Genomic DNA, 60,948 nt, shown 5'->3' with positions numbered 1-60,948 from the left:
CATCAACATGACCAAGGCTAGACCTGCACTTTCTCCAGGCTGAGACACTCTCCTTACCACACTGACAAGCCCACTGCACAGTCGCAGATTGATACGCGCACACTCAAAGGTAATCGCTCTCATGTAATGTACGGTCATTCGTCAGCCGTTCCTAATCAGAAAGCCCAAAACCAACGCTTAGGTTACACAAGGTTACATATATGCACAAAGTTGCTTGCTGATTCCACAAAGAGTTTTTTGCTCATTTAATCTTTAACTTGTAGCAGTAGAGAGCAGTCTCTTTGTTCTCAAGAAACAAACATTAAATAAGGGGCACCATACGAATCCTGCATCCTCCTGCTTTCTCTCTCAAAACAACAAAAAAAGATCATTACAAGAGCATCAAAGTGTGCCATGTTTGAAATGATGGTTTTCTTTGTAGTGCCGGCGGAGCATGGAGTGTGCTGGTATTAGATGCTGCTGTGGCAGCTGTCGTGGCTGGCTGTGTGGTGCCTCGGTGTCAGGGCCTCAGAGAAAAGGCCGTCCCGGCAGACAGACAGAGGGGGAGGAAACCTGATACGGCAGCCAAAAACCAACTCTAATGTCTGTATATCCAGCTATCTATCCTAATGTCTGACTGTTTGTCTGAATGTTGGAGGCTGCCTATCTGCATGCTGGATACTCCTCTGGTTCTCCCAGTATCGCCGCGCTACCTGCAGCCGAGCTTAACACGCACCAAAAAGTTGTGACTTGATATATTTTAAGCACACAAACTTCTTCTGGAAGAAAGGCTATTTATGAAATCAGCAATGCGGCTGTGTCATTAATTCTGCCGGGGACTCCACTAAGCTTTGCAGCTTGTTCCAGAGGGTTGCAGGTTGTGATGACGGCAGAAATATGAGCTGACATGTATGAAGAGAAGGAGATGGAAGCACAGAGTGTGTTTGTGTTTAATGTGGGGGCAGAAAATTGTTCTATAATGAGGAGGGGTGCCAGGATATGAGATGGGAAGTGGGGAGTTGGAGACAGGATATAAGTTATGAGAAGGGAACTAATGTTAGGAAATGCAGTGGCTGTTGTTGTCTCTGGTGCGGATGGTATAAGCCAAAATGCATCTTGCCTACTATTGGGCTGTGATTAATTCAGCCCGGCCAGGTCAAAACCCCGCACTGATGCTACGGATGCCACCAACCGTATCCCCGCTTTTCAGGGGCTCAAATAAGTGTGTGTCACTTGTATGTTGGTGTGTATGTGAGAGAGAGAGATAGAGAAAAAGAGAGAAAATGTGTGCGCGCGTGTGTGAGGGGGTTAATAAATGTTGAATCAAACGCCGCACGAGACACTCACACTCCTTAAGGGTTGCCCATTAGCGGTGTGTGGGTGCATGGGGAGTTTATCAGTGTCTGGGTGATTTATGAAGTCAGACTCAATATCATCCACTTCACCCACACACATATGGACATACACATGTGCACACACAAGCATGCATGGCCACGTTTTCACGCACCCACGTGCACAACAGCCCGTGCATGTGCGCTCATGCACCCGTGCAGTCTCTTTGTGAAATGGAGGCAGGTATGAAGGCAAAACTAAAGGTTTCCCAGAGATTAAAAGTGCAGATGAGCTTCTTTAAATATGATTCCTTTTATTTCTGAGCCTGAATGATATAAAGGTGGTGAAAATACGACAAAATAAAGCAAACATTATTATAACACATCTAATACTAGCAAGAAATATTTAAAAAACGAACAAAAGTTGAGAAATTAATGATGTAGTTATTTTTAGAGGGACTCTTTGGGTACCTACGTAAATTACAGGGCCAATTACTGGCAGCATATTTGACGCTTTGATGCTGGACTTGTTTTTAAACATCAACCGTGCAACTCTAAAGACTTCAGTCACTCTCGTTGCTAAATTCATGGCATTCCATAGAATTTACTTGGCCACTAGCAAAAAAAGGAGGGTGCTTACAGTGCACTTCAGAGTGCGTCTGGCTTAAATGGGACCCCTTGTGGCTGTGTCACAGCTCCCTTCGTTAGGGGGCTGACTGTAGCCTGTAGTCACCACAGGCATCATTAGCCCTCTGTGAAACCACAGACTGAGTCTCATTCTTCATCTGCCTGTCTGCTGCCTCAACATTTACGCTGCGATGCTGCTCCAATGGCAGAATAACTGAGTCCGGCGAGCGCAGCGAGACAGCCGCACGGAGCCGGGGCAGATAAGAAGATTCAAAAATTCAGCAAAGTTCAAATATATTCAGCAGGCGGGCCACTCGCATTGGTTCTGTAAGGGTTAGAGCCAGGGTTATTTTTGGAGGGTGCTTTATTAGGCTACCTGGGGTGAAAAAAAGAGGAATAACTATGTGCAAGTTAGGGTCACTTTGGAGCAGAAGACAGTGAGGTGAATCAGGAATTCAAACAGTAACAGTAACAACAGATCAATGTGAGAAAAACACAGAAAGTAAAAGTTCAAGGCACATTAAGTTAAAACAACTGCTTTCTCTAAACATGCACATCACCACCTCTTTTTAAAGCAAAACATATCCCATCAGGGATTAAACAGGGTTGTGATGATAATAAAGTAACACATAAACATTTAAATTACAGATTAAAAACGCTGTATGAATTCAAGGTTGAAACGTTGATCTTCTGTTTCCCGTTCTGTACTGCCCTCTAATGGAAAAGCCCACTCAGAAATAAAAAGAGCTCTGATAAGTCAGACAGCGCGGGAAGAGAAGACACACAGCATAATTAATAATGAGCTCAACTGAGCGCAATTTATAAGACATCAGCACCTAAATAAAACAAAGTTCCACGGATGAAAAGAACAGATTTGTCATTTTAAAATGTTTTTATTTAAACATGTCTGAATGTAAGAAGAGTACTGTATATAATATAAGACATCTCCACTCTAGGTGGATTATAAGGAGCAAACAATGAGATCTAAATGAAGACAAAACAAATGCTTCACTACAAAGCTTTGTAGCCATAAAATTCAGAGCCTTTATCACTGGATGTTGAACAAAGCATTCACTTGGCAGGAAATTAAAAAAACAACGAGAGGTACAAAGACTAATTCTGCTAAAGAAAAAAACAACAACAACAACAACAACAATGCAAGAGACATATTTTTAAGGGAATAATAATGCTTTAGAAAAACCATTCCAGCTCTATCTGGCAAATGCAACGAGGGCCCACGGGAGCATATGTTTGTAATTCCTACTGTTCTGTTTAAGTTATTTTTGCTACAATCTAATTCTGCAACAATCCTGTATCGCATTAACGATGCCGCATTTCTATTATTGGATTAACAAAAAAAGTGAAATATTTCCAAGTAATTCCAGTTGTCCCAGAGTGTGTGCCAAGATGCCTAACTTTATAGCCTTGTTTTGTGTGCTTAAATAAAATGGAGAAAACACCCGTGTGTCAGTGTATGTGTTTGTGGGTGTGTGTGTGCACACTGAATAAAGAACAGTCGAGCTCTGTCATGCTTCAGCCATCCCCTCTCTGCCTCTCATGGGTGAGCAGCCATTGTTTGAGATGGTCACCCCTGCCGCTCATGTACGGCCCACTTTGTCCAGAGCTGGAAATGACTCGGTGACAAGGAATGAGGAGAGGAACCTGGCACAGATGGACAGGGTAAAGTATGACGCTCTGAGGGAAAAGACATGTTTTTTTACATACATTTTGCAACACTTCTTTATGCCAAAGTACCTTTTCAAAGTTGGATTCTGATTTATTTTAAATCTGTGCATTTTTTATTTAATTTCTTGAATGCAAAAATGCAAAAAGATGTTTTCATCTAAGAAAAAGGGCAAATATTTAAAGAGAAAACCCCAGATAGCAGGCTTTCAGGTCACAGTTTAGCATTTATTGTCACAGCAAATCAAAAGTTGAAAGATTTTCATAGCAGGTATGCATAATAAATGAAAGACTTGTGTGACTTAAAAGTACCCAACATGCAAAAAATATGAACTGCCCCTTTCTGATTAATTTTTCACTTTTCATGTTCTTGCACTGCATAAACAAACAAAGTGCCACACCAGAAATATTTGGTTTGATCCTGCACAAATCCACATTCAGGGTGATGGCTCAGTCTTTGGGTATAAATGTTTTTTTACTCTTTAATAGTGAAAAGCAAAGAAGCAATCAAAAATTAATGGGCAAAAACACCAGCAGAATGAATATTCAATCGAGAGGGTGTCAACATTAAGATCTGATAACCCTGTGATCATTAAAAAGAGGAAGTCGGTGGAGCGTTTACTCTTGTTGCAGACGACTGCCAGGGGGGTCCCGAGTTCTTTGTAAACTAAATGGCTGGAGAAAGATTAAACAAGCAAGCCTAAAAGACTTCGATCATTGTGAATTCGAAACAAGAAACATGGTGATGGTTGGAGTGAACCGCTGGAATCGTCTCTTTTTTGAAATATTCTAAATGCTGTCCTCGTTTTGTTCGAGCTGCACGAACAGGAAAAACATCCCAAACTACTGCTGCACTGTGGCTGCATCGTTCTAATTTAACAGAGCTGTGCACTGAATTGATGGTTCCACTCGCAGCCCTTCATACGAAAAGTTGGACAAGCAGTGTTTCAGTTGAAATCCATCATTAAACCCTCTTCCATATCAACAGCAATAAAACTTTCTGAGCCCCTGATTAACCTTGCAGACAGAGAAATACTGCTCGCGTATTCGGATCAATACTGTTCCCCGGGTTTGGAGGGAGAGCGGGGTACCCTCAAGGCCTTCGGATCTGCCTCTTCACTTAGGGGGGAAAAAGAGCACTACACCAGGCTTATCAATACTCAAATCCTGGTGAAGAAGTGCCACAGAGAGGCGAGGATCGATGAAGCACACTGAGCTTTTCACAGCTGAAGCCTGAGTGGAGCAGTCCGACTGACAAGTAATTGACACTGACAATCTGACTCTGGATCTGAATCAGGAGCTAAGGGCTCAGGCTCCCAGCCTCCCTGGCGAAAGGGAAGAAATGTCTGTAAAACATGAGGCTGAGCACTATTATACAGCTATATACCAGCATTGCCACTGGCTACTGCAAAGTGTAAAGTATATAGAGAATTTAATGCAGTGGATCAAAAGGTAAAATGTGCAATGTCATCCTCAATTCTGACAGAAAAAAAAAAATATGCAGATTTTGAATTAGTTTTTGGACAAATTTAAATTCTAAACAGCAGCGGATGAAAAACGGAGCATAAAGATTAAGATTTCCAATGTGGTATTTTATGGAACATATAAGGAGATAACACGAGAAGTGCTCTATGCTTTTACCAAGCACACCGGCGGTGCCCACAGCGCTACATGGGCAGAGTTAAACAGGCTTTGATCAAAGGGTCTGATCAAAAGAAGACACACCACTTGCCCTCTGGCCTTCCATTTTGTACACAGTGGATTTGTGGGTAAAATGATGCGGACCAGGTTTCCTACAAGAATCGGAGATTTGTTGTTAGCGGTACAGACAGGAGGAAGCAGGAACAAAAAGGTGCGGGCTTAAAAAAAAGAAAAACATAGCGCTGTAGGTAGTTTTACTCCTTGGCTGCTCTCAGAGGGAGGTGCTGATTGCATATGGTGGAAAACACCGAGGGTTTAGATTGAATATCCTGCACAATTGAAAACTTTTACACATTTGTGTAAATGGCATCTCTGCAGAAAGCTAAAACAAACAAAACAACAGATTTGAAAATCAGTTAGTATTAAGCATGTGCCAGATTTAAAAGTTTCAGAAATGCAAACGTTTTCCGATATACTGTCCCCATGGGTAAGTCTTTTTTTATGGGATGCCAGAGAAACTGCTGGAGTGACCAGAGATTTCTCCAGCTGCACAAACTAATGTGCCGCCCCTCTCCCACCTGTTGCTGCCGGTCAGTTGGCTGAAGGAAAGTTGGCTACTCCAGTTTTACCCGTGCTTACTAGAAAAAACAAACATGACAGTCATCATCTGGAAACTAAAGGAGAGCTGCCAATCACTCTTATGAAGGCATCACTGTTCTTAAAACTACAACTGGCAACTGGTTAGCTGCTAGCAGCTAGGAGTTTAACTAACCATCAGCTAACCGTCTAACCCATCATCAGCTTATTATTTTCCCAGGATTACTCTATCAAACGCACAACAGCAAGAAAGTTTAGAATTCTGCACAATTAAATGCATGAAAGCTAACACTAAAATCAGATTTTAAATCTATACTTGTGCTTAAGTCTAATAATAAAAATAATATTAATGATAATTAAAAAACATATTTATTTGCTTTCCTAAATAAAAAAAACCTTATTACATGTTATACTAAATAAAAGTAGACACTTCCTATATGTGAGAGTATTAACAAAATAGATACATATTACACATATGAATGATTTTATTCCTGCATTAGCATAAAATATGGACTTTACATTTAACATAACTGAGAAATTGTTTCTTCTGAAAAAATGAAACATTTGAAAATATTTAATGAGATTAAGCTCTTAATTTTTTTGGCTAAAGTGACATTTTCAGCATGAGCTTTTCTACAATATTTCTATATGTACATATACTAATAATAATAATCTATAGGTTTAATATATTACAGTTTAAAAAGCTGCAAATTTCTAGCGCTATGTGTAACCCATCTAGCAAGGTAAATCCTCCAGAAACAATTAATAAACTATTTATTTTATTTAATAATTTTACAAAATAGATAGCTTCACTATCAGACCAATTACTGTCCCTTTTGGCTCAAATAAATTAAGTAAAGATGGAAGCTTGTCAATCAGAGTCCTCTACACTCACCGGATTCCTCCTCATGGCCCCTCCCACCGCCCGCACCGCTCTGGGGTTTCCCACCATCTGGGCGAGGCGTTTATACGAGACCGTCTCTCCAAACTTCACGTCACTTAGAAGTACCTGCAGCACGCGGCTGGTGAAGGCATCTTCCCCAGGCGGCAGAGGGCAGAGAGGAAGAAACGAGAGGAAAAGGGTTCATCTGGATGCGTTGAACACTAAACTCTTTTAATCAAAACAAAAATTGTGAATATGCCCTGAAAAAACACTCGCTGTATAACACAAAGTCCATCTATCTGTATTCTTTACAGGACTCATTAAAAACTAAATACTATTAAGTCCCCCCTCTTTGACCTTAGAACCAGTATTATCATGCTACACAAGCAGAAGTGAGAAAATTATTCCTATGGCAGAAAAATCTAGGTTATGCTTCGGAAAGGTCACAGCTAAAATTAAAAAAGTTCGCTCCTTCATTTAAAAGGATTAAGAGGGGCCAAAACGACTGCAAATCTGCTCCAGATTTTTAATAATAATAATTTGAATGTTTCAAAAACCATTTGTGGCAGTGGGATGACTTTGAGGTTAATCAGACCAATTTGTCCTTTTAATTGCTTTCTATTCAGAGTAGATTCATTATATCATCTTCACTTAAATGGCAGAATTCTTCAAATCATCCTCAGCTTAACCGATCATATTAACGGCTTTGATTTCATTAGCACTTTAGAAGCAGTATTATCTTTTTTTTTTCTGGATTACCGGGCAGTGACTGAGAGGCATGTTTGTCTAGCTCTGATTGCTGAAGAAAGAGAAAAGTATTTGAAGCCTCTCGAAAGCTTGAGACTCTGATGCACTCAGCTTGTGTAGCGAGTGGAAAAACACTTTTCTTTTTGGCACACAGGACAAGAAGGAGAACAATAGTCTCGTTATCAGGACTGGGTGAAATTTGTCTACTATACACATGTACTCCGTCATGAAAATTCAATTAGTGATCTCCCATTCTCTCTCATTTATATGGTCTAAGAGAGCACATGACAACTGATCTATGTGAAATCCCTCTAAATTGGCATTGTGTGAAAACATGTCACACCCCTGTCTCTCTTCTACAGAGCGAACATCCTTTGCTCCCCAGGCTCCCTTGCTACCTTATAGTCACTCTCTGCTACACAAAGCCACGTGAACAAGGCAATTTGCCTAAACTGGGGGGAATAAGTGTAAAACCTAAAGGGGATACGTTTGATTGATGCACACCCATGTGAGTTCTTTGTCTTGAACAAGGCCCGTAGGTACTGTTTAATAATTTTTCAGGTAATAATCACGCTGTCAACGAGATGACGGGCTCTTGCGCAGACAGCCTTAATGTTTTGAGGAGATAGGAGATAAGATACACCTCCTGAAATTTTTCTTTTTATGCTTTTCACTCTCTCTCCTGTAGCTCAGATTTGGCCTTGTGATGTCTGCAGTGCATACTGATATCGCTTCATCACTGGTGGGTGGACGAAGATCTGCCCAAAATGGGGTGATGGCAAACCCCCCGCTGATGCAAACTCTGTTGACAAACCACTAAAACCTGCATCGTCAGCAACAAGCTACAATGCTCTTAATATGGGGTTTCGACAAGTTTGAGGAAGTTAATTTAAAGACTTTTAAAGTCCACTTTGATCAAAAGAATTATGAGAAATTACAAATTAATTCATATTTAATAACTTATATTTAACTTATTAAATACAACAAGCAAGTTAAATACAACTTTGTCAACTTTTATTGGTGTTTATATATATATATATATATATATATATATATATATATATATATATATATATATATATATATGGTAAAATATCTCATATTTTAAAATGTAACCTAATCTCTATACAGTTCCAACAGTCTCCATGTGTTGTTTCATTGTGACATAATTGGAAAGGTTAGAGAAAACTCATGTTTGTATTATTATTTCCAATTATTACACAAAATTCCAGGATATTCCAGTTTTAAAGTGGATCTGGATTGTTGACTTTGAGGAAGTCATACAAGAAAATGCTAAGAAAACTGATCAGTCATTGTTTTGTTGTTGATTACGTTTTGAAGCCTAAGTTGGAATTAAAATACAAATTTGTTTAACTGCTGTTAGTGAATAACACAATACGAAGGTTTTTATCTTAAATGACAAAAAATATAATCTGAAGCCAGTAAGGTTTCAGAAGCAGAAGGCTGAAAGTCCTGGAATTTATTCGTTCTAACAGTGCTTATTGCATCATTATTATCCAACAATCTTTATTTTGTAAAGCACTTTTCATGCAAAGAAATGTATCACCAACTGCTTAATAGAAACCAAGGAAAAACTATTACCTTTGTCAAAGCACCTTAATGTCTCGTAGTCCTTAGATAAATAAAAAAGGTCAGACCTCACAAAAAACAGGAAATCAGTATCAGCCAAGATTGGCCCATCTCTACTCTTAACACCATTTTACGAATCCTGTTTCTCAGACCGGGCCAGGGTGTAATACAAGTGTCTGTTCTTTCATCTGCAGATACAGAGGTTAAAGAACTTTGCTCTCATCAGCGTTTGTGACAGACACTTCATGCAGGTCGCTCAAGGTGACCAGCAGTGATTCAGAGAGCGGTCCCCCAGCCCCATACTTCATAAAGAGCCTAATACGGTGTGTCTGGGGTCAGGACCCTCTTTAGATTGGGGTGCAGTGATGTCAATTGTTTAAATAAAACTTGAGGGAAACCACTTACATGTTTACAGACGGCCCATAATCATGTCACAGGTCATTTACCTGCTGTGAGGCCAGGTGATGGGGCTGCTGCAAAGGCAGAGATAGATTTACTCGCAGAAAAATCGAACACATCTAGTGATTATGAGGGTATCGACATATATGATTGATTTGGTCATAATTTTGTATATGAGAGCAATCTTGAGGAGGAAAAAAAGAAAGCTGTAAAGTGATTTCTATCAGCCCTGCTAATGACAGATTTGGAAAGACGACCTCCAGCTGACAGTCACCTCTTACAAGCTTGTGAGAGTAAAAAGACAATAGTGGAAATGCAGCTACCTCATTATCCTTTGTGTCTAATGGGAGGGAAGACTTTGACTCCCAGTCAAAGTGTCTCTTGAGTCTTAAGGGATCCATACTTTTGAAGGCTGACGGGGTGCTGATGATTCTCTGATTATTCGATATTCTGAAAACGTTCATTTCCCTAATTCCTCTCCACATCACAGGGGCGAGTCCTGGTGAGTGTCTCATCTCGCCCTGCGCTGTGCACAGGGGGAGGTTCAGGCTCCTGCAGGAACACAGTCATTTGGGCTTTGAAGAGCGCCCTTCTCCCCCTTTGCCTGGCCCCCTCCCAGCACATTCCCCGTGCCACTTACTGAGACTAAGATCCTCTCGTCTGTTACATATGGATGTATAATTAATGAGATAAGAATATGCATCATTTTAAGAACCCACGTTGGCGTCTGTGGTTTTCTGAGGGAGCAAAAAGCAAGCACACACACACACACACTCCAGCTAACTGAGGATAACGTGCACACGCTCTCACCATTCCTTTACCCCTGTTGGCCAAACTTCCGTGTGATGTTGTGCGTGACAGTCAGACGATATAGGGAACTACGCCTCGAATCTCCTTTCATGTCACCTCTGTTTCTCAGGTATGTCGTGACAGCTAATATGAAAAGTGGCTTGTTTTGTCAGAAATGTGTAAATAAACATGGCAACACTTCAAGCGAAGGTCACAACTCAATATTACATGACAAGTGCTGCGAGAGCGCTGTCGCGTTCAGGTTCTCCCCAAAGATAACTGAGCAAACAAAAGTTGGTTGTCACAGATTGTAATGACCTGATTATACTTGTTTTTTATCCCTTTCTTCCTTGTAGACTGGTGGCAACAGCATGGCTCGATCAAGGAGGAATTTATACTCCATAAAGGCTAAATCAATTCATACATTTTTTGAAAATCAATGCACAAAAAAAAAAATCTTTTTTTTTTACTCTCAAAAGACAACTACTCCTCATGCTCACATTTAGTTTGGCCTGTGGTTCCGACTGCTGAGAGCAATCCAAGACTCAACCTTGTATTTTACAGAGCCCCAAAACAAAAGGCGATTGGGGGGGAAGAGGTGCAACACGGCACAATCACCTATTCAGATCAGGTACTAATGAAGAATTCCATCTATCCTGAAATTTAATTAAAACCCCAAAGACTTTCAGATGAGATGCGATTTGAAAGAGCCCGGGGCTGGTACACAAGCACTTGGTGGCGAAGGGAATCACACTGAAAGTTGATATCGTAATTGGTCCTGATGTATTTTCTGCATTGCCTTTGCGGGAGCGTGGGACTCATAGCTGTATACAGGGTCTCGACGGAGTACCTGCTCATTGAAAATGCCATCACTCAAGCACCGCAGATCTGCATGAAATTAGAGAGCAGCTAAGGCCTGATTGTAGGGGAAGAGAGGCACATTGGTTAAATGCATATATTATTTCTTTTCCATGCATGTGTGCATGTGAGGCTATATGAGCAGATCTAAAAATGTTTAGGTTAAAAAGCAATAGAGGTCTAAAACAACAAAAAAATCCTTAATTGTATTGAAAACAGCATTCTTTATTTAATTTCCCGCAATTAGTTCATCAGGCAACCAAATTGTAGTGCCTTCAATACAAAACAACCAAGGATGATACATTTTTAGCGTTTGTTCTTCAGGTTCTCTATCATTCACTCTGGAAGCACAGCTACTAACAGAAAGAACACTAATTGTCGATTTAAAATGCTATGTATGGTGAATCGGTAACAGTGCACACCAACTGTGAATCTTGGCAGTGGCAGCACCATGCTGTGTGGATGCTTTTCTTTAGCAGGGACAGGGAAGCTGTTCAGGAATACAAGACAATCATGCAATTAAGCATATTAGAGGCTTGACATAACACCTTTAGACGGGACAATAGCCCAAAACGTACAGCCACAGGTAGATGGAGGGGTTTAGATCAAAGCATATTCATGTTTTAAAGTGGCTTAGTCAAAGCACAGAGTTAAATCTAATCAAGAAACTAAGGCAACACTGGGAAAATGATATTCACACAGTCTCTCCCTTCAATTTGATTGAGCGTGAGCTATTTTGCATGTGGGGCTAAATGCCCTGATCTAAAGATCTTTACGTTAAAATGTAATGGGTGTCTCAGTAAAAAATAAAATAAAATAGATAAAATCATTAATTGTTTGGACAAAGACACTGACTTTTTAATTTGGTTTCAATAATCATTATGGCAGGAAATAAAATTATTGTGTGTTTAACAACTACATTGGGGATAATTAAATCTTAATTTTTGTTCTTCAGCTTCTATGTTATTAACACTGCAAACACAGCTACCTACTACAAGAGCACTAATGGTCCGGTTTTCTGGGCCGCTTTCATTTTACACACCCTAAGTGACTGATCAAGCCAACAATAAGCTCATTCAAACATTACCACCATTCACATGTTCTCATCTAAAAAAGAAAAAAAGAAACGCCAGAGAAAGAAAAAGAAAAAGAAAAGAAAGCTTCCTGTCTGAAAATGTCAAGAGTGGAATTCGATCAGTTTCAAAGAATGTGCCAAGAATCATGAAAAAGCTTGCCAAGACTAACACGCGTGGTAAGAGCTGCCACAGATTACTGAACCAAGTTACAGCTCTGTGTTCGGTTCTCTCTCCGCCGCTCACACACACACACACACACACACACACACACACACACACACACACACACACACACACACACCACCCACTTTCTTCCACTCTCCCTCTCAGCCATAAAATACTTCATTATAACACAGTGAGCTAGTGAGTGTAAGTGATGTAACTGACAATTAAGAGTGAAAGCCCGATCCCAGTCATGGCTCTGCAAATATTTATCCATGACAGACCTCCTTGCAGGGCGGGGTGGTGAAAGGCAGGGAGCGGGAGACTCCCAGCGGTCTGCGGCTCACTGAAGTACGCCTGGAGCCATTCAACGCAGCGCTGCAACTCGGGACTCGTTTCTGCCGGGCTATCGGTGACCACACAGCTCAGGGGGGCCTCGCTGCTCCTGTGAGGGATGTAAGGCAGGACAGGGAGGTAAGATGGGGATCAGAGGAGCAATCATATTACCCCAGTTCTTGGTTCGACGGTGGTAAAAAAATGTCACTAGAGTGCAATAACATGTGACACAGATGGAGGATAGCATTATCTGCAGAACAGAACTTAAGCCGTTAATTGAGACGTGTTTAAAATCTAAAGTTATACACTGCCATGTGAAAGTAGTACCACCCTGTGAACTTTTCCATGTTTTGTCACATTACAATAACAAACCTCTGTGTATTTTATTTGGAGTTTATGTGGCAAGCAAACACATACTGATACATAACGGTGAAGTAGACGGAAAATGATACATGGTTTTATTTTTTTATTACAGATAAAAATCGGAAAAGTATCATGTTCATTTGTTTTCATTCCCCCTTTAATCTGACACCCCAAAATAATATCCAGAGTAGCCAAGCTCACCTGTGTGTCATTTAATCACAGCATGAAGCCAGCAGTTTTGTGAAGGCTTTAGATGTTTATTAGGGAACATTACTGAATAAACAGCATCATAACAGATTAGATCAGATCAAATAGATCAAAGATAAATGCAAACCCACCAAGACAAAAACTTAATCAGAGAAGCAGCCAAGAGGCCAAAGGTAACTCGGGAGGAGGTGCGGAGATCCACAGCACAGGTGGGAGAATATGTTGACAGGACAACTAGAAGTCAAATGGCTACAAATCTGCTTTTTATGGAAGAGTGACGGGAAGAAAGCAATTTTTGAAAGATAGCCATAAGAAGTCCTGTTTGAAGTTTGTCAAAAGCCCTATACAGATGCACCTTAACGAACTACAATATTACTGAAAGTTGTTAGCTTCAAAACACTTTTTATTTCCCCTTTAATTGATTTCAGTAACTCAATTCATTGAGTGCAACAAATTAGACTAATTACACAGGCTGTTTTTTTCCAGCCATTATTTCTTTAGTTAAATATGATGATTTTCCGCTTAGAGATAATAGAAACACAACATTTAAATTTACTATGTTACATCAGACCAATAAAAAATGTTTTTAAAACAGAAAGGTGGGCTTAACAAAAAGTATTTTTTAATACGTGCTTAATGATTTTTATTTTAAAAAGGTACTTTTAATTTGCAAAATGAGCCACAACAGAGATTTACTTGTAGGGGAAACAGCAAACATGTAGAAGAAGGTGCCTGCCTGAAGACTAATAATCAACTTTTTAGCAATCATGCAAAAAAACCGTGTGTTTAGGACAAATAACACTGTAATTCAGAATGAGTGGCAAGACTTGAAAACTGCTGCCAGTCGATGAGTTTGAGCTACCTTGCAAAAAAGAATGAGCAAAAGTTTCAGGTTGTAAATGTGCAAAGCTGGTACAGACATACCCTGTACAACCTGCTGTTCTTTCTTTTGCCACTTTATAATTATGTGCTACTTTGTGTTAGTCTATCGTAAAATTTAAAAAAATGACAATAGTGTGACTACTTTTGTAAGTCATTGAACAATTCACGGCTTCTCCAGTTTATCAGCTGCGCAAACAGCAGAAAAGTAAAAAAAAACAAAAAAAAAACAGGAACAAATACACAAAACAAATATTAAAAAAGAAGCAGTAAAGCCCAGTGTTTCAAAAACCAACCACAGCAAAAAGGGTTTTTAGTAGTCAGAAAAAGTTAAGAGCCTTAACAACCGTTTCAACTCTGCTTGGGTTTTGTTTAGAGCTCATGACAAGAAAAAATGGATTTATTTATTTACTTTATTTATCTTTTTGGACAGAGTGGTGCTGGCCAGTAGAGCACTGCACTTGGACGTGCATCTTAGCATGCGTAGATGCTTGGAGGGATTTGCCGATGGTTGAGTTGGCATCACTTAACAGCTGAGTTTCTCTCTGCTGCTGACCACCCCCCCAGGTCAACGCAAGCAGACTGACCCATATTTGACACTTAAAGACCCTACTGGGAAGGTCCTCACTTAACATGTGTATTACTTCAAAGTGGACCTCAAGCTGCGTTGCGGATTCTAAAGCAGGCCGCCAATTCCATTAACTAGTGTACAGGACTTATAAATAAATAATATCGCCATTTAAGTGCCCCCTTTTTTCAAAATTGGTTTATCCTGTATGGTATTAATAATATACATTTACTTTGTTAAACACACAGGCTGTCTCCCTCCTGCCTGCCGTAACAACGTGGCCCTAAAGTGTTTTTACACTTCTGCAGGTCACCGTTTGAGCGACGCTTTATATTGGACACGTGAAGCTGAGGTTTACTGGACTGTTATGACTGAGCAGGTCAGTTTTCAGAGGGCCGCTCTGCCTGCTAGTTTGTGGCTGTGTGATGGAAACCTCCTGGGTGCCGTTTAACAGTGGGTGTAAATACAGTAAAAGGTGTAAATACTCTCATTTCTAAATAAACCTCGCAGCAGTTTATAGCTGAGAGGTGGAGAACTCGGTAACCCACCAGCGGGCTCTGCGCTGAGACCCGCTCAAACAATGGCTATGGCTCATGGCAATCTCTGTCGGCATGGGTGAGTGCCCAGCCAGCCCCTACTTGTCATTGTCTCTCCTTTCTATCCCCTCACTCCTCCTTCCTCCCCTAGCTCTCCCTCCTCATTTCACCCCCTCTCTATTTCTCTATCCTCCCACACCAGCTCTTTTGGCTCCCCAACACCCTCTGTCTACTTTCTCTCAGTTAGAATCTTCAGGCCACCATTCCCTTTCTACCCCACCATCACCAACTAGCATCCTCCCACCTCTTCCTCCTCCTCTACCCCTCCACATCTCCTCTTTCTCTCTGAGAGGATGTTCCAGACGCTGCACACTGACAGCTTGGGGATATTGTGTGTGGAAATGTTCCTGTTGGACCTGCAGGCCCTTACAATCTACCGGACAAAGGCTAGTGCACCTTTGCTTAAGGCTTGGCACCTTTGACCCCCCACCCCCCGCTCACGCCTCAGACTTGTCACCATGGCTAATTCAACCCCCTCCTTTTGCTGGCGTAAGTTTTAAAAGGTGCCTCAGTGGCACAACATTGACAGTGGTAAAACTTAATGCAATGCAGGACATGTTATGGCTGGTAAACAACAGCAAATATAAATAAATAAATGGAAGAGGAACAACATCAGTGGAGCTGAAGTCTGTCACCTCTTGGTGCAATGGGGGATTGTTTTTAAAGAGCATATGGGCTGTGGAAGATGGAGCTCCTGCAACATTTCCAGACGCTTCAGTGAATCACAGACTCGTCATATGGTCTTTAAAGAGGCCAGTCTGACACATTAATAACTGCACCCTTTCAAATGAAATTTGACATCATTTTCTAAAATGAAGTAAAAAACGCAAACTTTTTCTTTATTGTGAAAGTAACATTCATTTGGATGGGGGAGGGGGGATTTTCAATGTATGATAACTTTGAGTAAAAATATCTTGATATCAAGGTCGTAACATAAAATAAAAACAAAGCATCATTTAACTGATTAATATAAAAAATGCAACAATTATTCATACTGTGACATATTACTGTTACAGTCTAAACAATATTATGGCACATTTTGATATAGATTGAGGTAATTATTATAACACCCACTACAATTCTTAGTAGGTTTCAAGTAAACTCTTTGTAATATGAAAGCCATTAACTATTCTTTTCTTCATAGAGTAACCCTGAGATAAGCTAATATTAGCCGGTTAACCAGTCGGGCAATCATGCCTGTTTTACCAACATGTTTCTTCTGACTCAAAGTAATATTAACGTTTTGGAGCAGCTCAACCAGAGTCCCTACTTAAATCTGATAGAGAATCTGTGGAGGGAGCTAAAAATTAGGGTGATCGAAAAGAGGCATTCCAACCTCAAAAACGTGGAGCTCATCACTAAAGATGAATCATTAAAATACCAATGGAGACGTGCAAAAAGCTGGTCAGCAATTAAAAGACGGCTTTAACTGCTGTAAAGATTATTGAGAAGGGAATTAATTAATTTTACCACAGCATTTTTAAATCAAATGTAAACAAAATTTGATATTATGTTACATTGAAACTCATTTTACTTTTACTGATGATCTTTTAAAAGATCTCTGTCTCATTTACTATCTTAAACAAACTTCTTGGTTAAATTGAAATAATTATAAATGTCAATATGCCAGGACTATGAATAACTCTGGGTTTAACTATAGCTTGTAACCCATGATGATTTTTATAAACAGTGTTACCTTAAAAACGTTAACACTGTTTGAACACCAGGGCTGCCTGTGTTTTCCAGGATGAAATATTTCCAAACAGCACAGTTTAACTTTCTTGTAAGCAGTAGAGAAATTAGAAGTCTTCTTTCAGCCAGCTGACCAGCACTGTGAAGCAACTGGGTAGTGTTGCACCATACAGCCCAAGAAAACATTGTTTTCACCAGCACTTTCTCTAAAATCTCATTAAAATGACTTGAAACTGAAAGGAAGAGTATGATGGAAAACCTTACTAGTTTTGAAACTGTTTCATTTTAAAATCTTGGCATCCTTTGATATTGGTAATTATGCCTTGCGATAACAATGCTTCAATAATTGCATTTAAGTTCAAATAAACAGCACAAACCAAGTTAAAGTAGAAGTGCTCTTTCATTATTCTTTGACTGCGTAAATCATACTTCTTTAGTGTCCTTCGGCCATTTTTTATTCAATCACAGGTAAGGAAATAAGAAACTAATTCGAAACTAGCAGCAGATCTGCTGCACTAAAAAGAATATTTCCCCTGATACGAGATAGTGATTTGAGAAAATTTCTAATACTGTGCTCCTGTCACAATCAATTTCCAATTACCATAAATCATTGTTGCGTAAAGTGGGAGTCATCTAGAGTTCCACCTATTTTTCAACTCTAATATAAAGAATGAATTGAGCATTTATGTAATGTTGAAGGTCATTCCATCAATCAATGAAACAATGAGACAAAGGTAAACAAGAGAATATTTGTCATTAAAACAGTCCATTTCATTGAAACATTTGGTATCTCCAGGTTTACAAGACTTCAGTAAGACTTTTTCTATCAGCTATAGACGTAAGAATGAAACAGGTTAACCACAGGATCTAATTGAAAGGGATCTGGCGAAGGGTGTAATGGTGTATCGCACAAAAAAGGGGAAAAACTCCGAAGTGAAGCCTCCATCCTCTGAAGCGTGATGGCGCTCATCCTGACTCGATCGGCTGTCACTTTTGACACAGCCTGCCAGAGTTCTCCTTCACCGATCATGGGTAACATGGCGGGTCAGAGGATGAAATAGAAAAGGCCAAGAGCCGTTCAATATTTTTCCTCAGCCTTATAGCTGCAGATACTTAACTCAGAGACGTCAAAGACTCAAGAGAGCATGAAAAAAGCCTAAAATGACTGTCTAAGAAGGGGGAAAAAAATACAGCATGTCTCTATGAATGTCAAGATTCTGATGGTCTCTAAGCAGAAGGCTGTGATACAATTGTAAGCCACTTGCTCGATGCGGGGCGTTCAACCATTTGAGATCAGATGCGTATCTCAGTACTGGTAAGCTTTAAGAAATGCTTCCTATTCTGCTTTGTGAGAGAGAGAGAGAGAGACAGAGAGAGAGAGAGAGAGAGAGAGAGAGATAGTGTGTCTTGTGCTCAGCTGTTTCCAAATAAAAACAACTAGGCCAGATAAACTGCTCTCCTGATATCCAGCAACTTATTAGCCAATGTCCACGGAAGAGGCCGCACGCTCAATCCAATACATAAAGGTGGTGGTGAAATACTGCAGAGCAGGCAACAATGCACACAACAATTAGGTCTTCTCCCAGTTGGCTAGCCACAGGAGTCAGTGAAGGCATGTATTACCAGAGCCTTAACTCTTACTCCATTATGTAGTGTATCCACACCCTGACGCTGCAATGTTTATCTACAACAGAGTACTGAGCAGTTTCAAATAGCGTTTTTAGCCTCTATTCTCAAGTGCCACAGTAAGAGATTCCAATTACCCGAATAGTAAGGAGCCAGTGAGGGAGGCATAAAGTACATTAGGGATCCCCTGTAACTGCAGGGACCTTTTAGAGACTCATCTGAGGAGGGCCAAGAGACTGAGGGGACAGTGACCCTGCATGGATAGCCTCTGTCAAAATTTGACCACATCAAGCACAAAGGCATTATGGGAATCCAGTGTCACCAAGTCCTAATTACTGTCTGTGTTCAGAGCAAATTACTGCCTTGTTCCTCTGATTAGGGAGGAGGCTAATCTTCACCTGTGTACGCCAGCACTGCTGAGGGCCCTTGAGTGTTAGCGCTTCGTCTTCTGTAATTTATTTTTAAATCAGTGCCCGCTCCCAAGAGTTTTGAGTGTTTTGTTGTGAACCGCTTACCATGATCCCCACCGCCGCCCCCTCACCCCTAAATCCTTGACTAAATCCTTGTTTGGTGCCACAGGAAGATAAGCAATAACAACACTTGGGCATAATTGACTCGTACTCCTCTCCAAGATGTCAGAGCGGAATCAACTCTCTGCATATTGCTGTAGTATGTCGCACGCTGTACACTTCTGTGCGTTGCAGATACAGAATCCAATCAAGTTCTAAAACAAACTTGCCTCATGCTGGAAACTTCACGGTCGACAGCAGGGAAAGGGTGGGGGAGAGGAAAATGCAGGAGCTGCTTTTAGTTCTGAGCGGCAACTCTCATTTGGCTCCCAGCCTCACCCTGGAGGTTCTGCTTTAGAAAACCACAACATTTGCAGAATTTCATCCTAGCGAATGTCAGTGTCTCGTCTGCGTGGGGCGGTTTACAGGTAGTGTGTTGCACAGGTGTTGGTTTACACAGGAAATGGCACATGCAGCCTGATTGGGAGGGTCCCGGGAGATGGGGGCACAAACATAGAGCACAGATGGGTCCAAGGGCCAGTGGGAGCAGCACCTTAATGAATACGCAGCTGAGTACTACACTTCAAAACATGCAAAACAATATTCTGAGGCGGCCATAAAAATAGAACAAAAAAATCATCTGAATATCATTACACAATGAATAATTCATACATGTTTTCTAAAGGGAGTACGTCAAAAAGTCTCCCCGCTGCTTTATTGATGATTTCATTCAATTTTTCAGCAGTTTGCAGTTTGTATGACAAAGCATTTTAGTTACACATGTAAGCATTTCACAAAAGTGTGTTTAATCTATAAATGTGTTCTTTCATTAATTAATAAAAAGTCAACTTTAGGGCTGATCTAGACAGATATACCAGGCCACAAGTTCAGAATAGAATAAAATAAAATAAAATAATAACGTTCTAACCATAACGCCCATTTACACACACATATATATATGTCTGTGTGTGTGTGTGAGTGTGTGTGTGTACCGGCTGGGGGTCTTTCTGAATGGAGTTTGCATACCACAGTCCAAAAACATGACTGTTAGGTTAATTGATCTCTCTAAATTGCCCTTAGGTATGAATGAGTGTGTGCATGGTTGTTTGTCCTGCGTGTCTCTATGTTGCCGTGCGATGGATTGGCAACCTGTGCAGGGTGTACCCTGCCTCTCGCCCACAGTCTGCTGGAGAGTCAGTTTGTTTTCTCGTTTCAACACAATAATTTGTCAATATTTACATTTCATAAAAAAAAGGGTTATGTTGAAAATTTTGTATGTACTTCCTAATTATCAATGCATAAACTTTTGGCTTAACGATATTCACACAGTTCTTTTCAACACACCATGTATTTCCACTCTAGGACTCTAGTTGTATCTACAGGTCCTTCTCAAAATATTAGCATATTGTGATAAAGTTCATTATTTTCCATAATGTCATGATGAAAATTTAACATTCATATATTTTAGATTCATTGCACACTAACTGAAATATTTCAGGTCTTTTATTGTCTTAATACGGATGATTTTGGCATACAGCTCATGAAAACCCAAAATTCCTATCTCACAAAATTAGCATATCATTAAAAGGGTCTCTAAACGAGCTATGAACCTAATCATCTGAATTAACGAGTTAACTCTAAACACCTGCAAAAGATTCCTGAGGCCTTTAAAACTCCCAGCCTGGTTCATCACTCAAAACCCCAATCATGGGTAAGACTGCCGACCTGACTGCTGTCCAGAAGGCCACTATTGACACCCTCAAGCAAGAGGGTAAGACACAGAAAGAAATTTCTGAACAAATAGACTGTTCCCAGAGTGCTGTATCAAGTCACCTCAGTGGGAAGTCTGTGGGAAGGAAAAAGTGTGGCAGAAAATGCTGCACGAGAAGAGGTGACCGGACCCTGAGGAAGATTGTGGAGAAGGGCCGATTCCAGACCTTGGGGGACCTGCGGAAGCAGTGGACTGAGTCTGGAGTAGAAACATCCAGAGCCACCGTGCACAGGCGTGTGCAGGAAATGGGCTACAGGTGCCGCATTCCCCAGGTCAAGCCACTTTTGAACCAGAAACAGCAGCAGAAGCGCCTGACCTGGGCTACAGAGAAGCAGCACTGGACTGTTGCTCAGTGGTCCAAAGTACTTTTTTCGGATGAAAGCAAATTCTGCATGTCATTCGGAAATCAAGGTGCCAGAGTCTGGAGGAAGACTGGGGAGAAGGAAATGCCAAAATGCCAGAAGTCCAGTGTCAAGTAGCCACAGTCAGTGATGGTCTGGGGTGCCGTGTCAGCTGCTGGTGTTGGTCCACTGTGTTTTATCAAGAGCAGGGTCAATGCAGCTAGCTATCAGGAGATTTTGGAGCACTTCATGCTTCCATCTGCTGAAAAGCTTTATTGAGATGAAGATTTCATTTTTCAGCACGACCTGGCACCTGCTCACAGTGCCAAAACCACTGGTAAATGGTTTACTGACCATGGTATCACTGTGCTCAATTGGCCTGCCAACTCTCCTGACCTGAACCCCATAGAGAATCTGTGGGATATTGTGAAGAGAACGTTGAGAGACTCAAGACCCAACACTCTGGATGAGCTAAAGGCCGCTATTGAAGCATCCTGGGCCTCCATAAGACCTCAGCAGTGCCACAGGCTGATTGCCTCCATGCCACGCCGCATTGAAGCAGTCATTTCTGCAAAAGGATTCCCGACTAAGTATTGAGTGCATAACTGTACATGATTATTTGAAGGTTGACGTTTTTTGTATTAAAAACACTTTTCTTTTATTGGTCGGATGAAATATGCTAATTTTGTGAGATAGGAATTTTGGGTTTTCATGAGCTGTACGCCAAAATCATCCGTATTAAGACAATAAAAGACCTGAAATATTTCAGTTAGTGTGCAATGAATCTAAAATATATGAATGTTAATTTTTCATCATGACATTATGGAAAATAATGAACTTTATCACAATATGCTAATATTTTGAGAAGGACCTGTATGTGCTCCAAATGCAGAACAGCTAGAATGCAAAACAACAGGGAACAACACACAAAACAAAAATGTCCCTGCTTTTCTACTGTATTTTTGATCCAAGTTACTGGTTTTAGGTCTTTTTAGATACAACATCTTCTTATTGTAAAACTATATTCTCATGTTATGTTTAAATAAAGATTTGGGCAAAAATATGGCTTCCAAGTATAGGCATGTATATTTTGGCTGTACAATAAATCAAATCACAATAGTCATAGCAATATAAGTGTGTGCATTATTGCAATTGCAAAGGAATGCTGTAGCATATTATTTAGATTTCCAGTGTCATGACTTGACACCGTGCATATCAATGATGTGCTGTTTCTGGCTAGTTGGATGGACCCTGACGTTCCCTAATGACCACACCTTATGTGTTTTTTTATTGCCTGAGATACTAAAGGTAACAGAGTGGTTGAGACACTGCGAAGCGATAAAAAAAAAAAAAACAACTAAAAGACAATTATGGGTGGACTGTAACTGGTATGGTCATAATAATATCTATTTTTAGAATTAGAATCGCAATTACGGTATTGTATTTCTGGTTCTTTAGTCTTTGCCTATTCCTTTAAGTCTTCATTCCATGCAGCCAGTCTTTCTTTGTAATCCTTTAAAGTGGATCTTAGGGATTTGGTTGCAACGTTTTGTCAAAATCTAATAAGGGATTTAACCAGGACACAGTTCATGTATTCTAAAATTGTTCTGGAAATGCCTTCGGCCAACCTAAATATTACAGATCCAGAAAGAAACTATAGCGGAAAATAAGTTGTGGTTATGGTTCCCAGCATGTGAGCACATCGTGTAAACAGGTCCCAAACAGGGAAATACATTTACCATACCGCTATTCAGCGCCAAGCAGGACACTGATTCACAACACGACACGAGTGTGAGAAAAACGATAAATGCATCACCTCAGATATTTCACACTAGCGCTGGTAGTGTGTAAAAGCTGTTGTGACAGCTTGGGTATTAGGGCTGGGTAGATGGAAAGTGTCTGGCTGCTTATGAATGCCAATGTGACCGGGGTGACGGGTTTGACACAAAAACACTCCAACCTCGGAACAATTAGGCGGTTCTCAGGCCTCATCCACTGTTGTCGGTGATAATGGAAAGCTGTGAGGATAACTGGTGATAAACAGACTTTAACACCCTCCTCCTTAAGAGCAGTGCAGTCCTGCAGTCCTCTCATATGCTTAACTAATCATGACCATGGCCAGCAAATTCATACAAAAGACTAATTACTGTTGTACTTCACTTCAGTCTCAAAGGCCTCTTATAGAAGGACTTGGGGGTTCTCCTGCCTCTTTTCTCCTCTTGATGGTTATTTTTTTTTTTTTAACAAGTAGGCCTCATGCTAGACAAAAGCATTTAAAAATCGGTGATTGCTTTCATCCGCTTTAATTACATTCAGAAATGGCATTTCTGCCACATAATACACTCCTATTGTTTCAGAATTATCTGGCTTGGGGAGTAAAATCTACAATATTTGACGATGCTCCCGAGCTAAATCGCCTCTTGAAATTGAAATATGCCGCCGAAATGCAAAATAAAATAAAAAAAACAAGCCTTTGCAGCTGATATAGTGGAAAGCTCCTTGGCTTTTTACAGAATGCTATTATTATGCATATCCAGGTAGAAAGTTAATTAACCCAAAGCTTAAGCTAATTATGGTAGCAGAATGCTATCAACCAAATGCTTTCAGTCAGACAGCTGTCCAGAATTTCATTTGCTAATCATTTGTCTTTTGCCGGAGCATATGGTACATTTCCCCGCTATCACAGCAACAACAAACAGATGAAAATCATTAACTAAAAACAATGTGCAATGTGAAAAAAATCAGACACAGATTTATAAGGCTTTGTGTCAGAGAAAAGAAGGGGGGGGAGGGGAGGGGGATTTATGGCCGGGGAAGTATAATGATAATTTTGGTTTTAGCCACTTAGGATTTTAGGCTGATCACATGACCCAAGTGTGAAGGGAATTCACATGCACAAATATATTGTTTATATCTATATGCAAATGAGAGAGAAGTGTTTATCCGTGTAAAATTAATTACAATTTTCTATAGAGGCTTATGCAAAGAGCTTGCTCTTAACAATTTTGAGCTTCTAACAGATTTTATGCCTGTTTTTTTTTTTCCCCCAACATTTTTATGTTGTTAAAACAAGAACTCCCCCAGCTCAGAATTAAATCAATTATTTTCCAAGAAATGCTTCATACTTTATTTTTCATCTTTTCATAAAAACACATCACACATGGCTGTTAAAGCGTGATTGATATCAGCATTGCCTCGCGACATTATCAGGCAATAAAGGCTACTCAGGTTCTAATGCAACATGTCATACACCGGCTCCTGCAGTACATTTCTATTGAGGACCTCACAAGCTAAATTGCTTTTTTCCCACTCCCCCACATCTCAGCCAGCTTGACAGACAAATTGATCAAAGCATTGTAAAATAATATGCTCACAAAATGTCTCGGGGCAGGAGTCCAGGCCTTTTTTCATTTTTCACACTAATAAAAAAAGTGCTCTATGATTTCCTTTGTATTGCATGTCTGTGCTCTTTGTGAATGAGGCAAGAAGAATCATATTTCAGATAGCCGTAATCTCCTGTAAACAAAATGCAAACCTTTTTTTTTTTTTTTTCTGTGACTGAGGCAATGTTAAAAACTAAACATTGGTAAAACTGGTTAAAATGAAGGCTGATGGGTTAAGGCCCCAACAGGGGTTGTTGAGATGTAATGAATTTGTTCATCTGATGGCGCCTTCAGGGCTGTCGTTAGACTGGCAGAGGAGGCTGATTTCAGGAAATGCTCCTAAGATCAGTTAGGAAGCAAAAGGGGATGGAGACATTTCTATTATAAAGAGCTGACGGTCATGGTGCGTAAGCAATACTTCAAGGGCATTTATGTAGCTATAATGGCATTTATCAATATATATCTATCAATGCCACAAATGCTTTTTGTTATGTTTGTGCTCCAGCTGCTCCAACACCAACCAATAATGCATTTAAAAACATCAACATTAAATCATCTTATTTTTTCCCTTTCTTTTGTTATTTTGGTTTTCCTTTGTTTGCCACTGTTATTGGGATGGCTCCTGATCAATGTGCCTCGTCAGCAATTCATAACACCCTTTGTCCCATTTTAAAATCTTAAGAATATTTTAATTTCCACTTCCATTTATATTGGTTCTGATTCATGGGTTCACTATGATAAAATCTGAGAGATTATGACCCAATGTTCAGACCAAAACAACTCTATGCGACCTCCTTCTGGTAGATATTATTTATCAGAATCAGATAACCACATGTCTTTGCAGTACAGTAAGAATAGGCTATAGAAAATTAATTTAAATTGATGGTTTTCATAGTAGGCTCCATGTTGTTGCAGTTAGTAGCACTGTTGCCTTGCAGCGAGGAGTTTGCATGTTCTCCCCGTGCATGTGTGGTTTCTCTCCGGATACTCCGGCTTCCTCCCAAAGTCCAAAAACATGACTGTTAGGTTAATTGGTCTCTCTAAATTGCCCTTAAGAATGAATGGGTGTGTGCATGATTGTTTGTCCTGTGTGTCTCTGTGTGGCCATGTGATAGACTGGCGACCTGTCCAGGGTGTGCCCGTAGACTACTGGAGATAGGCAGCTCCCCCGCGACCCTGTATGGAAGAAACGGACACAGGAAATGAATGTATGGGTGGTTTTCATGGGCGTTAGAAAATGTCCTGTGGTGGTCGGGTCCAATTTGTACCCAAAAAAGGGTGAAAGGACAAACTGACCAGCATGTTCTGGCTTCAGCCGTTGCTTCCCTGGCAACACCTGCAAGTACCTTTGGCGCATTGGTAGTTTCGTACCTGACTTCCCAGAAATTAAGATGCTGTCGTCTTCTGCAGGACGTTTCAGACGCACTTTGATGATCGAAGAGTTCAGGTATTTTTTTATATGTGGCTATCTGATTCCAATAAATAATATCTACCCCCACTCACAGTTGAAGAGTACCTATGATAAAAATTAAAGACTTCTACATGCTTTGCAAATGCAAAAATCTGCAAAAGCGGCAGTGTATCAAATACTTGTTCTTCCCACTGTATCTCCATAATTCATGAAATTACATAAACTGATTAGGAAAAGTGGAAATTAACGCAGAGACTGTTGATTTCCTGGCTTAACCCACCATCTTTGTTTGGTTCAGGCCATTTAATTTTTTTACTATTTCGTACCTTTGGCAGTTTGGGTTGTTCCGTAGCCGGCTGGCACCATAATGAAGTCATCTGAACGTTTCATACCAACCATGAAACAATTCATAACCACTAGGACGATGTTTCGTACCCGCTTTGGCACAATTTTATTTTCTATAATATCCTCAATGAAATGTAAATAATATCTACCAAAAAGAAGTCATTTTTTTTTATCAGGGGCAAGAATCTGACATATTTAATATAAGTCAACCAGCATAAATGAGATCAGAACCAAAACAAATGGAAAGTGGTCAAAATACAATGCTTTCAGAAGAAAATACACCATTAAATTAAGTCAGAGCTGGGATTTGAGCATATCTATGATGGATCGGCAATATCAATTCATACTTTTTATAATTTTTGTGATATTTATTGCAAGAAGGATAAAAGTGACAATAGTATTTTAAAAAATCATTGGTCTTTTTGGCAGACCACCTGTTAGTGCATACGGTCACAGCTTAACAAATACTGCTGTAAAAATAAAACTTAAGCATTATAAATGGGCTACTTTAATACAGCAAGCTGTGCAACTGTACTGCTAAACAGCAAACAATAATTACATTTAATAATATTATAATACTGTCAGTTTCCAAGGATTGTCTCCATCATCAATTCGAGTCTATTTAGGATAATACAGAATTTTAAATGCAAGATTTACTTTTTCTCCAATCAAGATACGGCGTTGTTTTATTGGAGAAATTGAGGGCTTACAGCAGGACAAACTCAAACAAAAGAAATTACAAGTTACAAATTAATTTATAAAAAAACAATAGCTTATCTGACAATACAGCATTTTTATAAAAACAATTTAGCAAAAAATAATTATACGAAAATAATAAATTGATACCATGTTCGATACGGTCGCAACGTATTTTAAGGCACAGTGTTCTTCCTAAGAAAACTAAAAGTGTATAAATATTTTTATTGTATTAATTAGGGCTGAAACAATTAATCGGATTAATTGTGATTAACTAATTACTAAAGTAATAGTCAACTAATTTAGTAATTGAATAATTGTTAACTGAGCTATACAAACTCTAAAACATGCAGTTTGGTAAAATAACAACCGACTCAGAGCAGTAATTAGGCATAATTTGAACAATATATACATGTTCCATTTAAGATGATAAACCTGCAAATGTGCTCTATCCAGAACTCCTCAAGTGGCATAGTTTTAGCTTCACTGGGTACAAATCCTGTAAAAAATCTAATAAGCGCCTTTTGCTATTCGATTATTAATCGATTAATCGGAAAAAAAGCCAACAGATTAATAAATTAGCAAAATATTCGTTAGTTGCAGCCTTAGTATTAATTACCCCAAAACTATTAGGTAGAGGCAATTCAGCATTCATTTAGAAAATAAACACTTAAAAGTGTGGCTTTCCTGTATAGAAAAAAAGAAGACACTCTAACACTTAAAAGAAAGTGTGTACATTGGATTCAGCTGTGCAAACAATTGGAAAACAGATGTTTTTACAGTTTAAACATAGATCTGGTCCTTGCAAATCAGTGTTGCCAAGTCCGCTTATTATAAGCAACTTTGAGCTTGTTTTTTTCTAAAGTCGCTTGCAAATCTCATGAGGCAATACGTACGGTTTTTTGGACTTGTTTTTTAACGTAAACTTGCTTATTTAGGCTTGGCTTTCTTTCTGATTATCTCCCAGCTTCCCACAATAAAGCAAAACACTTTAGGTAGGTAGGTAGTTTATTTTTACACTAAGCTTGTTTGAATTGGCTCATGAGTGTATTTTCTTTTAAACAGAGTTTGAAACACGTTTTTTATTGACTGTTTACTGTCATTTTGCTGTTACATATGCAAAATGCACTTTTCATCACAGTTTAAAAGTACAAGTTATTCAAAGAATTTAAGTTATTAAAATATTTATGGTGAAAGCAATTCGAATTGCTGTTGCTTATGTATAATGCCATAATACTGGTATACATTAATACTGTTTACAAACTGCCTGTTTTACACAGTGTGGTGGGTTGCCCATTGGGTTTGTTTTGGGCTTGTTTTGGTAGAGCTGGTTGCTTGTTTCTCTTGCGAGATCTGGCAACACTGGTGCACATCTATTCAGCAGCCCTGATCAGTTTCTGTCAGCAGGTTCGTTTTACTCAAATTGTCCGGGCTGTTTACTTGTTTTATTATTAGCCCACTAGCTGCTAATTCTTTGACTACTAAACAGAGTAGTAAGCTTGTGAACTGTTTGTCTTTTTTCGTCTTTTCTCCACTGCTCAACAGCTTCATTGGGTTCGAAATTGTACCCGCGGTAGGACGGAGTTGTTGCACGTTGAGAAACACTTCCAATGTTGGGACTGATGTGAAACATACAGGTCCTTCTCAAAATATTAGCATATTGTGATAAAGTTCATTATTTTCCATAATGTCATGATGAAAATTTAACATTCATATATTTTAGATTCATTGCACACTAACTGAAATATATCAGGTCTTTTATTGTCTTAATACGGATGATTTTGGCATACAGCTCATGAAAACCCAAAATTCCTATCTCACAAAATTAGTATATTTCATCCGACCAATAAAAGGAAAGTGTTTTTAATACAAAAAACGTCAACCTTCAAATAATCATGTAGTTATGCACTCAATACTTGGTCAGGAATCCTTTTGCAGAAATGACTGCTTCAATGCGGCGTGGCATGGAGGCAATCAGCCTGTGGCACTGCTGAGGTCTTATGGAGGCCCAGGATGCTTCAATAGCGGCCTTTAGCTCATCCAGAGTGTTGGGTCTTGAGTCTCTCAACGTTCTCTTCACAATATCCCACAGATTCTCTATGGGGTTCAGGTCAGGAGAGTTGGCAGGCCAATTGACCACAGTGATACCATGGTCAGTAAACCATTTACCAGTGGTTTTGGCACTGTGAGCAGGTGCCGGGTCGTGCTGAAAAATGAAATCTTCATCTCCATAAAGCTTTTCAGCAGATGGAAGCATGAAGTGCTCCAAAATCTCCTGATAGCTAGCTACATTGACCCTGCTCTTGATAAAACACAGTGGACCAACACCAGCAGCTGACACGGCACCCCAGACCATCACTGACTGTGGGTACTTGACACTGGACTTCTGGCATTTTGGCATTTCCTTCTCCCCAGTCTTCCTCCAGACTTTGGCACCTTGATTTCCGAATGATATGCAGAATTTGCTTTCATCTGAAAAAAGTACTTTGGACCACTGAGCAACAGTCCAGTGCTGCTTCTCTGTAGCCCAGGTCAGGCGCTTCTGCCGATGTTTCTGGTTCAAACGTGTCTTGACCTGGGGAATGCGGCACCTGTAGCCCATTTCCTGCACACGCCTGTGCACGGTGGCTCTAGATGTTTCTACTCCAGACTCAGTCCACTGCTTCCGCAGGTCCCCCAAGGTCTGGAATCGGCCCTTCTCCACAATCTTCCTCAGGGTCCGGTCACCTCTTCTCGTTGTGCAGCGTTTTCTGCCCCACTTTTTCCTTCCCACAGACTTCCCACTGAGGTGCCTTGATACAGCACTCTGGGAACAGCCTATTCGTTCAGAAATTTCTTTCTGTTTCTTATCCTCTTGCTTGAGGGTGTCAATAGTGGCCTTCTGGACAGCAGTCAGGTCGGCAGTCTTACCCATGATAGGGGTTTTGAACCTGGCTGGGAGTTTTAAAGGCCTCAGGAATCTTTTGCAGGTGTTTAGAGTTAACTTGTTGATTCAGATGATTAGGTTCATAGCTCGTTTAGAGACCCCTTTAATGATATGCTAATTTTGTGAGATAGGAATTTTGGGTTTTCATGAGCTGTATGCCAAAATCATCCGTATTAAGACAATAAAAGACCTGAAATATTTCAGTTAGTGTGCAATGAATCTAAAATATATGAATGTTAAATTTTCATCATGACATTATGGAAAATAATGAACTTTATCACAATATGCTAATATTTTGAGAAGGACCTGTACATGAGGCTGTCAGTACGTTGCTAATATTTTAAACAGATAATGTTAGCTTATACCATCAGTATTGTTTACTCCTTCACTGTTGCATTTAGCGTTACTGAACCTTCTAGATCCCTCTCAAACATCAGGACATCCGCCTTTAATGCCCCTTTTCCTTGGGCTCTACTTGGGCCTGTTCCACTCCACTCAGCCTATTTTGCAAGTGTTTCAATTACTAGCTTTTCCATCCCAGCACTTGCTTTTTTGGGACCTACTCAGTAGCAGGTTTGATCGGGGCTGAGTAGGGACTATATGTAACGTCAACAGACTGCTGTTCACCGATTGGCCATGGGACAAGGAGAAAGGTTTTTGCTGGGGTAGTGCAAGGAAAATTTAATAAAGCTCAAGAGCAACTACAATAATATTAATGACCACTATGGCCGAAGCGGGTCATACCAAAACATAATTTTACTATTTTCAAATCATAAACCATGCCTGAAGGCTGGAAGAATGGAAACAGGACACCATGTCAACTCTCTAAATTACACACACGTCTTAAAACAGCTGATCACAAATAAAATCTGTTTTAGGTTTGATATTGGATATTCGTGCTCCGCAGAGTCAGAGGCATCTTCCTCCCATTTGACCCGATGCAGACAGTCCATTACAGGTAGCTGCTCTCATCCTGCTCCCTCAACCGTCAAGACAACGCATTTGCCTTTTTTTTACTAATGAGGGTCAAAAAGGCTCTTCTCCAAGCATATTTACCATGGTACTAGTTTTAAACTTCTAGCAGCAGCTCGCTGTTTTGATCCTGTTCCATGATTATTCATGTGAGCCTCTGCAGGAAAGAGAAGGGCTATGTGAAGTAGTGCGCCAACTTGGTAAGTCGGAAATGGGTCAGTTTGTAATGATTTTGATGCAAATGAGTATCCTTAACGAATGTTTTTCTTTGTCTGTTGATTATATCAAAATATGGATTATCTTGACAACCCTAGTACCCATAACAGCAGTTTGTATAGCTTCAATAATATGACTACATATCTCCATGATTCATGAAAGACTTAACAACAAAGAAAAACAAACAACAAATCTGACCTGACACTGCAGAGCATTCAGACCCACCATACTGTTGATTAAACTGCCAGGGCAGGACACACACACACACACACACACACACACACACAAAAAAAAAAAAAAACTGAAAACAGTGGTGTAAGCCTAGAAATGCATTGCAGGTCTGTTTTATGCATGGATATGATCTATTCTCTTATCCAAAATATGCTCTTAGAGATCATTTATCACTCTGACTTCATAAGCCTGCGCCACCCCACATCCAAAGCCTTGTTTAATATGTCATAAATAAATCAATGGAAATGCCTGATCTCAACTATCACTGCTACAGGCAGGCTTTTGTGAGATCTATATGTAAAGCCGGTTGCAAAGATAAGCCTGTATTCTATCACTTCATCTCGCCTCCCTTAATGCCTGTTTACATAGAGTAACTCAACACATCTGAGGTGGCTCTGCTTCACCATCTCCTACGACAATGACAGCATATCTTACTGGCCAAGATAAAATCTAAACATTTTTCTAATGACGTCTTGCTCACACCTTGGAGAACATATAGACAGTGATGCGATCGCTCCCACTTATGACCAATCGCAAATGATATTAAACTGAGAAATGATCTAGTGATGCGAATCATTAAATTCATTTGCATATTCCTACTGAACCTGAACGCACAAATTAAACCCTGTTCACGAATAGACGGAGAAAGGTGCCTGCGCATGGTTACAGGACATCTTCCATAATCAAAATTCCATATTTTTAATTTTCTCACTTCAACTCATTAACAACAAGTGGAGTGTTTTTGCTGCTTGATGAATTTTGGGAAATAGCAGACAGTCGAGGAGGAAACACATGTTGAGGTATAATATACAAGGTCATTAATGGGTTTCCATAAATTAGAATTTAAACCTACATTTTGAAAGGGATAACTTCTTATCCGGATGCATTTGAAATGGTTTAATTTCCCAGATCATTCAAGTTTATCAAATGTGAATCTGTGAAACATGGATATTTAATTTAAATCTAATCAAAACTAATCTAAGATGTAGGACGTGGACCTTTAAAACTAAGGAATAAGTACCTATTAATGCTGACTTTAATCAGTTTCAGTCGCTTCAGTTCAGACAATTTTGAGGGATGAGAAGGCCATGAAATGCAACCACATAATACATTTCTGACAGTCAGTTGACGCTTCAAACTACTGCATACAACTTGAAGGAAACATAAAGAAACAGGAGAGAACAGTCCACGCTCCCTGTGGCCTTAGCTGACCTCCCAGACATCATTTCTAATCAACTCCCTTGAGGGTAATAAACAAGTTATTTTTCTGAAATTTCAAATATACTGCAGGAAGAATCACAACCACATGCCATCAGAAATCTAATTTCGAGCCCAACAGTATTCTAGTGCCCCTCGTATTTCTAGTGCCTGCTCATATTTGCCCAACTTTCTTCAGGATATTTCTTGTGGGATCTACAAAAATGCCCTGCTTCCAATGAGGAATGGTGGCACTCCATCACAGGAGTGGATTCTGTCTGCCTGTAAATTTCACACCTTTGTTTATCACGTCACCAGCCCGGCTGTTGTACAGTACCTTTCAGCAGGTGCGACATCCATTAGGATCTGGATGGTGTGCACACCATTCTCACATCCACTGACTTGGATCGTCCCCAGGGGGCTCAGCAATGAGATGGTCTTCTGAGTGCACCGGCTCTCCCCTTGCTTCTTCATCTCGCTGCCCTGCCGAGCAAGTACAAATTACACCGTGTTTATTGACATATTCATGCGGCAACTTTCACAATTTCTGCTGAAAAATTTGCATTGGGTGATCTATTGAAAACCAAGCATACCACCAACAGCTGATGACTTGCATATCTGAACACCTAGCCTTTCAACAATGTCATGATGTAACTTGATCCCCGCATTATTCTCAAATATTTCTTTTGTGCATAGAATAGAATACGCCTATCTAACCAATAAATCGCCCATTTTTTCCCCTCTTTCTGTTCTATATATCACATAAATGAGAAAAACAATGCAGTCTGTTCCCTTGTCTGGTGGGGGATTCCCAAGATAGCTCGACATTATTTTCAATCCGTCATTTTTGGTTGATGGCCGGGATGTTTTTCTAGCATTAAATTTGTTCCTTAGGGTGCAACTCCAATGGGATTCTGGTTTCCAGCCCTTAACAACAGCAAAAACGTGCAGCTTTTCTGACGACGGAGATGGATACTGGCAATAACCAGACAGCAGTTCCTTTTTTATTTTTACTTTGAGGGACTGAGAGATGATTGACTATGTTATATGTGAGTTTTTGAGAAATGGGGGTTATAATAAATAAAGGTCACATTGACTGCAAGAAACCTTTACTTCTAAGAACGTTGATGTAGAAAGTTGAAATAGTACAAAAAGTCTTTTTACTCTGTCAACTTTTTTAAGTACTCAATATATATATATATATATATATATATATATATACGTATATATATATAAATATTTATTTTTATTTTAAAGTTTACAATTGTTTATATCTTCATGATTTATGAGTTCACACATGCACACACAGACATATATATGTGTATATATATATATATATATATATATACTGTAAATATATATATACTGAAAACATGAATGAAGGGCTGTTACTTCTACTATTGATACTTTTTTTCAGCAGCTGGTCCCAATAGAACATAGATAAACGAAATGTTTAAAAATATGATTAAACTCAAATTGTGTACTGCTTTACAGCGTAGTGGCTGATTGTATGCGATGATTGATTTATACACAAAAGAGACTGTGATGGTTTTTAACACTATTTATTGCCACTTATATCTTTACCACTAAATGGTATTGAAGGATATGGAGAGATAAAAAAAAACTTGATATGCACAATTTTTATTTTTGCTCAAATAAAACTCATCTGATGTTTTATTCCAACTCAGTTTTACTTGTTGTTTAATAGCCTATTTCTTGGGGGACACCAAGCTGAATTTTGAGAAGCTATACACTGTTAACACAGCAGAAGCAGTTGGGTAATTTGGGATTTTTGATTGTCAGCAATTTTAACAGTTATTGACATTGATAAATGCTGCATTTATGTATTAAAATTTGATTTTAATACATAAATGAACATAGATGTTGTGCACTGGTTTAGCAGTATATTTGCACTACCTAATATAACTGGTGTAGCAAAAAAAGGCTGTTGGTGATGCGCTTGATTTTATGGTGTTTGATGTTTACCCAAAGAGACTGATACATTTGTTAATTTTTATTGCAAAAATGTCCACAAAATATTGGTATATCATGCTATATCAGCTAACATATGTTAAAAATACAGATTTTCAATTAAAATATTTATCATGAACATTAGTCTTTTTTTTCTTAGCTTAGGAAAAAATATTGTGTGTGATTTCAACTCTTCAACCGTACTTGCTGTCTAATAGTCTGTCTTTAGGGACAGCAAACAAAATTTTGGGAAGCTATGCACTGTTAGGCAGCACGAACAATTGGCTGATTTTAAGATTGAGAGCAAACAATTTCAACACTTATTATTGTCATCATATGAACCAACGGATGGTAATAGAAAAACACTAATGGAAAGAAAAAATACCTAATACTTGTTTTTGTTATTTTTGGTTTAAAAGTTTGAAAGTGTTTCTTTTATTTTAAGATTACCTCCTTCCCCTACCCCCTACACAAACGCACACCACCAGCAGCACATCTGTCATGGTGTGTGATCACAAATGCGTCTGCTTCAACTTTCTTGTTTCTACTCTTGCAGTTCTCACTGTATTCATCAGGGGTTTGCCTGAACTGACAATAAAGACGAGAAATTTCTGAGCCAAACAATGGTACAGTGCACTTTGGATAAGCGTTGGACACACTGTCTGCCATTTAGCAAATAGACTCGCAAGATAGAATAATGGACTTTGGCAATAATGGCCTTAGCTAATCGCCTGCGCTGATTAAAAAATAATGCCCTGCGTGTTGCTGGTGCTGCCGTTTTTCGGCGCAGCAACACTCGGTCTACTTAGTGACTGCTCGCATGTTTGATGTTTACCCAGCTTTTCACGGTGAGGAACAACAAACAATAAGCAGCTTGTGTTGTTAAAAAATGGCTGGCAGACTCCTCACGCTCGTCAATCATTTGACTGGTTTCTCATTAGACTAGCTCCTGGTCAAACCTGCGTGGTTAATTGAGCAGAAAGCTCGCCGTGACTGCGCAGGTGTGAAAATGCAACATGTGCCGGTTTTTTTTTTTTCACATTTCACACAATTCACGCCGAAGCACGTAAGATATCTGCTGGAATCCATGAAAGTGAGTATTTTCCCTAAACATGTATAAAGACACATTAAATTTAACTACGAAGTTAAAAAGTCCAAAAACTAAGCAGATTCAAACCAAATCCAAACAGATATTACGTTTAGTACAACGGCAACTTTTGAGCTAAATTCAATCTAAAACATTATAATAGCTAATTTAGTTGTATTAATTTGTTTTGTAGCTTACAATTGAAGGGTTTTTCATCCTCTGACTATTAAGTGTAATGTTCAATCTTCGTTCATGTGAACAATAAATGACACTTCCTGTTTCTTCCAAGAGTGTGCTCCAACAATCCAATCACAACACGCAAAAGTCCGCTCTTGTTCTCTTATTGGCCAGTACAAAGTCTCCGCTCCTCCCCCTGCCAGTGATTGACTAGTGCTCTAAAGAGGCGATAGAAGACTCCTCTAATAGGTCTCAAGTTGGGATTTTGGGGTTCTTTAGGGGCTCCCCAGTAAACCAAAGACTTGTAATGGTAGTGATTTATGGTTTTGATTTGCTTGATGTTTATACACCATGAAAAAGTATCTAATATTAGTGCATATTTTAAGCATTAATTTCAGACACAGTTTCAGACTCACTCTGCTTATATCTGGTACAGTTATCCAGGGTTGCATCTTTAGTGACAACTTCTCTTTGATGGATTTAGAATCCTAGGGATAATATCTGTTGATTAACCACATCTATATGAGCACAATAACCAATAACCTTTTATGTGTTATTAGCTAATAAAGTCATCGTGTTATTATGAACAGCACACTCAATCCTTTTATTATAGTCATGTGCTGTCTGAGGGAGACAAAGTTGCTTCATGCTATCTGAAGCAGTATTGAATATACAGCATAACAAAAAGCATGTATAAAAAAGTGTGTGGCATCAATCATGAAAATGTAAGTGTCTGTTGTCCTCCACAGTGTTAATTTTTATTTCTGCGGAGCCTTGAGCTCTCTGCATGCCTCCATTTGGAATGTGTAGGCCGGCATGGGCCTGTGGCCCACACCCCATCTCAGCGGTGAGGATGGCAGCGGGGGGAGAAAACGCCACCCCTGCAGAGACCATTTTGAAATCTGTGAGGATTTCCGTGCCATCTGGACCCGCTGCCAGTCTGCCCCAGATAGTAAGGGTTGGCAACGGTACCCGACGGTGCAATATGGCTCTCTCTTTAATGAACTACTAACTGTCCCCCGTTTTAATTGATGTGACATTTGAGCCATTTATCTCTGACATTTCAATGAAGGATGATTCTCAGCCTTGCCATTTACTTTTTTGTGCTATTTTCTAAGAGTCATTTGCATTTTACTGCTCTAAACCTGCTTTTTGTCTCTCATTAGCTAATTAGAGGAACATGCACAATTAATAAAAATGAACATAACCTAGTTTGATATAGGCTTGATGAGGCATAATCAGAAAATCCATGTTTTCTTAACATTTATCACAAATGATGTGAAGGGCTACCTGTGGTAAAAGGTGACTCTGATAAAGCCTTGTAACCTTTATCCACATACCAACATGTAGCCTACAGTGTGGGACAACTTATGTTCGCAGCATGGGGAGAATCAAGCTCAATTAATCAGCATATGATTGCAGTAAGCAGCCCCCTCTGCTGGATCTTTGGAGCCATACTGTTTGAAATCATTTAGACGCTTCATTCAGTTGCCAGACTATCTTATGTCACTGTGATTTTGTATTATTATTTTTTTTTGTTTAAATGTTTTATGATGATCTTAATACATTAAATGAAAATATGTTGAAAAAGGAATATTTCACAAAAGCATTTATTTTGCTGTTTTTTAAAATATTTTTATTGAATAGCAAATTAAATTAGCACACAGATCAGGGATAATTTGCAGATTTGACATAATCTTTGTAAAGATATTTTTATTTATTCTAATTAGAGTAAATGTTGTATATGAAAACAGGAAATATTTTAGTGAGTATGTATTGAAGCAAACTGTCTGAGGTGCGTGTGAGTGACATAAAAAAACTCAAGGCTCAATTGTTTTTCATAATGAGACATATTTTTAATCTTTTTAGATATCCTTTAAAAACACGGGTCCATTGATGACGACTGTTCCTTTGATTGTGAGCGGTATCATTGCCAAGGTGTGGTGCCCTGTCTGTGCTGGCAGCCAGGCTTGATATCTTTTGTTTGGGAGTCAAAGAGCTCCTTTTCCTGCTCAGTTTCCCTCCCTATTTTTGTTTGTGTGAGGCGTTGATAGACTTATATGTTGCACGGCTTCCTTTTAGTGCGCTGCCCAGATGTTTGCGACAATAACAACCCTAACCTTTTCTCTTTTTTTCGTCATTGTGGCAGAAATTGTTTATTGGCAGTTTTGTCCATCCTGTGTATCATATGATTGTCACAGCTCAGTCAAAATGCTGCCTGTCTGTAGCTTTGCTCTCTTTCTCTTGTGTTCGCTGTCTCTCTCTCATGTTGACGTGGGAGGAGTTGAAGTCATTTATGATATCAGATATTTTCTTGGAGAGTGGGAACGTCCTGACAGACGGAACAACCACTATCCTTTCACGCAGTGGTTTGGGTGTTTGAGTGTGCATTTTAATCAGGAAAAAATGGCTCTTTGGGCCTCACACTGCACATCGAAGAGGTTTGGGGGTTCTTGTGTATATCAAGGGTACACAAATGTTATCCCTGTTTCAATAAATCAAACTAGGATACAGCCATAAAAAGAGCCCCCTGATACAGTGCCTTGCAACAGTTTAGTATAGCCTGTGCTTTTTCTGTCGTTACAACAGCTGCATGTGTTTTGGAGTCAGCTTTCCAAATGTAGATTTTGCCTATTTTTCTTTGCAAAATGTTTGAGTTTAGTCAGGTTGGATGGAGAGCTTTTGTGAACATCAATGTCTTTCTACAGGATCCATCCATCCATCCATCCATCCATCCATCCATCCATCCATCCATCCATCCATCCATCCATCCATCCATCCATCCATCCATCCATCCATCCATCCATCCATCCATCCATCCTCTCTAACCAGCTACCTTTTCATTACAGAAGAAAAGTATCCCCACAGCACAATGTTTCTCTTTCAGGATAGTGTGTTCAGGGTGATGAGCAGTGTTAGTTTTCTGCCACTGATTCTGATTCTGATTCTGATAGCGTTTTGCAAGCAGACCATAAAGTTCAGTTTAGGACTGATCTAATCTGATCACCTTCTTCCTTATGTTTGCTCTGTCCCCTGCGTGACTTATGGCACATTTGTATTTACACCGTGACAATTGACAGATTGTATTGTCATTCAGTGTGCACGAATGACAATGTATTGCACTTGAATTAAGACAGAATTAAAATATGAAAGTATATCAAAAAAACAGCAGCCAAATTACTACAAAGTGCCAATAATGCTATAGGTTGCAACAATAAATGTGACATTTGGAGTGGAAATTTTTTCATATATAACAAGAAGTATTAAAAAATATATTAAAAAGTCCACAAAAGAGATGGTATGCAGTTCAGGTGACCTCTGTTTAATAATTAGGAAACTTTTGAAGGCACTTCAGAAGCACTGTTGCACTGGGGTTATCAGAGTAAAGGGGGCTATAGGTACATAGGCATGAAACGCTTTCCACTTCACATTTACTACTTTGTGTTGATCTGTAACTTAAAATCCCCAAAACATAAAAAAGAATTTAGGATTGTAAAGTGAAAAAGCTAGAAGGGTATTTATACTTTTGCAAGACACTACATTTCATTTATTTAACTTTGGCTCCTTGTATTTCCACTCCTCTCTGAAGAATTAGCCAGATCGTCATGTAAGCTTCTCCACACCCATGAAGATGTGGCTAAATTTCTCCGTACCCCTCGAGTGCCCACTTATTTAGTGCTGCTGTGTGCTTCTGTCCCTCCGACTCTGATATGATGTGGCTTCCCTATTTTACTGTTGACACAGTGCTATGAATGTCTGAGCATTTTTGCAAATGAAGAGGCTTGAACTCCTGACAAGCAGTGTCGCCGGCACCCTGACACACTGGCCCGCACATGCTGTGCGGCATAATGATGGCATTAGGATCCAGTGATAATATCAGGACGCACTTCAGATAAATGACTGATAAACCAGGGGTTGTGCCTCTCGTATTACACGCTTGACAGAGCAGCTAATCAGTGTCCAAGTGACTGCTATTACATAAATCATGAGCTCGACTTTGATGCATATTCCAACGGTGCTCCCTATTCATCACGTCATCTGGGGGAAGATTCTCTGGATGACTGGCTGCCGAGCCAACACACATTTTAAGAGCACATTATGTTTTCATTAGAATTTGATAAGATCCATTCCAGTGTTGATTTGATTTTACGTGCTCGGGTCATTTGATAGGAGGCTACTAAGGAGAGGAGGTGTATGGTTACACTGTGTGAGCTGTTTCCTTTTACTGCCCAGATTTATTGCCAAGATGCTTGTTGATGAACAACAATGTTATTTGTATAAAAAGTGCCCCCCCCCCAGACACACACACAATTATCTTTAGGTTTATTTAAGGACCAAGTTAAGCCAAGATCTTGTTCAATTTTTTAAAGTCATCTTTGACCATGGAAGTTAAAACAAGTATTATTGCTTGGCGTAGTAATAAAATCAAAATACACCCCTAGGTAAAGTTGGAATGCAGAAACTGAGTGCTGAAGTGAGTCACCATGCATGTTTTATTCCCTTGTATTGGGGTCAGAGGATGTGAAGGTGGGGGTGTTAATTTAATCCCCATTCTTACCCTGAGCATGGCCACACTCTCTAAGGAGCTTTATCTCTGACAACTGTGTCAAATTAGAGAGACCACGAGCCCCTCATAAAGAATATGTCTGTCAGACTACATTGTTCCTGGCCTCTGAAATATATGGCTGAGTGGGACAAAAATAGAAGATAACGCCGTGGTCCCCACAGTTGGACTTGAACATGATGAAATAATTTTCAAACCATGTGATCCTGTCAGTGAGACAAACTACTAATAAAACCGATGCACACATAACGCACCATTTGCTCCTTTGTAGAACTCTTTTTATTTAATGTTTATTAATGTTGATTTTTTTAATCTTGTGAATAAAATATTTGTAAACAAGTTTTAAGAAAAGTTAATCAACTGTAATATTGAAATATTGAAAAAAATAAGTGAGCAATTTTAAATAAATTCTTTAAATTTGAAAGTTTTCATGCATTTCTTTAGTATTTGGGCATCAGGTCAGTGACTTGTAGCATTCACTCCTCCTGGATTAGCATGTAGCGACAGTGGGCACTCACTTGCATTGACTTTGTCGCAGTTCCTCATACTGAGCATGCATGAAGCAACAGTGGAGAGGAAAACTCCCTTTTAACAGGAAGAAACCTCCAGCAGAACCAGAACCAAGCTCAGTGTGAAACGCCATCTGCCACGACCGACAGGGGTTTTGAGAGAACAGAGCAGAGACACAAAAAAAAAACACAGAAACACTAATCCAGGAGTACTTTCTAAGGAAAGAAAAGTAAAACGTTAATGGTTGTAGCTGCTTTAGTGGCTTCATCTAGGAGAGAAAGACAGTTAAGCAGATGAACTCTGAGCAAGTTTTCAAGTCTAGAGTATGAAAGAGAGCACATATAGTTAGTCACAGTAGAATCTCAGTCAGTAGCTATGTCTAGGAGAGAAACAGGGTTAAACACTGAAAGGGCCAATTGTATCATCAGTAGAAATTGAGTATTAGGTTGTTGGCATCAGATGCTTGGCCAGTGCGCCCCTCCGGGAAGGTGTCACAGCTAGACACACAGTCGGGACAGGGTAGCTTCTAGGAGGAGAAGAAACAGATAAAGAACATAAAGTAAAAAGCTGAAATAACAGCAAATAATGCAAAATTGGAGAGTAGTAAGAGAATTTAGCAGAGACAGTGAAAGTGGTCATTATGTCCTCCATACTCTTATATAATTGTTAAACAGCTTTCAGGTGTGGGAGTTTTGCCCAATGACAAATAAAACTTGTAGAGGTCAATTTCTCTATTACTTTCGGGATTCCTCATTTCTTAGATGTCTTTTGATTTTTCCATGATGTCACACAAGGATACAGTGCTTTAAATTACATCCATAGGTGTGCCTCCATTTAACTCAGCTAACCTATCAGAAGTTTGCAAAACCATTACATCATCATCTGGGCTTTCTTGATGATGATCTTAGAGTATGTAAACGTCTAAATGTGAGGTAATAAAAATGTTTATCTCCTTTTTATGGCCTTTAACAAATAAAAATATTTTTAGTAATACTGACTGACCTAAATCAGAAGAAAATGTGTCTTATTTATTGTTAGTCATTGAGAAAAACAAAGTTATTTGTCTTTTGATGCAGTGCAAGTACATATCTGGTTTCAACCAGTCTGCTTGGACCTATAATTCATAGGCATGTTTCATTTCCTTAAAACGTGGCACATAACTCCAGGTCAGTCTAGTCTAACATGTGGCCATCATTTATCTCCCCTGTATCATCGTTTTACCACAGTCAAACATGTAAAACAACTCTTAATGTTCTCCATAGTCCCCTATGGGTGGTTCTCCCTGTTATCATCATTGCCTCTATTCTGCAGGGACTTCCTCTGGAGAAAACATTTTCATAGACCTTTGACCTAAACCATATTTTCCATTTGAATGGTCTGACTTGTGAATATTTACAAGCATGTTTAATGTATAATAGATCTCATCTGTGTGTATCGGGAGCCATTTTCTGCTCAGTCAGGTTTTGGCATCGACCTCGGCCCCTTGCTTGAGGTAATTTTGACCGGTCTTAAAAGCAAAATGACCTGTGCTTCATTTAGGGCCAAGTAGTATGCATACGTTTCGCACAAGTCCCGAGGGCATACATGTTTATAACAAGAAAAGCCAGCAGTCTCAAATGTAAACATCTTAGTACTGTAATATTATTGTATCAGAAAGTCCCAGAAGGTGGAAGATTTAATAATGTGGGTGGATTATATAAGAGAGAGAAATAAAGCAGTAATTTGAAATTGTTTGGGGACCTTTTGTGTCAATGGTTATGGAGGCTAAGGGACAACTCTGTTCCCTCAGGCCACTGTTAAAAAGGCAATGACTTTCCTTGTACATGCACAGCATTTTGGAATCTACATGCATTACTAGCACCACAGGCTTATATTGTGTGATTACTAATACATAATATATTTGGTTCTATTTTGGCACATTTAGAAATAAAATGAATGAAGGCGGTTAAAGAGGAAGAACACACTGATAAATAACATCTACGCTGAGGAGCATTAATATACATTTGCTGGTGAAACAGATCTCGGTTTGCTTCTCGGGTGCTTATACAACGATGGGGTTTTTAATCTCTTTCTTGCCGATGAAAGTCCCAGTAATTGCTATATTTCCCTTTTTGTTTCAAGGACCTTTGATGATCCCTTGGCTTGCATCAGAGGGCAAAGTCATTAGAGGAGAAATGAGCTCAAGTGAAGAGAAAGAAATTGCAAGGCTCCCAGCATGATTGGAAACTTTGGCTCACATTGGAATGCTAATTTGAATTCAATTTTCAATATATGTTTGATAGATAAAGCACAATTAGAAAATATGTACTTGGAAAAACTGGTGAGTTCAACCCCCCTTTAGTATTTAAGCAGTCGTCGAAATAACATCATGTGAAATCCTACTGTAGGTGTATCAAGCATAATGAATAATTGCACAGCCTTTGACAAGAACAATTACTTAACCTGCAAGAACGTATTTTCTAATTAAAAGAGGTGCATTTAAATTTTAACACTTGCTTGCAGTTATTATAGTGAGCAGGTTAATAAAAGGTTGCCACTTAAAATTATGGTGTAGACATGGATTCTCAAATCTCAGTGTTAAAATGTCAGAGTCAAAAGTACAAAAAAGCAAGTGATAAGCAAAATCTTGTTTATTACGTTTTTCTAACAACGTACAGGTAAAAGAATCTGCATGCATGCCCACAAGTTTGTTAATAATCCTAAACTGCTCACATGGTTGACAATAAAGCAATATGAGAAATCAAATTTTAGAAGAAATGGTAACTTAAACTTGATAAAGCTAATTACATTGCATGGCCTAACATACAATTAATAATCAACCAATAAAATAACATTTAAACAGCTGGGGTAAAATCTACATATAGCCAGAGACAAGGTTAGGGGTTAGTGTGAAAAGTGTTACTGTTTGCCTCCCATGAACTGCCTAAACCTAAGGTTTGATGACCTTTCTTTCCAGTTTTATATTCGGAATTTTACGTTTTACAAAGGAGGAAAATTATTTGACAAAAAAAGCCTTTCATCACGTTTAGTTTATACAATTTTAACAGTTCAATAGAAAAATAATCCCAATTTATTTGTATTACTTTTAAGTTTTTGTAATATTCAGCCAGTTATTCATAAGTATTTAAGTAATTGAAGCAACACAAACAGACTAGATTTCATCAGTAGTAATTGGTCAGCCCAAATATAATAATATAAATAATCACCAATAATGATGTTCAGGGCAGTTTTAACATTTTTTTCTATAGGACCATCTAACTCACAAACAACTATAAAGTTTAAATTTTTGAGAGGATTTTTGCTCAGGGTGATGTTTGTTGAGCTGCTTGGCTAATGTTAGCTTGCTTGCTCTATGTTTTGATATGACTCATTGATTACTGGTTTACAGCATGTTTTCTTTGCAGTCCCAGTTAACTGTTTGTGGACAAAATATACAGGAGATGGTTTTCTCCCTCTTCATAATCTAAGCAGCTTTCCCTGAATGTTTTATTGTGAAGTTAGGTGGAAAATGTATTTAATTAGCTACAGCTATGTAAAGTTGTGAAGTTTTTGTAGCGTAAGAAATCTGATTGATTTATGTATTTACACATTTTAATGTAATGTTTAAAATCGTTTATGTGCCCATTATGCCTCATTCTATGTTTTTATCCAGTTCCACGATTATGCCTATGCTTTTCACATTGCAGAAATCATCGTGCTCTAAAAATTAGGTGTGGAATGGGTCTGCCATTGCTGTCCAAATCACTGGTATATAACAATGTATGTAGGTATCCTATTTGCATGTATAACATACTGTTAGTATGTAGACATTACACACGATAAATAATGGATTTTGTGTTGTATTTATTTCACCTGTACATTAATAATTATTAAAATACACATTCGTATTCCTATGTATTTGCTGTAAAATACATTCTAAGAGCCCTTTTTAAGCTTATGATTTTATTTTTCAACTTAATTTTCAGTATGACTAATGTGTTATCATTTTGTTTTTTTTTGTTTTTTTTAGTCTTGTCATTAATTTAGACCTTCTGTTTCTAATTTATATTTTAGGTTCGGCAGTCTGAAACACCATCTGTATCACAAGCTAAATACAGAGCAGTTACATTTCACAGCAGCTAAACTAGCAATATGTTTTATGCTATAATCCTGCAATCATCATCAAGTTGTTCAGGGAGAGAGTGGGATAAGCGGGGATGCAGGGACATGTGAAATATGAAATCCTGTCAATCAAAGTGCAGCATCCAACAGTCGGTTGCGGTTGGGTGACGGTAGTTCTTTCATGTAAATCACAGACATTAGAAATAAAAGACAGGCCTGTTGACTTGTTTCATGCTGGGAATCAGTGGCCCAGCATGTGTTGCTCTGTCTCTGCTTCACTCTCCTGTGGAACCGCTGTCCCCTGGGTCCCCAGCACTGCTCCCTGGGGTGCACTGCATATAATTACCCACAATCCACCCTGAAACAGCTCTCATTTACAGTAATCAACAGTCTGCACTTCAAAGGATTCATGTGGCATCAGACACCAACAGCAAGTGTGTGTTATTACCAATTATTATTATTATTATTGCCTCAGAGTTACCTCTACACACTGCAGCTGATGACTATGTTAACTAAGGAGATGATGAGATGCCTGTGTGTTTCTTTTTACCCATTAAGGGCTGATGAGGGCAAAGATGATCTGCTATATGCTGTTAAGAACTTCAAAAGCAGGCTCAGTTCAATATGAGGTCTGAACAACAGCGGCAAAAGCACTGGATGTTTAATATTATTATACAGAAAGATGTGAAGAGAATGAAGGGGGGGGGGGTGAGACTCATCAAGGGCCTAAATTTACATGACTAACAAACTCAGACAGCAAGAAAGAAATGCAGGATCATTTGATCATTTGGCAGACGTGATGGTGGTCTGTGCAATAATGGTCATTATCATAAACAGAAGCTGTCATTAGGCTTGATTTCAGATAATGGTCAGCGTGGAAACCATTTTATACCAAGAAAAGGCTCTCCCCATTAAAGACATATTAGGTGAATTAACTCGCATCATGAGTAGAGAAACACCGTGTGGTATTGCCTGGCACATAATGCGCTCATAATGTGAAGTGATTTCTCTTGACTGGAGACAGTCAGCCACTTTACATTCATAATTGTTTGCTTTAAAACTTCAAACTGCTGCTGTGAAACATTTGTAAAATGAATGCTAATCTTTATCAACTTTTAATTTGTTTGATTGGTAACATTGCATATGTAGTGTAGTGTCATACATGTATGCTTTTTTATATAACATGAACATCATATACTTTATTTTTTTCTTCTCAGCTCTGACAGGAATGCTGTGAAACCAAGGTTCTCAAACTGTGGCATAAGGACCCCTGGTGGCATTTGGACTGCCTTTAGGGGGTACTCACAAAACATTTTACCGTTAATTCTTTAAAACAAATGTACTCAGATGAATTGTTCAAGCACACAAATTTGTGTTTCAAATCTAAACTACTCAAATTATGAAGGTGGTGGAGAAAAGTTTAATAACTCTAAGTATAAACTGAAATTGTAAAAAAATTAACTGCTACTAGCATTACAAGCTAATATTGATATTGTATTAAATTATCTGTTAGTGGTACTTAGATAACTTAGTGTTGACTGAGGTTGTACTTGTTATAAATAGTTAGAGAACCCCTGCTATAAAACATATGGTAAACAGCAAACTAGTGTACAAATATAACATTGTATGACATGCAAAAACAATCATGCTATATGTTTATAAAGTTTATAGACAGCTTGTTTCACCTTACGGCTGCCACTCTTCAATGAGGATATATTTGTGCATGCTAAATATTAAACTCTAGTAATTCCTCTACAACTTACCCCTTGGCAAAATAGATGCTGTGTATCCAGAGAGAACACCTTCAGACATGACATCCCCCATTCTCTGGTGGGAAGAACAGCGTCCTCCACAGAAGCTGCCTCTGACCCTCTGGCACTGCTGGCCCTCATCATTGCCGGTCCATTAGGGATGCTGGAGCAGGTCTCAGAACAGACATGGCTGCACAACATTACTCCTAATGCTCACTGCTGGCAGGTCCCCTAGTGGCCAGGTCATGTCATGGCATGGGTGCCCTGTGAGTGAGCTTGTACCAGGTCTGCCCTTGACATGCCCCCCTCTTCCTCTTCTCCCTCCTCACTCCTCCTGCTTTTCCTCCTCCATGGAGAAGAGAGAGCAGACTGTCTGGATGGGGCACTGGGGGTGCCAGCTGGTGCCAGCTGCGAGGGGAGATATCCAAGGTGGCGGACACCTGTCCTAACTCGCGCCCCCCAGCTCCCACAATGCATCTGGTGCGGCCCTGCAGACCCATCGTGGGGAAATGAGGCGCTAACCTTGAGGAGAAATGCTCCCAGCGTCGCATTAAGAGAGCCCCTAATTGCCGAACGGCAGCACTGCCAAATGACATTAGGAAGTGCTGTCGTTTACTTTAACATAATGGCTCAGCGTGTTTTTTGGCTAAACTTCCTTTTGCTTCTCTGAGGTGTTTCGCCACAGTCGCCATTTTGGCCTTGTCACGACCAGTCAGTGGAGGACTTGAGGATAAATCTTAAGGACAGAAGCTACAAAGACATTGCAAATTCTGGCATCCAAATTTACAAGACTTTACATTTACAGCACAAACTGAATGAGTTACTAGATTATTTATCCCCCCTTTTTATGATGAAACCATGTTTCTATAGCATGGCCATTTCAAAGAAATGATAACAAAGTCCGATCAGTGTGATTAAATTAAACAAGCATGCTCATTACATTATGCATACTGTAATAAGAATAGCCCTGACCAGTCTGTAGCAGTATAGCAGGCTCCACAGAGACTGATCACATGTTTCACTGCTGTGCTAGATTTTTGGGGCACCCATTAGCAGAACAAAAATCACCTTTGATTTAATGAAAGGTCCTCATTTGCTTACCGGCTTCCCTCACTTATGGGCACATGGTTAAATTAAGCACCCGTATCCCCCCCCCACCCTCCACTGTTGCCTCCATTCGAAGGAGAACTGTCCCCTTTCCTGCAGTATAATGCTGTGATGATTCTATGATCTGGTGTTTCAAGTCTGCGGGAGTGTCAGAAATCCACTGCAAGGTGCTTCTAATTGCAGATACACCTCAGCACTTGAAAGTAATGAATGTGAGCATGGCGAAACCTCCAAGGATCAAACGCTAGTAATACATCATCAGTTCTGAAAAGGGTAATTCGTTTCCCTTCGCCAAGCAAAATATTAGAAGTTCAGATAGGGGATTTTATTATTAATTTATTCTCCCCCCAATACACGATTTTGTAATTGAAGTGCTATGAATAAAGTAACCCATATATCTTAGTGAGATGCTATGCATCTGTTGACTAGACATGGGATTTGAGTGTGTAAATATTATCTGTAGCAAAGCTCAACAAGGATGAGTTGTCGTTAAATATACCTTCATGATATCTTTGATTGGATTTGGAGTCATGTATTTCCCAAGATTCTTGCAAATTACTCTTTATTGTGTTTCATCTTAGATCTATAGTGTTATGTACTACGCTTTGAGCAAGCTTAACTCCTTGAATTTATTTAAAGTGTTGTTCAAATTAATCCTAATATTGTCTTTTTTAATTGTTTTAGATTTCAAATTGAAAAGACATTTGTTGTGTTCTCTGCTCCCAAAGTCAGAAAGACTCATGCAAACAATCCAAATGTTCTTCCTAAACTTTACTTCACCTGATCCTTCTGAACAGCATCAGCTCCATTCACCAGCGGGTAATTGTGCCACAGGGATCCAGTCTAAACAAGTCCAGCAGTTCACTATAAGACGGCCTCTTGCTGCTGGTTGACCCCTGTAGCCACCAATCTGCTGACCCTGGGAGCATCGGGGTAAGAAGTTCAAAGCCCAGCTGTTCGCACATGATCTCTCTGTCTATGCCCTGGTCTTGCACCACAGGGGCCACTTTCCCTGCTGACTAAAGCTGGTGTTTTCTCAAAAAAATCAGGATATGCCATGCTCCTTTAATGGTGCTCTAAACAACTTAAATTCAGTTGAGCACAGTGTTTGTGTGGTTCGCGGGATGTAATTTACAACCTTGTGGTGAATGCAAGCCACCAACCTTGTGGAGGGACCAGAGTTGGGACTGCTCATGGCATCTGCTCATACAGGCCGCTGAGGAGCAGGCATAACAATGTGTCATTCACGGGCCAGATGATGTCCGACTGTGAAGAAGAGCTCGAACAGGAAGGGCAGTAGAAGGGCAAAATGACAGAAGAGGTTGATGGACATCACAAAAAAAGCTAAAGCTAACCTAAAAAAATAGCTGGATTTAGCTGGCAGAAATCACTTGATAAATTTCATTTGGTTTAAGAAAACATTAATTGCTCTAAAACAGATTTCTAGATTAGACACAGCTTGTAATTTCAATGGCCAGACAAATCAAAGTTGTGGCCTGCGGTTAAAGCCTGGTCTAAGAGACCTGTCATCAGTGGCGTACAGTCAGGTGGTGGCTATCTCCTCGGGGAGAGGAGAAGGTGCTGGGGGGTCTGAAGTGTAAAAACCAAGGAATTTCAGCAGCTGATAAATGAGGCTCTTCCTAAGTGCATATGGTATGTGTTTTAAACTGACTCCCCCTTGGCCCTCCTTGTAGCCAGCCATCCTTCATGAAGAGTTCAGGGGCTCTCTGCTGTATGGGGCTCTGTTTTGTTGCCAATTCAGGCCCCCTGCATAGGCTGCATATGGGACTGTATGATGACGGGCTTGGCTGGCTCATGAATTGTTATGGTGGTGTTATAAAGGCTTCACATTGGGTCATTGTTAATTTACACTGACTTTGTAAGCTATTAGTTTTACAAAGAAAACGGTTTTGTCACTCAGGATATACACCTGCTACCTGAGAATAACAGAAGTGAAAGTCCAATATGTCTAAAAGGAAAAGCAGTCAAAAGGCATGGAATAAAATGACAACTGTCTGACGGTTTCTTAATGTAGTCTTGAAGTCAAGACAAACCTGAAAACAGCTTTGACACCACCTTCCTTTAAATAGATTCCACTTATGGAAGTGGGGAGCCACTCTGCAGAAAAAATATAGAGGCTTTGCATGGGGAGGACACTGTGAACTTTCTCGACATCAATGGCGGGACTTGTAAATGTTAACTAGTGACAGTAAGATGACCTTTTTGGAGCAATTGGCACTTGGTATCAGTCATTTCTGCAGGTTACATCTGACTGTTGGCCATTGTGGTTGTTCACTATCCATTTCTGTATTCTTTCAACCAGCCAGCTGGACACATATGCCCCCCGGTTATTCCACTGGACCTTTACCTCCTCTCTTATAACAGCACCCCACTCCCTCAGTTTTTCAAATGTATTCTACCCATTGTTTACTGTACATGAGGGTCTACAGTAATAATAAATAAGGAGCGTGTGTGCTGTGCCAACATGATTGATTACGACAGGGAGGCAAGGTCAGGATGGAGGAACAGGCTAGGGCTGTCCGACTCATTGAGTTAACACTGTATCCGTATTGTATGAATGTCACCAGCGATCCTGTGATTTATTACTACAGCCACTGCTCAATTCTCCTTTTCTACCTCCCCCCTTCTTTTGGTACCTGACCGAGATACAGGATATGAGTAAAAATGTGTATGCCAGTGAGCAGGTCGCATTGTTATTAGGGTATTTTATTATTTTAAACTTGATTTTTTTGTATTACTTCGTCATACATGTATGTGAAAATACATACAGGGAAAATGTCAAAGGAAGGATGTTTTTCCTATGGATTTTTCAAATAAGACAAAGTTGAGAATGTACAAAATTATTTCTTCTACGCCTTTAAAAATACTTCTTACTGAATAAACTTTATGTACATTGGTAAAGCAAACTTAGAATTTACCTCCTGAAATTGCATGCCTTTCATGTAGGTAGTATTGAAATTTCTTAGTAGAAGTTGTACGTTTAGTAACTAAAAGACACTTAAACAGTTTATTAAAGTTCAACAAACTTTCAGCTGCTCTAGCTTAAACAAATCTAATTCTAATCAATGTTTAATTTCATTTTACTCAAACTAGTTAGGTTCTAATTAACCTTCTTTATAATGAACTTTAGACTTTAAACTTTTGACACCACACACAATGGTTGTTAAACAAATGAAAGTAAAAAACACCATCGCAATCAATGGTTCATTAACAGCAGGATAATTTCTTAAATTTCTTAAACCAGAAAGATTCTCTGTCACATCTAAATCCCATAACTACATATCAGTCAATACCAAACACACCTGCAGAAAAAGGATACGTTTAATGAACAGTTTTCAAATGTTTACACATTTACAGAAGACTGTTACTAAGCTTGTCACCATTTCCAAACAATTTCCATGTCGCTCAGCTAAAGATACAATGGTGAAAGCATTAGGTTATGTCAATCTGCTGATTATGAGTTTGGCGATGTAATTTCCAAACAACAAGATTAAGAAAAGTACAGGGGCTTAACATCTCGATGCAACTGCACAAATGACAACCTGTCACAAAATCCAAACATTTACTCCACTCCTGATGGACCTGGGGTGGACGGATGTGTCACATGTAATCATGAAGACTGCTACAGTCAGCAGCCTCGGTAAATATAACCTTAGCTTAGTGTGGTACTGGATATTGTTTGGCAGACAAAACATTGCAAAATTGAACAATGATCTCTTGTAAAAATTTAAATATCTGCTAATATAACATTGCATTCCATGGATATAAACATTTTCAGTTTGAGTTGTTTTAAATAGCTAAACTCAGCTAAAAGGAGGGGATCTTCTGACTACCTGTTAACCTTCCATCTCCCCAAAGATGTATTCACTTTTCTACAAACTCACTGTGATATGACATCTTTCTATGACAGGATAGGGAACTATTGCTCATAATAACTTCATAGAACCTCCCCTCAAAAAATAGAAACCTCCTCAACACCAAATTCTATGACATTTCTTAACTTACTACGCTGATACATTATTTATTTATAATGCAATCCACATAAACAAGTCAGCTTTACCATTTTTCTCGACACTGCACACTATAACTAAGGGCTGACTGAACAAACATCCTAAATTAAATTCTAACCAAAATCGTAAGCAAGGATTTGTTTTCAAAAAGGAAACAATGTTTTTAAAAGTTGACTTTTACAAATAATTCTATTGGCTAATATAAAATAGCTGAAAGAAACTCAACATATCTATTTACATTTTACCTGTACTCAGCCCCTATGCAAAATAAATAGAAAAAAATCTGAAAGGACTCACTGAATTGTTTATTTGCTTGAATAACACCCACACACACCACCACCACCACCCCCAGTTAAAAAGTCATTGTGACTGTACGATGATATACACTGAACTACTCTTTCTTTTCAGAGAATCTAACCTTTCGTCTTGGACTGAATACACAATGCCCCCCTGGTCCCCTGGACTGCTCACTCCTTAGTGCATGTCAAGAAGACACCGGTCTGGACTATTTCCTCTGGGAGGTGGGTAAGCAAGCGCCACGCTCTGTCAGTTAGCGTAAAATGTTTTAGACTGAAGATGGATGGAGACGACGTGTCACTGTGGCTCAAACGGGCTTTCACTGCTGCCATGGCCATGTCCTGGTCACATCAACCCAAGCGACCGAATCGCTAGGACCTGTCCTTCCTTTTGAGTTAGCATATACACTACATGACAGAGCTTGTGGCCTTCAGTTACTCAGGGCAGCAAAGAAGGGAAGAAAAGGTTGTTTTTGTATGGTAGTTCATCTGGATCAAAATGAATGCTTCGGTTGATTTGTTTGATTTTAGCAAACCTTTACTGTTTTTCTAGCATACAAAGGAATCATGTCATTGTCCATCATTTGCAGCTTGATTTCCAAGCAAAAAAATCACAATTACATCAACCACCTCAAAGATCCTGACATGGAAAAATCTTGGGGAGCTGACCTCTTTCTTTAACACCCCCCCCCCCATATGTTTCCACAGGCAATTCCATAACTCTCTAGCCAACATTTAAATGCTTCCTGTTTGACAGGAAGTTCCACATCACTCTGTGGGACAAGGGCTAATGTTCAACTGTGCGAAACGGCAGCACGCTGAACCCACAGTTAATTTATATCACGTCTCATCACTTTTTCTTTCCTTGTGAAAGACTGCACCCACACATGTATGCATTCAGAGAGTAACGTGAGCATGCTCACATGCTGGTTCTCAAAGCCCTTATTTGAGTCACAGGTACAGCAGGCATCTGCCTTACACACCAGTTCAAGTAAAAGTCTTTGTGTGACAAGATATTTTTTTTCTCACACTTTTACTCTCCCTCTCTGTTTCTCTTACTCACTCACTCACTATTTCACTGTGTTGTTATTGGAATGTGTGTGTGTGCTGGTGCGGACTGTGAAACTGATGAATGACCAGCCATGGCAGATTCATAGTCCGGATCTTGGTGCAGCTGGAGAGGAAACTAATGGCAAGCTGGGACTATGGAGGTCTCAGAGCTAATACCTGTCTCTTCCATCAGGAGACCTGGGGGCATTTTTTTACACCCAGCCAAATAAGAGCCACCCCCCCACCACCACCAGTATTCCTACTTTTAACACCTTCCAACTCCACGCTGCTACTCCCGCAACATAGACCACCTCTTTTCATGCACGTACACATGCACGCAGAGGCGCACACATGCAGTCAAGCATGCAGCCATATATTGATGGACACGGACACACCCCTGCTGAGCCTCAAACTCTCCAAACTGTAGGGTGCAAGGGGAAGACTTTAACAGTGAATGGGTGGCCTAACCGATAGTGGGCATCAGCCGTCTGAGTGTAAATTTGTGGCAAAAGAGGACAAGGATGGGCATTTTCCTGGACACTAGCTTTTACTCCCATGCTGAGCAGCCACACCATGAACCATTTTCTTTGTGTGTAACGAAGGTGAAGTCATGCAGCTTAAAGTTGTACCAGTTGAAATGTTGTGGTTGCACCCATTTTTCCCAGCAAACAAAGTTTTCCACTGAGCCCATGTCTCAAAATGCATATTAATGTTTGCTGTCTTACTGCATGCCTTCTAGTGTTATCCTCATTAGTGTTCCATACTACGCTCATCCTGAGAACAGGCGGTGAAATAGAATCAGAGCGCTAGTGGAAGTCATTAGTCAGTTTTGAGTGTGCATATGTTCAATTGACCTGCAGTATGTAAATTCTTGCAATGCTGGCCTTGCATATGGGCCGCTTGCCTCACTGGAGGCCCGTCCAGCATGGTGCCTCATTACAGAGCGGCTTTCCAGAGTCCTCTCTGTTAATTAGAGAGCCTTTGTCTGTCACGTGACTCCACTGCTCTGACACTCTGAGGTCACAGTAAGGACTTATGGATCTTCCCACAAAGTCAGTTTGTCTATCTGTCAACTTGTGCTGAGACTAACTTCCCATTTTTCATGTTTTTGTGCGCTTGCTGGACAGATCTTCGATTGAAAGTTGAGCACATCTGTCAACTTTTCTGGTGAAAGGCTTTGAAAAAAATCACCAACTTCCAAATTTCAGACTTTGGTTAAATTTTTCAGTATTTTCTGGAGTGGAACTCACTTTCTATGAAAAATGCCTTTTCTACCTTTTCACCTGCTTGTCAGACCTGCAAGGCACTCGGAGGAATTATCTCCAGGGGTAACAACAAAGCACTGTCAAGATAGCCAGCATCCTGCGGCTTAATTGTTATTAATTTACTGCAATTAAAATGTGTCTCTCTGTCTGTTTTTTTCATGCCTTGACAAGCATGGATATTGTTTACACGCAATGAGAAACTGTTGAAGAACATTTCCAAGCAATGTCACTGTCTGTGCATAGCTCCCAGCAATTCCGGCACACATCGCGATAAAGCCCATATTTGAATAGGAGCGGATATCAAACACATTCATTAGGTTACATGCTTCACTTGATTAATTATATCTGAAGAAAATTGCGGGCACTTCGGATCTTAGTCTGGTAGTATCGCCATGTGCCACGGATCCCTAATTTCCAAAAGAAAAAAAAGGGGAGGAGGTGGAGGGGGGCTGAAGGGGATTTTTTCCCCCTCTCTCTCTCTCTCAGTCTATCCCGGACAGCCTGCCTCTCTCCCCGAGGAAATGAACGTATTCAAATGTATCTCCATCAATGAGCACAGTAATTATGAATTCAGCACTAATTAGTAGATACACTACTTTCCTTGCATATTTGATTTCCACTGTGAGATGTTAATAAGGGAAGTGCCCATTTTTGTCCTATCTCATAAAAATTCCAGTGTTGGAGAGGGGGGCGAGGGAGGGAGGAAGGGTGGAGGGGAGGGAGGGCATGGGGGTGTGGGGGACGGGTGAAATGGTGGGGGGGGGGGGCAGATGGCGAAAGGGAAACTGGGGATGCATTAAGTATGCATGGAAGTCGGAAAAAAAAAAAAAAGTTTGCAGATAATTGGCGTGGTTACTGAGGGGCTAAAACAACACTGCTTACCTTATTTAACATTCTGCCGGCTAAACATGGCTTTTAAAAGACATACACACATTATATCACTCTTCTACAGTTTACAAGACAAATAAAGGCTATTCGGGAGAAAATTAAGAGACCCCAAAAATAATTATAATTTTTTGGTTGTATTACAAATGTCACACCCTTTTCTGAGAGTACATATTAGCATACAAATAATATATATTTATTTATTTTTATTTCAAAATTTTACATCTTTTTCTGATGTAATCTGAGAAAAAAAGCAAAAGCCTAACTGTTTTGGTCTCCTACATCGCCAAGGGGTAATTACAATATTTTCCCAGAGTGAGAGGAATAAAAGAAACCCTCCCCTTCTTTGATAATGTTGCAGAAACATATTTACAGAGCACCACTGCTTGTGATTTATTAATATTAGAAGACAGCTTTTGTGTGCAGTGTTTTCGAGTGATTAGCACAGCCAGCTACAGTGAGCAAACTCGTAAGTGGATTAAATTATCAAAGTGGAATAAATCTAATGGTATAAATGTTTATTGGAAGTGAAGGACTTCATATTCAGGCACTGTCAGATTAGGGAGCAGATGGTCAGCCTTATGCCAGCGTTGCTGTGCGAACACTCATGTCAGAGGCCGTACCTTTACCAATAACATGAACATATTTCTGGACAACACACAATTGCATTGGATACTGTGGATTTATCTAATTAATCCAATCATCTCTTTTGAATAGGGATTTCTGTGCCCATTGGTCTTTTCCTTTCTGACTGAGATTGGTGTCTTTGTGCCAGGCATCCAGGCTGCCAGCCTAAGAGGCTGGTCTCCTTCTCAAGGAGACGGTTATGACCATGTGGTGCTTGTGCCAACCTCTGGCTGCGGCGAGGAGATAGGGAATGCAGAGGGAAAAAGGAAGAAGGAGAAAAAAGACAGGGACAGAAATACAAACACATCTAAACAACAATACACACATATTCTCATAAATGCAGATGTAAACTTGATGTATACACAGATATAAATATTCCACACACACACAGATCACGGTTAAACAGGGCTGCCACTCTGCGATCTACTTAATCTGTGATCAGATAAACTACAATAAAGGCAAGTCTGGCAATAGAGGGCACTGACTATTATGAATGATCTTTATGTCACTCAAGCACAAGTGCACACAAACAGCCATGCAAACACGCACACATACACACAAAGAAGGCCCCCTCACACTCTTATTTGACTTTGTGTGTGCTTCGCTGGGTTTATTATGACAGGCTGAGCGGCGGGGAGGGAATTAAACTGTTAAGCAGACATCAGAGGCTGTCTAATGTTTAATGCAGGAGCCGGGGCATGTGCTGACTGATAATGAATACAAACAGGCCAACGTCTTATTTGTTGTGCTTTTCATTGGGAATGACTCGGGTGCTTGACATCCACGGCTAATGTACTGTACGGGGCTATTGTTCAAACCATCCTCTCATGCTTCCTTCCATATCTCTCTGTTTCTTTCTGTCTCTCATTTTCTTTCTCCAATTCACATGTCCTCTTTTATTGTGCTGATTCTTCAAAGCTGCTCTGTCACCGCCATCATGCAGCAAGCCCGGCTCGGCCACAATGTGACAGGATAATGTTGTAATTCCAGTGGAATCGCAATCTCCATCATGATAATGTGTTGATGGGATGTGGTAATAGTTGTTAAAAGGTCACCCAGTGTGCCGTAATTGGCTCTTTCATACTCCACTACGTTTACTACGACAGAAGGCATGACCTCGCTGGCAGAGATGGTAAATATGCCATCTTGAGAGTGTAATTATACAAGCCAAACCTTCTTGGATCCCTTTCCCCCGCCTCCTTTGCCCTCCCGTGTTACTCGCTTTCCTTACAGTCCCACTTTAGATGTCCAAGTGTAAGTGTAAGTTGGCATGTTGAATGAAACAAAGCTGCAGCACAATACTGTACCAATGCCATGATTGGCAGTTGTACAGTATTGTCAGCAATGGCCAATTGTTAAATGAAGACCTGCTTTGAAATGGCATCCATTAAAAAAACCCAGACAATACATTTCACACACAAAGGGTTCCTCAACTTTATTTAGATGGGGGAAAAAGACATCACACAAACAATTCAGCACTACATCTGATGTCTTTCTAAATGAAACGCACTCTCTCACACACACACGCACGTACGTACGTACATACATATATATGTATGTATGTATGTAATGTATGTATGTATGTATGTATGTATGTGTATACATATATATGTATGTATGTATGTATGTATGTATGTGTATACATATATATGTATGTATGTATGTAATGTATGTATGTATGTATGTATGTATGTGTATACATATATATGTATGTATGTATGTAATGTATGTATGTATGTATGTATGTATGTGTATACATATATATGTATGTATGTATGTAATGTATGTATGTATGTATGTATGTATGTGTATACATATATATGTATATGTGTGTGTATGTATGTATATATATATATATATATATATATATATATATATATATATATATATATATATATATATATATATATATATATATAAATGTGTATATGTATTTGTAAAACATTTACAAACAACATTGTACAATTTGTGCTGCACAGGGACAGCAAAGGGAATAAATAATAAATAACAATCCTACATAATTATTTTTCAAAGACAGCAGCCTCGGCTCTGCCTTTAATTAGTTCAAACATACAATTAAGGGGAAAAAAAGTGATTTATGTTATTTGGGTTTTAGGTGTTAAGTTGAATCAATACTTTAATTAATACAGTGATACAAAGGGACTCTAACTAAAAAAAACATAATTACCAGTAAGTATGTAAACAATATGTGAACAGTCTTCCAGTTAACGTGGCTCTTATGGCATTGGAGTTTTCTTTTAAAAAGTGCACTTTTAGAGAGATATTTAATTGTTTCAATTAATCTGAAAAGGTTTCATTTCAAATATCTTATCTTATTACTTTATTAATATGTTTTTTAACGTAACTAATTACTTGCTAATTAAGAATAATAACTATCTTCAGCTTTTGCTTGGTTGTTCTGGGTCAATATTTCAGACCCTTAGTGTATTTTGTTTTGAAATTATTGGTTTTTTTTTTAATCATAGGTTGAAACAGGTGATTCCACAAATAAATAATAATTATTATATTAAAATCACCTTTTTCTTAAAGAAGCTAATGCATTGTCTGCCTTTTCCCTTCAAGACTGTATTGTATACATATCTACCAATGAGAATGATGTACATTTAAAATAGATACACTGTCACTGTTCATTGTAATGTCCAATATATTTGAATTTTTAATCACTAAGATAAAGCACATGTATTACTTATAATTTATTCCAAAAGTTATTCTTTTTTCAATTTGATTAATTATTATAATTTTTTTTAATCAATTTTAAATATATATTTTTTTAATTCTTTGGGGATTTCTTTTATGTTTTGTTAGGCAAACGCATCACAACGAGAATAATATAAATTTGTTTTACATATTTCACAGATACACTAAAAATATAGCATTTTATTTTGTGTGCAATATTACTTGAGCTGAGTGTAATAGGGGATACAGATCCATAGCACCTCCCTGTGGCACTGACCATTTTGTTCTGCACTCTGTGAACTGACTCCACATCCAATATCTTATCTTACATCTGTTCTACTTATAGTCTCTTCTTATGTACCTCTCGAGAATTTTCTTGCCATCTTAAGATTACCCTGGCAAATTACATCATCATAAAACATTAAAAAAGAGCGCTTCTTTGTGAAAACTTATCATCCACTCTGACAATATGCTTCATTCAGTTTAGGCGGGTATTGAAAACCGCTGCCATCATTGTAACATGGTTATGGTAACTGCTCAAGTGAAGTCACCAAATCTTATTGTAAAATCTCCTACAATATCATAATAACACTTGGAAGCGGGGGCAGCAGAGTTTGACAATAATATATCTGTGGAAATCTTTCCCCCTCCTCTCTCCATATCCTCAGTGAGAGGCACATCAGAGGAGACATTTGCGCTTTATGAAGTGCATTCATTTGGCCATTTGCCATGTTTCCTCACCAGAGGACTGCTATGATGAATGAGAGAAGAGAAGAAGCAGATTTTCTCTCCCACCTCTCGGCTTTCCCCTGTGATTACTAATACAGAGCCCTGCAACCTCCCACACTATATGAAAACTGTAGGCTTGCTCTCATATCCAGGGTAATCCTCAATTTCCCAGAATCATTAAACTGAGACTAGCATCTCTGATGGCTGCGGATACTTGACGTATTATGATTATTATCATATGAATACCTTGTTTTTTTTAACCTTGGAAAGTGGTGAAGTTGCCTTAAAAACTGATGTGGAATACTGGTGTAATAGTTTTCCTGGTTTGTTGAATTTTAAAATGAAAACCCCTGTTTATGAGAATAAGATAAATCATAGGAATTCTGCCCTCAGCTGTTGTCACGGTGGACAAAATAAACAACAGGAAGGAATCGGATGCTTGCGAGTGAGAAGTTTCGAAGCAAACTTTTAAGTACTCTCTGCGTGTAGTAGCACAGTAAAGGTTTATTTTATTGCCTTTTAACCAGCAAGGTATCGCTGTGCGCTTCACGGGCTCATCCCTGCAACCACCTGAAATCTACGCCAATGTCCCTGGTCAAAACTGTCTGTAGCGGGAGACTCCCCAGCAGACTCTCCATAGTGCTTGTGGTATGGAAACACTAAAACTTTCAAATGCATCATTTACTGTTCACATAAACCCATGTTCCTGATTATGAATGCTACCCTTAGGTGAAATAGATAAAATTTATAAAGTTGAAATGCTGAATTCAGAGAAATAAAGTCAACTGCTACTGTGTTGGGGGGTTAGTTTGCTGCGGAGGGCGGACAAGGGAAATTTATGTGGTAGGAAAAATGTATGTTCAGTGGATCGGCTCCAAACCAAACATATAATCTGTCGGTTTGCCCTCCCTTTCATAGCCTCAATCAGTTTTTCACAGTGTGTAATTCGCTGACATCTTCACCATGCAGAGTTAGGAGAAGGCGCTCTCCCACTACCTCCGAGGGAAAGCATATACGGAGCTGGAACTGCAGCTAACCTGGCACCCCTTCAAACATCCAGCACGGTTTACTCATGGATGAGGTTGTTTTCTAAAGGTAGCAGAAGAATGCTAGAATCAAAACCAGAATAGCATTTTTGTACTTCATACCCACTTGGACTGCAATGTACATAGCAAAAGGTTTTTCAGCACTTAAGGCACTGTCTCCTACAAGTTAATGACTGAAAATGTCCTGGAGCATTCCAAAACTGGAAGTGAGCAAGAAACACATCATGGCCCGGAGGGTTATATTAGGAGATCTTCGTGTGGTCTTCGGCATGAGTCCTAGTGACAATTTTGGAGGATGGGTCAGATGAAAGACAACAAAAGGAAAGCAGGATCAAAAGCCATATGCCTTCCTGTATCACTACTTGTTGTAAGGACCATACATAGTGCATTGGATTCATATCAAGGTCTTTGTACAGGGAAGAGAGGG

General features: G+C 39.4%; 1 protein-coding gene across 1 annotated transcript; it reads right to left on the bottom strand.

Annotated features, from left to right (window-relative positions):
- Positions 1-1,604: 1,604 nt before the first annotated feature.
- On the bottom strand, positions 1,605-35,985 carry mgmt (O-6-methylguanine-DNA methyltransferase). The gene is made up of 5 exons (XM_047350980.1): positions 35,884-35,985; positions 32,965-33,110; positions 12,647-12,807; positions 6,754-6,893; positions 1,605-3,599 (listed from the first exon to the last, which is right to left on the bottom strand). The coding sequence occupies exons 1-5, from the start codon at positions 35,899-35,901 to the stop codon at positions 3,471-3,473; spliced, it is 594 nt and encodes a 197-aa protein (XP_047206936.1). The 5' UTR covers positions 35,902-35,985; the 3' UTR covers positions 1,605-3,470.
- Positions 35,986-60,948: the final 24,963 nt, after the last annotated feature.

The sequence above is a fragment of the Girardinichthys multiradiatus genome, chromosome 22, assembly GCF_021462225.1.
Source record: "Girardinichthys multiradiatus isolate DD_20200921_A chromosome 22, DD_fGirMul_XY1, whole genome shotgun sequence".
In the NCBI taxonomy this organism is placed as follows: Eukaryota; Metazoa; Chordata; class Actinopteri; order Cyprinodontiformes; family Goodeidae; genus Girardinichthys; species Girardinichthys multiradiatus.
This window is presented reverse-complemented; position numbering and strand designations above follow the sequence as displayed.

What these genes read in the sequence shown, in the direction of transcription:
- mgmt (XM_047350980.1), bottom strand. An exon ending in GATGTCGCACCTGCTGAAAG is followed by an intron (nt 12,808 to 32,964) that starts GTACTGTACAAC and finishes CATCCCTCACAG; the next exon opens with GAGCAGCGAGGCCCCCCTGA. An exon ending in GGGCCATGAGGAGGAATCCG is followed by an intron (nt 3,600 to 6,753) that starts GTGAGTGTAGAG and finishes CATCTGTGCCAG; the next exon opens with GTTCCTCTCCTCATTCCTTG.